This window comes from Chlamydotis macqueenii, chromosome 4 (assembly GCF_036417535.1).
Source record: "Chlamydotis macqueenii isolate bChlMac1 chromosome 4, bChlMac1.mat, whole genome shotgun sequence".
In the NCBI taxonomy this organism is placed as follows: Eukaryota; Metazoa; Chordata; class Aves; order Otidiformes; family Otididae; genus Chlamydotis; species Chlamydotis macqueenii.
Window position 1 is genome coordinate 14469971 of NC_141559.1, and position 72089 is coordinate 14542059.

General features: G+C 40.0%; 1 protein-coding gene and 1 long non-coding RNA gene across 7 annotated transcripts; one reads left to right on the forward strand and one right to left on the reverse strand.

Annotated features, from left to right (window-relative positions):
- Positions 1-11227: 11227 nt before the first annotated feature.
- LOC147600848 (uncharacterized) lies at positions 11228-31900 on the reverse strand. The gene is made up of 3 exons (XR_015258581.1): positions 31677-31900; positions 30494-30565; positions 11228-11802 (listed from the first exon to the last, which is right to left on the reverse strand). It is a non-coding gene; the product is annotated as an uncharacterized LOC147600848 (long non-coding RNA).
- Positions 31901-32153: 253 nt separating this feature from the next.
- USP38 (ubiquitin specific peptidase 38) lies at positions 32154-58118 on the forward strand. 6 transcript variants are annotated; one of them, XR_015258412.1, is made up of 13 exons: positions 32155-33033; positions 34039-34174; positions 39464-39593; positions 39842-39943; positions 42772-42930; positions 44022-44215; positions 44763-44856; positions 45715-45821; positions 46940-48290; positions 52783-52988; positions 54073-54158; positions 54275-54533; positions 55173-55309. XR_015258412.1 is itself a non-coding variant. In XM_086746529.1 (10 exons), exons 1-10 carry the CDS (start codon positions 32349-32351, stop codon positions 52885-52887), a joined length of 3063 nt encoding a protein of 1020 aa, XP_086602655.1. In that variant the 5' UTR covers positions 32155-32348; the 3' UTR covers positions 52888-54263. The 6 variants fall into 6 exon arrangements, 2 of the variants coding, with proteins under 2 accessions (XP_086602655.1, XP_010113506.2); XR_015258410.1 differs by lacking the exon at positions 54073-54158 and having other exon boundaries at positions 32154-33033; positions 52783-52850; XR_015258411.1 differs by having other exon boundaries at positions 52783-54158.
- Positions 58119-72089: the final 13971 nt, after the last annotated feature.

Below are 72089 nucleotides of genomic sequence, written 5' to 3' on the forward strand. Positions count from 1 at the left end.
AAAAGGGTGCTCAAAAACCAGTCCTTACTGTTTACATCCCCAAAAGCCAGAATTAGATGCCTTCCCTGTAGGCACTTTAAGCAGAAAGGGCAAAGATTCCATAAACATTGTGACTGAACTGCCCTTTAACATCGGTGAGATGGTGACTGAGCATAAAGGCACTCCCAAAGAACTGTCCAGGGGAAATGAACATTGTCACTGACTCTGCTGAGTATCTTCTGTAAGTAAAGGAATTCAGTTTTGAAGTCTGTTACCAGCATCTTTTAGTGAATGACCAAATACAACGTTTATCAATCTGAAATAGAAAAAAAAAAGCATGGAAATATATATATGCTGGTAGTATTGCCTACTGACACATTCGGGCACTATGGTCCCAGTTTTCAGTGCCTGCAGGTGTAGTTTCCTACTGTTTTGTTCTTTCTTCTTAGGCCAGCCATGTCACACATTTGTGAGTCATCTTTTAGAGCAGTTTTCAGATTGTCCTAGCATCAAGCCGCAACCGAGTGCCTCACCAGGAACAAGGACACAGCATGCCCTGATAGTCTTAGCTGTGCCATCCTGCACTCAGCTGCCCTCCTGGAGTCCTAGAAGGTGTAATGAAGCTACATTACCTGTCCCAAACCATGGAGAAGTCATCTTCTGTACAGACAAAAAGCTCTTGGAAACACTTGTGCCCATGATGTGGGATCTAGCATGCAAATATAAAAATTTTACAGCTTCATTTCAATAAAGTGACCCTAAACCGATTGCCTTTTCACCCCTCTCACCTCTCTCCCCTATCCTAATTTGTAAGTTAAGCAGTGCCACCCTCACAGTATTGACAGGATTGACTGCACTATCCAGTTTGAAATGTCAAAGGCATCCTCTGGAAGTGCCAAGCCAAATTCTTACATTCTTTATCCACTTTGCTCATGGAAGGCCTTACAGCAGCTGGTGAGGCAGATCACACTTACTTCTGCATTTAAAAGAAGTAAATGCTGGTAACAATTCAGCCAATGCTCCCAGCCAGGCCGCTGCCCCGAAAAGGGCACGCTGCTTTGTTATTTTACCCTTCACCTTTGCACAGTGAGAAAGAGTAGCAACTAGCAACAGTCATGGTGGTGCTCTTTGTGATGTAATTAGAACAAGAAAGAGACACTTAAGCTACTAATTTGATTTAGGCTGATGACCCAGGCCAACTTTTCACCAGATTCTCTGCCAATCAGATGAAAATGGTGCTGTATCTCCAGTTCTCACCCATTCAGCTTTCCATGCCCACAGGATTTTTGATCCTACATATCTACCTACCAGGTAAGAAGCCAACAGCTTCAAAATCAGAGCCTCCCTTGGCCTCATACTTTGTGTATTGGTTAGTACACAAACTTTGAAATCTTGACTACCAAAGAAGAAAATCAATGTCATTTTGAATCAGACAAGGAGGGAGGGGGAATGAAAAGCACATTTTGCACACTCCCGACAATGTTTAAAGGGCTCTTTTTAAATTTACACTTCCTGATTATACGGACCTCTGTAATAACTTACATTCCAGCTCTTCCAATTTCAGCAGGAATGAGACACCTCAAAGGAAAAGGAGGTTTCAGGAAATGATTCAGAAATTGGTATTATCACTTGCATCTGTTAAGGCTTGTTCTTTCAGCTATATGTTTGGTTTTGCAATCTAGCATAGTTAGCGTCTGCTAACTATCATCTCACTTTACTGATGCGGTTGGAAAACACAAGGGAGGGGAGAAGGGTGAGCTCCTAGTGCTGTATCTCCAAACAGTGAAGAGAAAGATCATTTTACACCTGAGGCTTTCTGCAGTGCGTGTACTGCCCAGTTCAGAAGATGTGACCCAGATGATTTGTCCTTACATTCAAATAACAAACTCTCAGATTTCTGAAAATATTTTTAGATTTTTTTTTTTCCCCTTACTGATTCAAATCCTTTTTAAACCTCCTGGTTCTCTGGTTATGCTAGATGTCTGCCAGCCTCACTAGAATTCTTGATGTCTTTCTCCAGAATGACCTTTATCTTATACTGAACAAAAAGCTTCAGAGAGTAAATATAAGGTCTTCCTTACCATTTCTGTGTTTATTTTGCTGCAGGCAAGAAAATTGACACCACTCCCACCTCACAGGAATATTTCTTATTTAGAAAAAAAAAAAGCAAATAAAGCACAGAGAAATCAAGTCATAACAGATACTGATTGCACAGTGTCCTCTCTCCCAGTCAGTAATGAATCACTTCCTCAGTGCTGTGAGAAAGGGGCACTGAGTTGCTGAAGGTGCCTGATTTCAAAAGAAACTAACTAAGAGTCATGATGCCATGCTGTACTTCTTGGAGAGGACCCAGAAAAAGAAAATATACAGGAATTTGTATGGCTAATAGTTGCTTTTAATTTTTGCCCTACAGAGTCTAGGCCATTTTGGAAATTAAAAATTAAACGTAGAATAAACGAGGGTAAATTATCAACTACTCCAACTTCCAGAAGATCATCCCATATGACCTGAAGACTGCTGTACACCTCAGAAATCCTGCAGAGCCATGCACAAGGCCTTTACTTTTACCCTGCTCTCCCTCCTTGTGACTGCCTCGGCATGCAAGTGCTGATGGGGAAGCTCCTCCAGGTCCCTTAGCTGGGGCCCATGCCCCGCAGATTGTACTCACAGCTCGCTCCTCTGGCCCCAGTGGGTCAGACAGTAACCAAAGGAAGAGAAAATATCTGTCCCAAAGTCTAGAACCAGCTACTATTCATTATTTTACCGAGATTTGATTAAGTGTAAGGAGCCTAGCACAGGTACCTGATGGGGCTGTAGCTGGCAGGCCTGTTCCCTCTGCAGGCTGAAGTGGCTCTGATGCTCCTCACCTCCGTCTTGCACAGTTACGCAGTGAGGCCGTGAACTGTTGGATTTTAGAGTGTTTCAAGCAGGCAGTGGCTACAGTGCAGAGGAAGATTAATTGTGCCATGCATGTAGCTCGTACAACAGTTCTGCAAGCAGCCTCTTCTTGCATTAGCTGAAGTGATGACTCCTTCACCACAGATACCAGTGGGATGGAGATCAGACTCTGTGTTTGCAACTTTTTGATTCCTCACGCTGAAATAGGCCACATACAGGCAGTGCTGTCATTTTTTATTAATCACAGGTAACACAATTGTGGTCACTGCTATAGGCTGTTTTGTTGCTATATATAATCTTGCAATATTCACACAATTTTTGCAAAGCAAAATGAGAATAAGGAACTAATCCCCCTCAAAATGTCTCATGGCTTTGAGGAAGAGCGCTTTATCTATGTGTCTAGAGGCTAATTGTTCAAGTCCCAGCTGTTCTGCCAACTGTGGTTAATATTTTTCTGCCCTTCACAACCCAAGACATTACATTCAATTCCAGAGTAACTACTATTCCCCAGTTCTGCAGAAAAAAAAAGGAAGTCTAAAAGTGATTTGGACAGCATTGAAACCAGGACTGACAGTCCAGTAAGGGCTCTTGCACCGACTGAGCAGAAGTCAAATCAGATGCTTCTAGAATAATTTGCTTCCTATTGAATTAACAAATAACTTCAAAATTTGTGTTAATATATCTTTTATTGCTGTACATTTGTTACTTTGGCTAACAGCATCCAGCCCTTCAAGGACGAGCTGTGGCAGCCTCCATGCTTAGCTGGCACTGTGCTTCTCAGGCTGCAGCGTGCACTCCAGCGGTGGAAGGCCAACCACCTCAAACCAGTACACAAACTGGAGTGTAGACTGATGCTACTGACAAGAGCGGCAGCTGTCAAAAACGAAGAAATAACCTTGTGCGCCCGTTGTCCTAGGCAGCTTCGTATGTATTCCCAGAAACAAGGTGACTGGATTTTGCAAAATCCAAAAAGATTAGGACTTAATATAATAAGCCTCTTCCCAGGACACAAAGTGTGGCAAATGTATGATACAGCCTGTCACCTCTTGATACCAAATGAAATCTTGCCCGGCTTAAGCAGGGATTAAAATTTATTCCTAGCTAATTGATGTTTGGAGTCACCACACTAGATTAATTAGTCTCAGCTCGAGCTTCTGCTTCACGTACTTGCCTGCGGAGCTTCGAGGTAGTTTTTTAGGTCAAGCACAAACTCTCGTTGTGTGTTTGTGCAGTGCCAAGCACGAGACAGTGCGGAGCCTCCCAGAAAACTCCCGGCGGTAAACCCACCATGTGGGGCTGCAAGCAATTCAGTCTGAATTTGGAAAGACTGGCAAAATTATAATAATCTCCCAGGGCCATGCTGGTGGGAGTGCACAAAGCAGCAGACAGACAAAAAAGTCAGGGATTATTATCACTTAATGTAGTGGACTTTGGTCTAATTTAGTGATAGTCAACATTTTGCTGCTGCTGGTGGTGTAAAATAGTGAGCTGCTGTGATCAAGTACGTCCTGTGTCCCAAAGCACAACAAAACCCAATGCAACCACAACTGATGGAAACTACAGAAAAGGAAATCAACTTAAAGAGGCATCCCAGAGAATTTCAGTAGCCGTTATGCCTACCTATTTCCATATTTTTTCTTTCTAGAGTACATAGTGGTGACTGGAAAATGAATTGTTTTAATTCCAAGCTGGGAGAAAAAGGCAAATTATTGTGATTTTTTCAATTAATCAAAATTTTTGCAACACAAGCTCACAGTCAAAACATGTCAATAAATTATAAATGTTTCAGTTCTGTTAATTTATGCAAAACCAATTTAAATAAAGGCAAAACCCAAGACACTTCATTCTGCATCTGTTCAACAAGACAAAATAATTCCAAAATAATTCTCCTCACTTTAAAATAGAGTTTGTTCAAAGTAAAAGATATAATGGGGAGAGGAGAAGAACTAACAGACAGAAAGTTGTTTCTTTATAAAAACTCTTGCAATAAACCACTTTTTGTTAGCTTTGAGTACAAGTACTTCTTTAAAATTATATGGAGAAAAAAGATGGAAGTGAGAAGGATTGAATGATATTAGAATAAAATTCCAGTTAAAGAAGGACAACAGGCAATTCATTCTGATTTGGAGCTAGGAGTGTGTTAGTACCATTCCTCCCTTTGGGGGACTGTTTACCTTCAATCAAAACAACCCTGTCTCAGTTCACCAGAAATTCAGGACAAGCTGCTGTAACAAACTGCCAATTGCAATTCAGTCAGGATTTCATCCTACTCCAAAAAACAGCCATCATAAAATTTTTACATCAGAAAATACATCCCGTTACTGCACTTTAGGGTTTCATATTATTCCAGCTATTTCTTCCATTACCAGCCCTCAGTCCACCAATTCTGCCTCAGCAGCCTGCAAGCAAAGCCTCTCTCAGAACATCTCCATGTTGTACCTAAAGTGTTTCCAGAGCAAAAATTACATCATTCTGGGCCCTGTATGGAATCTGTAGTGTTTTTCACTGCACAGTCCCAGATTATGGCCATTGTGCATATCTGTTCCTGCCCTTCCTTTAACACAGTAGAGAAAACCAGTTACAATGAAAGGGACAACTGGTACCAGCTGAAGTCACCTTTCTATGAGTTGTTTCTTCAGAGATGTTCTTTGTATTCACAAAAATCACGTTTTCTAAGTGCACGATAACGTTATTTGACTGTACAGCTCCAACGGATGGGGCCATAGGCACGCATGTGTACTGCCTGTGCTGTAATCCTACAATCGCTCATCCCATAGAGGTGGTCACAGCAGCAGCAGCTGGTTGCGTGAAGGGGGTTGCTAGGCAAGTGCTCAGGAAGGTTTTAATTTCTGAATTGGAAGTAGGGAAATGTGACTGTAGGCAACTGCAGATAAGCTGGACTGTGTGGGCCATGTACTAAGAATCACTGGTAGAGTTCAAAAAATAATAGATTTGATCCAGGAACACTTGAGGGTTTACAAACTACATCATAAAACTTTATTTTTTAGAGTCGCTGTCTTCACTACACTTGAAAACATGAGAAGGACAAGAAGAGAAAGTGTGTTTTTGCTACAGTCTCTCACACCTTGAAATCTGTGGGGAAAAGTGTAAATATTTCTGTCTCCACCCTTCCAAGAAGGCCAGGAAAGGCAAAAAGGGATATTTGTACGGAGGCTGCATTCTCATTCCAGTACCAGCTTTTTTAACAGCTAATGCATAATACAAAGTTTATCCTGACAAGTCGTTTGAATATTGCTCTCCGGAAGCATGAAGCACTGCCGTTAAACCTACAGCACTGATAACGTTGCTGTGTGCACTGGAGCCTTTCCCAGCTGCCAGAAGCTCTTCCAGGAGGTGCTCCTTCAGAGTATTTGTAAACACCTACACACGCCACTGAAGAGGATTACAGAGATTTGTGAAAGGGGAACTAAAATGCCTATAAAAAGAAGCATTTTCTTATTAGATATGGAGGTGTTTTTTTTTTCCTTCTGGAGTTTTCACTTCTGGATAGCAGAAAAAGAAATATGGTAAACATACTTCTTGATTAATTGCAACAGCAACATAGGACATCAATTAATAAGCATTTTATAATCCTCAGACACATTTAGTAAATCTCCCTTCTACTATAGACTTTCATCAGGCGCATAAATGCAAAGAACAAGGGAAACCACACATAACATTCGTAATAAAATCATCCAAATTACTATCATTTAAACTGTTTATAGAATAGATATACAATGTTTGATCATGAGAGATAAGGAAAAAAAAAGTTGGCATGAAATTAAAAAAACCCAAAAGGTCATAAAAATGAGCCTTAAAAAAAGTCATAAAAAACCCTAACCGCCTCACACAAAAATGATTGCAGTGATAAAAAAAGTGCATCACAGATGATTTGTTCCATCTGTATGTTATTTGCCACTAAGCACTCTATCAACATCATGGGGTAATTTCAAACTGCTGCAGGATTATGACTTAACTCTACTACATGTTTATAATAACAGAACAAAAAAGTAGCCCCGTCTCAGCCTGCAGCCTTGCTGCTGGGCCAGGCAGTAAGAGCTGGGAGGCTTCTGACGTGGGGTCAGGATTTTCTTGTTGGAGGAGAGGGTACTGTGACCAAGGTATTTTCCTGCTGTAATTAGGTACATTGTATCTGCATTTGATATATAACAGGGCTTTGCTTCTATTTTTTGAGGAAATCCTACATTAAAAAAAAATATATATATTTCTTTACAAGTTGCCATTCCTATCTGTTCTGTTACTTGGGAACATCGCTGTCATAAAGCATCACCTCTGGCCCCAAGTTAGTAGGAACCATTTGAAATGACACACTGAAAATTAAATACATCAGCACCCAGACACTCCATAGTGTAGAGGAGGCCCTCAGGACAGGTTCAACATGGCAATTATCCACAGGAGCCTCTGAAACATGTGCAGCTCCAGCTGATTTCAATAGGAACCCAGCTTACTGTCTCAAAAAAATTTGTATCAGATGTGTTAGTTTACAAATTAAAAATATTTATCCTCCACTACCTCCTCTTCTCTTCTGCCCCTCAAATTACAGACCCTTTGGACAGGATTATGAAACTTTAGCTAGGTTATCTTCGCATATGCACCATGAGCAGTATATGGGCTTTGAAGGCCAAGCCACATTTCATGGAAAGCTGGCTGAACTGGGAGAAACATGTGCACTGCACTTTTGCTATTGAAATTCAAATTCATTTGCACTCTCAGAAACAGATGACATAAGCAGTGTTTGATCTGATTTCCTTTTAATGGAAGATATGATACCAACTGCTCCATGTATTTATAAAAATGCACACATTCCCTTTTGATTTTATTTAGCACTCACTTGCAGGGATATGCTCAAGGGAATTCATTTTGGGTTGTTATCACCAAGAACCATAGAAACATGAGCTCTTTCCCACCATATAAATACATCTGCTTTGTCAATATTAAATAATTTCTAGCTTGATTCTCTGAAAATGTGATGACAAAAATAGTTCCTACTTCAGAAACAAATCCACTCCTGAAGTGTGATCAGAGTCACATCTGCTGAATTTTAGTGATAAAAGCAAGTTGTCGTCATGTCAGATGCTAGGGCTGTAACAGGTAAGAGCACATGCTCTGGAATCCAAGGACAGAAGTCTGATATACTGTTAAATGAAATACTCACTAAAGAGTGGGGTGTGCAGGGTGCTGAGAGTCCTGCGTTCCCAGGTCATGTGAGTGGCAGTGCAGGCTGCTCAGTAGTGCAGGAGTGTCACTCGTTAGAGGCTTTACATCTCTGGCTGTCATTTGTTATCAAGCAGAGATATATGCAGCAGAGACTTTGCTAATGAGGTATAAAGGCTACTTCTCCACACAGACTCAGGATGAAAGTGTGCTTATTTACCTCTGATTTTGTGTATTATTTTTCTGTGTGCCAGTCACAGCTGTTAATTAAACAGAGCCGCTCCTGTAAATGCAAAGGGAAGTAGGGCTCCAGGGCTGTATACACGCGCATTTCAGTAGCTTCAAAAATAAGTACGTAAGAACTTCACCGAATAAGCTAACAATTACAGTAGAGGATTGCGGGGCCTTCCTAAAACGATCTTTAGCAGCGAGGGAGGAGGGAGCCCTCTTCAGCAAAAGGGAACTCTGGAGGGAGAGTAGCTGTAGCAGGTCTTCATTTAACAACTTCTTAGCCTCCAAAATTCCCTTAATTAACAAACTCAGGCAGAATGAAAGAAGTTACAGAGGTACAGCCAGCCTTCCCACCCTAGGCTCTTAATCCCTTTATTCTCCTGTCAGTTGGTTAGGTGAGAGGAAATATTTGCCATTATAGGTAAAATCTGAGTCCTGCTATACTCAGCAGAACTCTCACTCTCTTTGATGGGATCAGGGTTAAGTTTTGACCACCAATCTCAATATCTGGTTTTAGGATGATCAGAAGCCAACCATCCAACTTTGAAAACATAATGATCAGGATAGATTTTGACTTGCCTTTGAGTCACCATGAGTCAGCCACCAATACTTTTACTCAAACAAAAATGAAGCATCAGTTCCTGCGCAAAATCATGGAAATAAACGTTTCTGCGTGACACTCAGGGCCTTTCCTTCAGCATGTGTCCAGCCTAGCCCAGCCCAGCCGGGGAGGATTATCCTGGAGCATCCTTTATATCCCACAGGAAGATCAATGGCACAGTGACCTCAATGAGCATACACCTTCCTTTCAGAAACTCCTCTGCTGGTCATGGAAACAGGGCATCATCCTGAGGAGTGAAAGACAGCTCACTTTCACTGCCTGTACAGATATGGTGGTATTTACTGGTTTAACCACTACACCGTAAACACAGACACAGAACCATAAACGTAAATATCTGCTGGAAATACTATGCTGGAGTTTCATTTTCGTAACTGTTGTTTGGCTGTGTTCAATCAAGTAGATTAAGATTACTTCTCAGTAGTCATTTCCCATTGCTTTCAATGCCTTCATCCCTCATTGAGCATCAGAGAAGTAATCGCGTTGATGGTAATGCTTTCACAGTTTGTATGGCACAGAGAGTCTTCATATAAGGAAGAAAGGAATTATACATGAATAAGATAGTGAAGGCACAAGGGAAAGGAAAGAGGAAAGTGATTTAGCAGAGCATTTCAAATGTTTTAATAAATCATAAATTTACACTGAAATGTCACTTTAGCGAGTTTCCCTTACACTGATCACTGAATGACAATATATTCTTTGTGTGTATGTGAAAGGCTGTAATATGCTGCTATGTTTGCACAGCATTTCTAAGGAAAAATACTGATTGGAGCATAAATAATTTCAATTTTTACTACTACAGGTCTTTTCACAGAGCTTCTCAGCATAAGACAGTTCAGCAAAAGAGTATTGTAGAAAGAAAAATGAAAAGTTACAAATGTACAATATAAGCCAGAGATCTGATTCAGAGTCCCTAAAAATATGAAATCCAGAAAAATCTGGATTCCTATTATGTTGAAAATGGAACAACTTTATGCTCTACTGATTTTTTAATGCAGCACATCTTGGAGAGAAGATATAAGATGATGCCATACAGAGATGCAAGAAAATATTTTTTGAAGTGGAAGAATCAGATAAATCATGAATCACCAGTGTCAGAGCAAAATCTGTGCATGTTCTCATTGCTATTTTTAGATCACTGACCACCATCCTACCATCCTTGCCCAAGGATTTTAAGCACTGTTTTCAAAGATTTATAAACAAATGAGACAATCAAACATGAGAAATCAGCATAATCACCACAGTACTTTCTCACTTTCTCTTCTGCTCTGAGCTGGAACTTTCCATCCCAGAAAATATTTGCAGATTCAGTTACAAAACAACTGATGGATGGGCGGATATGAAAATCAATAGGAATGTATATAAGTCATCAGGGATAAGCCAACTACCAAAGATACTGAAAATCCCATCTAGTTTTGCTTTCACAGAAAAGATTCAACCATGCCAAAAGCAGATATTGTAGTTAGTACATTTGATGTTGTTTTACAGATAACTTTTTGGGAGATAGATTCTAAATGGTCTGTCTTTATGCATATTCCTGCTACATTTCAAGATTGCATTGCTACACATCTAGCTCTTAATGGTGCTAAATTCAACAAGATTCAAGAAAAGGCATGCTAAGAAGAGCAAATACTTAAACAAAACCTTCGGTTTTGAGATGTGCTGCCATTGTACTGCTATAAGCATTGTGTATCTGAGTCATCTGGACACAGCATAATTTTCTTAAACTTTCTGCAATATTCCAAGACAGAATAAAAACATAAGAAAAATGTTTACAATAGGCAGCAAAACTAGCATTGTCTTTTCCCCTTCACCCTCTAAATTTCTACTTTCTTATCCCAACTCATCAGATGTTTTATAAACACAGGATCAGAATGATGTAGGTTAGAAGGGACCTCTGGAGGTCATTTGATCCACTGCACATAAGCATCACCAACTTCAAAGTCAGATCCAGCTTTAAAACTAGACCAAGTTACGGAGGGTCACGTCCAGTTCAGTGCTGAATATCTCAAGGATGGAGATTGCACAGCCTTCCTACGCAGCCTGATGCAAGGACTGTCCAACTCCATTTTTTTCCTAGAGTCTACCTGGAATTTCCCTTGCTGTAAGTTGTGCCTTCTGTGAGTCCACACACTCTTCTGGCTCCCTTTAACAGTGATTGAGGCAAAAACTGTATACAATACAAGACAATTTTTTTTCCCCTTTAGACAACTGTGGCATTGCTATAGTTCTTGCTGCTTGCATCCAGAATTTCTTTAACAATATATTTTTCAAGTATGTAATCTTAAGGGCTTTAAGTCACCTGAGGCTTTGCTGACACACAGACTTCATGATTGCACACTGGCATCTTTGATCAGCCTACTGCAAGACACACACCTGGTTGGCAGGGAAACAAGTTTTCTTTGCTAATACTGAGGTCTACATCATTTAGTCTGAATGTTTTAGCAAAGAGAAGATTAAGATATCTTAATCAGTCTGAAGTCCCTGGAAATAAGTTCTTGCAAGAAGTTAATGCCTTTCTTAGAGAACAAGGATAAGAGAGATGCTAAGTTATTTTCTGCATAAAGCTCGTATAGCCCAAGGCAGAATATGGAATGGCAGCAAAAGGGAATGGCTTTATTTAAAAGAAAACATTGCCAAAGCAGTATTTCATATAACTGAGATTATAGCTAGAAGTGGGTAAGTATAGATCTTCTCAGATGTTACTGTGGCAAAGAAGCACTTAGATAATTAAGTGAAAGAGTCGAGGAAAACTCAAACAGATGTGGACACACAGTGTGCTACTTCATTGATCTCTGATATTTGCCACTGGGTTTTCACAGCAAAATGAATGACAGCTGAATGAGAGTTGTCCTCTAGCTTCTTTTTTTTTTCTCCACTGAATGTTTGGTTTGCTGTTTCTGTAAGGGAAAAAAAAAGGGGTTTAGGTATTGACAGTTTGACATAACAGTTTACATTAGCCATTGCACCTTGTAAAATAATTAGCCTGGAAGTGAAGAATCAAGTTCAAGGATGTGCTAAATGGAGCATCCATCAATCCAGCAAAGTGAGCAGGGAAAAGATTTTGCAGTTATAGTGGAAGAATCATTGAAACATCCATCTGTCCAGTACATATATGCAATAAAGCAGGCAAATGAAATACTGTGTTTCTACATGTTTTGCTGTGCGATCAGAATGAAAACAAGAGAGCTTACAGGATGTACTGTATAAATCCCACTGCTTGCTGTATGGAGCACCATGCCTTTTGAGGGCTACCAAAGCAATAAAAATAATACCAGGTCTCAACACCATAAGGTAATTTATGTGGAGCTGGAGATACACTCATATGAAAAAAGAAGACTTCAGTGTGGCTTAACAGAACTGAAAATGGTGAAAGATACTAGTAAAACTGATAGAAATAAAGTTTTAACAAGGTAGGGGAGATAACTCCAGGTAGCCTACTCATTGTTTGAGTAATGAACTCAGACAGCTATTTCATTCAAACACCAGCAGTCATACAGAATAAATTACCAAGTAACGAAAACAAATATACAATGAATTCAGTGAGTGCAAGTGATTGTTTATTTTGTCAAGAAGGCAGAAAACACACCTAATAAAAAAGAAATCTGCACACGCAGACCTCTGACTGTAGCTAATACATCCTGGGGCAGCACGGAAAACGCTCAATTTCATAGTTATGAAAGAGTCGGTAAGCTGGTTAGTAGGAGACAAAGGTGGTATTTAAACAAAGAATGGCTTATTGATTTCTGATCCAACCTCTCACCAGTTTTTTCTCAGGCACACTCAGCAAGTAGTCTTTCTTGTAGTGGCTCCTTAACGTAAGGCTCTGCTTTGACAGTAGAAAGGTCCTGTCCCTTCAGGGTCACAGGGGACTGCTCTCCCCTCCACTCTGCGGTGTGGAGCAAAGTACAGTGTGCAAGGACAACTGGCAGGAGATTTTCTTCAACTGCGCTCCCCCGATCTGTACTAATGCAATGCTTGTGCCACCCAGTGTACCTAAACGAGCTCCTGTTGCACAGTACAGCCCCATCTACTGGTGTGAGTATTCCTCAGACAACAGGATGGCTCTGTTGCCTGGGTTTAAGCAAACATTTCTGTTTCTGTAGGAGTGCCAGTATCATTAGAAGACATTCAAGGCAGGAGCACAAGGAGCAGGGCCATGCAGAGACACGATGTTAAGCCTGAAAAACTGCAACTCAGGTTTACATAAATGACAAAAGAGAGGGCTCAGAGCCTCTTCAGAAGAAGCATGACATAAACTTCTGAGCAGCCCTAATCAAAGGCAAAAATCCATCTGTTAGCGCTCTCTGGAAGTCACAGCAGGGATGAATTTAACCCCAGTGGAATGAGAGCATAATCAAATGACATTAAGGGAAAGGGCCTTAATGAAATAATACTTAACAGTAGTTATATTATTTTTATTTTATTACTGTATTTTTGTTAGGTACGACTTACTCTTCATTCAGTGTTATTATGGTAATATTCCCTAAGCTGTGTAAGGTTTTATTAGCACTTTGTCTTATTTGACAGCTTTATTCGTGCACCAACTCAAGAGATTTTATAATTGTACTTTCCATTACTAATATACTCCTAGATGAACACCTAGATGAACAACACAATTGAAGGAAAAGGAACTTAATTTCTTTTTATACTGCAGAAGTGATTCTGCTTCCAGCAAGTATGAAGAAAATCATAGCTCAGGACCTCCTACAGAAACAAGGAAAACTTTTTTAGTGGTCTGCTAAGTCCCATATTTCAGAATAGTCTTGAGAGAAAAGGAACAACTTTTAATGATTTTGATGATGATGCTAAGGTCCACCAGTATTCCCCAGGGAATGATATTCACCTCTTCTGGGGAGCTACCTCAAACCTGTAAGTTTCCCTGTTAACTGAAGGAAAACTATTTGCACCCTCCTCTAAGCCCCACTCTCAGAATAAGGCTCACATATGGCATCTGATGTGGGGAACTGCTATTTTGGTACCATACATTCAAGTTGGCAGATGCTAACTTTACAATAAAAATGCCTATATCTTCAAACTTCCTGTGCTGAAACATTCATCAGAGGATATGTGAGTACCATTTTTAGCAGCACCCCACAAGCAAGGAGCCAGGTAGGTGAACAAACCAAGGTACCGCTGGAGGAAGACAGCTGACAAGTTAAAGTTTCCAGCCTGGCTTTTTTTCCCCAGGTGCAATGACACTGACGCCTATGTGTGGACACAGAGGTGGAAGGGGAAGACAGGTCATGGCTTTAGCTTTGGCTATGCTGGCTCTTCTACCATATTCCCTGAGCAGAAGTACAGCTAGGCCCTATGCTGAGAAACCCCAGAGGCAGTGGGAACACTCCCTCTCTTCTCCAGAGAGAGAACAAACTCTCTTTCAGGTACTCGGAGACTGTGCACAGAGTCTCGGAGACTCATTTATCCCACAATGCGCTCTAAGCGCTCGAGCCCTGACTGTCAAAGCCTCAGATTATGTCTTCCATCATTCTTTAGGATTGTCATCTGTTCTTCGAGAATCAATCATTCCAGTCTTGCCTAAAAGATTCTCTCCTTTATCATATGGAGATATTTTACCTTTCTACAAGAAATTAATCACTCCCTTTGTACAGTTTACTTTTTGACTGAGGAAAAACAGCGGGAACCTCTTTACCTCCTCTCTTGTCTTTCCTGGTCATGCACTCTGGCCTAACAGGCTGGCATTTAGAGGTCTCCTGGTGATGACCCTGCAAACAAGCCTCCTGGAAAATCCTTCCTGTGGCCACCCCCAGCAGATTAAACCCTTTGGAGTCTTCTCCAGTTAATTCCTGTGTTGTCTCCCCTGTGGCTTCTAAGCCACACTTTTTGCTCCTGATTTTTAACGACACTTCAATGATGGGCTTATTTTACTCAGGGAAGTCAGACAGCTCCCAGCTAGAACTGGATTTCACACACCAAAATTTTTCAAGCCACACCTTTAAAAGGAAAATAACTTTTATTTTCTTTACATAATCTTTCCCTGTAATTATTAGCAACAAAGAGCAGTTACAGAAATACAGACTAGCTGAATAAGCAGGTTGTTACAAGCTTCTCCTGGGAGAAAAAAAAAAGACATCAGTATGTCTTTCAGTGATGGATATTTGTCTTTTAAATGTCACTGGGACTTCCAAGCCTTTATTCTCCATGTGGCTCTTTCTGAGTGCAGCAAGAGCTGTCCGTGCCCTTAGGAATGGGAGCTGGGGGCAGTGGGAGCTACCCACAGTGGGTCTGTCAGGTCAGGGTCTGGCAGCCAGGGTCTGTCCCACTGCCCTAGCCAGGAGCAGGACAGTTGTGGGGAGCTCGAAACCAGCCCAGCTTGGGTGTTGCTGGGGCAGGGGTTGTCCTTTCCATAAAACAGCCCATCTTTCTCAGTCAGCCAGTGCTCCTGTGGAGGCTGACAGCAGAGACAGACAAGGTGACCAACGTAAACAAACAGGCAGACAGTGGAGACAGACAGCCCTGAGCTCCCTGCAACCATGCTCAGCACACCCGGGTTTCCCATGCCAGCTCACCGTTTCATTATTTTGTCTGTGGGCAGCCTGTGAGGGAAAAGAAAGAGAGAAAGACAAACCTCTCTTTCCATTTCTTTCCAGAAATGAGGTGTGAAAAAATCCTCTTCTCAATCCTCCACTTCAAACTCAAACTGGGATGGGAAAAGGCTCAGCCTGACAAATGAAATGTCATCAGTACTACAGATGAGCACATTCATCAGCAGAGGCGTGTTTCTGCCAGCTGCTTGTACAGCAGACTTTGGGGAAAGCAAGGGGAACGGAAGAGATAGATGTGAAAAAAAAAAGTGTTTTTTCCATGGCTTTGAAGTGGCAGCAACATGCAGACATCTGACCGCAGGAGTGGCCACACCACTGACCAGCTTGAAGACTGGCATTGTGACATCTCCTTTCCCAACTTTAAAACACGGGACCAGCTTACTGGTGCTGTTTTGGACAATGCTATTTTCCTACCTACAGATGTGCAACAGAAAATCATGGCTATCCTGACCTGCTCCGCTACTCCTTAGCCACACTGGAGAGGGACAGTGCATAAGCACCAGTTCTCGCTGCAGCCAGCTGTGTTGCATCGGAATGGGAGAAGGGTAACAAACTGAAAAAGCTCACAGCTGCATGGCTATCAGCAGAAGAAAGTATGCCATTAAGCAACAAGTTCATACTCTATACTGGCAAATGTTTAAATTTATTCCTGCTCAGATAGACAAGTACCTGCATTAAGTAAAAAGCTCAGAGAATACATTAAACACTGGAAATAACACGCTCATATTATTTACAACATGTGCAGATGTGGCCTTATGATTTTAAGATGGCAGTGGCTTTTCTGCTAAAAACTTTGACTGTTACAATTTCTAATTCCCACACTACATCTGAGTTAAATTACCACGAGTCTCAAAACCTCATAAAATTAATTGGAGCAATTCACAGCATCAAAAATGTATTTTACATATCTAGACAAATCTGATTATCACCATGCCCTTCAGAAATACATTATATATTCCCAGCATGTCAGATTTTACATAGCATTACCATTAAATATGGTCTAACTTCAGCTGACAGATCAGACAACAATGATTAGTACTCTAATCAATAATCATTAGTACTCTAGTAATTTATTTCAGTTTTAAGAAATTAATTATTTTAATGACAAGCAAGATAAGGTATTTTGACAATGGCATTAGATGGTTACGAATAATAAAAAAAATCCTCATTTTATGTTAAATTTGTTTCTAAAAAGTATTTTCAGTATCATAAATAAGTGAGGTAAAATAAAAACCAAATAAAAGGAAAAGTTTTCATTGCATGGAGTCTGCTGAATTGGTAGCAGAGTATTTTGAGATTAAATGGAATTCCTACTTAGCGAAAAGCAATTAGGGGCACAAAATTCATAGTAAAGGTGCAGTCCCAGAATCTGCAGAATTACACATTTGTCACATTAATGAAGAAGCCTGTAAACATTAAAGGAAAACGTGGATCTAATTCTGCTTCCTGAAGATGGTATGAATTTTGCCTCCGATTGCTGTGAAGACAGATGTTACTAAATATACCCAGATAGAAGCTCAGGTTATCACTTGCTGTTTCCCTGTTCCCTGTTTTGCACCTAAAGCTAGATTCTTTCTATCTTCCTCAAAATATAAAGATGGTTTCATAGTTATTGGTTTGGGGCCTGTTGAGAAAGCAAGTCACCACTATTACTCCAGATCCAGAAGTGGGACTGTGGAGCTCACTTAAGAAACATGTTAATTTAATCCAGCTGACAGTGGTAAAGGCACAGCAGCAGCTCAGAGTAGGGCAGGTTGTAACGGGCAGTTTGAGACCTGGATCGCACTCAGTCAGCCCAGACTAGGATCCAGTTGTGTTAGTTACTGAAAGCTCCTGCCGGTAGGACTGTCTTATTATCTAGATAAATATGATGCACAAAGTTATTCCAGAAGCATCATATTACATAATTCTCAGTTTCACATGAAAAACTAAGGTACAGAGGGCTTAAATATTATCCTAGTCGTTACACAAAATGAGAACTGATCGTGCATTTCCCGTGGGCAGTGAGCTCCTGCACCACGTCACCTAGCATGTAGAGATGACAATGTAAACCAACAGCTGGGATATGAACACTTCACCCATGCAACCTCTTAGGTGCAAGGCAAAGTGCTCCGCAATTAGCAATTCTTCCAAATGTTCTGCGATATTACACTCACCTACCACTCACCTGTGTGGGTCAAGGCCATTGAGAGGATATTTTGTTGGCTGCACTAATCAATGCTTTGCAAGAATAGGAGTAAGGCTGCTCTTCTTTTGAATCCCTTCTTTCTGTAAATCTTTCCCATCCCAGTTAAAGTAATCAACATTCTTACAATGCTTTTTCATATGAAACTGTCACTATTCCTTAAATGTGTCACTATCTACCAATTACCATTTTCTACCACTCACAACACTTCTTTCTTTTTCATTAGCACTTCAAAATATTCTCACGTTCTACAATATCTCATTAAACTGGCATCCTGATTATTTCTATTGTGCTAGGAAGTGTGTCACTGGCACTATAATGGTTATCTTTTTCCTATTTTAACTATCCAAATGAAGCAAAAATCAGTTCCATTTCATTCTTTTCAGATGAATTCCAACTCCTTTTATTTAAACATCCCTACTTATACTTATTTCCAATGCTACACTATTCCACTGTCATGAAACATCTTTTCATGGCATGTCTGCTGCAATCTTACTGTCAGGATGTAAGCCTGCACACTAAGGCAAAACTACAAACGAGATTTTGGTAATCTCCATCCCATTCTAAAGCTCTTTTTAGCACTTCAGTGGCAAATAGTTCCTGTGTGGGTGGGGTTCCTTACTTACATGTTGCCAGGTGCACCTATGCTCACGCAGACAGCATGGGCAACAAACAGGAGGAGCTGGAAGCCATTGTGCAGCAGGAAAACTGTGATACAGTTAACGTGACAGAAACATAGTGGGACGACTTGCGCAACTGGAGTGCTGCAATGGATGGCTATACATTTTTCAGAAGGGATGGGCAAGGAAGGAGAGGCGGTGGGCTAGCCCTGTATGCTAGGGAGTGTTTTGACTGTCTAGAGCTTGATGATGGTGATGATAGGGTTGAGTGTTTATGGGTAAGAATCGGGGGAAAGGCCAACGAGGCAGATACCATGGTGGGAGTCTGTTATAGACCACCCAATCAAGATGAAGGGCAGATGAAATAGTCTATAAGCAGCTGGGAGAAGTCTCATGATTGCTAGCCTTTTTTTTTCTTGTGGAAATATAATACAGAAGAGAGGAAGCAGTCTAGGAACTTCCTGGGGTGTGTGGAGGATAACTTCCTGGCACAGCTGGTGAGTGAGCCAACTAGGGAAGGTGCTCCGCTGGACCTGTTGTTTGTGAACAGAGAAGGACTTGTGGGTGATGTGATGGTTGGAGGCCATCTTGGGCATAGCGACCACGAAATGATAGTTTTCAATTCTTGGAGATGTAAAGAGAAGGGTCAGCAGAACTGTTACCTGGGACTTCTGGACGGCAGATTTCAACCTGCCTGTTTGGCAGAGTCCCCTGGGAGGTAGTTCTGAAGGGCAAAGGAGTCCAGGAAGGCTGGATATTCTTCAAGAAGGAAATCTTAAAGGCACAGGAGCAGGCTGTCCTCAGGTGCTGAAAGACCAGCCTGGCTGGAACTCATGAAAAAAATGAGAGTTTATGACCTTTGGAAGAAGAGGTAGGTCACTCAGGAGGACTACAAGGATGTTGGGAGGTTATGCAGGGAGAAAATTAGAAGGGGCAAAGCCCAACAAGAACTTGATCTGGCTACTGCCATAAAAAAGAATAAAACATGATTCTATGAATACATTAGCAACAAAGAAGGGCTAAGGAGAATCTCCGTCCTTTATTGGATGTGAGGGGAAACATAGTGACAAAGGATGAGGAAAAGGCTGAGGTACTTAATGCCTTCTTTGCCTCAGTCTTTAATAGTAAGACAGTTGTTCTCTGGGTACCCAGCCCCTTAACCTGGAAGACAGGGATGGGGAGCAGAATGAAGACCCCTAATCCAAGGTTAGCAACCTGCTGCACCACTTAGACACACACAAGTCTATGGAGCCAGACGGGATCCACCCAAGGGAACTGAGGGAGCTGGCGGAAGTGCTCACCAAGACACTTTCAATAATTTATCAGCAGTCCTGGCTCACTGGGGAGGTCTCAGTTGACTGGAGGTTAGCAAATGTGATGTCAATCTACAAGAAGGACTGGAAGGAGGATTCAGGGAACTACAGGCCTGTCAGTCTGACCTCGATGCTGAGGAAGGTTATGGAGCAGATCATCTTGAGTGCCATCACATGGCACGCACAGGACAAGCAGATGATCAGGCCCAGTCAGCATGGGTTTATGAAAGGCAGGTCCTGCTTGACTAAACTGATCTCCTTCTGTGACAAGGTGACCTGCTTAGTGAATGCCAGAAAGTCTGGGGATGCCGTCTACCTGGATTTTAGTAAAGCCTTTGACACCTTTTCCCCCAGCATTCTCCTGAAGAAACTGGCTGCTTACGGCTTGGATGAGTGTACTCTTTGCTGGAAAAAAAAACCAGACTGGCTGGATGGGTGGGCCTAGAGAGTTGTGGTGGTTGGAGTTAAATCCAGTTGTCAGCTGCCACACATGGTGATTCCCAGGGCTCAGTATTGTGGTCAGTTCTGTTTAATATCTCTATCAACAATCTGGACCAGCGGATCGAGCACACTCCCGGTAAGTTTGCAAACGACACCAAGTTGAGCAGGAGTGTTGATCTGCTTCATGGTTGGAAGGCTCTGCAGAGGGATCTGGACAGGCTGGATCAATGGGCTGAGGCCAACTGTATGATGTTCAACAAGGCTGAGTGCCAGGTCCTGCACCTGGGTCACAACAACCCCATGCAACGCTACAGGCTTGGGGAAGAGTGGCTGGAAAGCTGTCTGGAGGAAAAGGACCTGGAGGTGTGTCCTGGTTCTGGCTAGAACAGAGTTAACTTTCACCTGAGCTGGGAGGGGAACTGGAGCTGGTGGCCCCTATGGCTGGGGGACACAGCTGGGATAGTTTATTAATTAGCAAACAGCTGGGATAAGTTTACCCAAATTAGCCAAAGCTATTCCACACCTTGTGACATCATGCTTAGTATATAAGTGAGGAGGGTGCTAAAGAGAGCCTCTTGCTACTTGGGAGGAAACTGGGCATCAAGATTTGTTGTGAGCTATTGTACTGTAATTGTTTTCCATCACTGTTTTGTTTTCTTCTGTTATTATCTTCAATTTTTTTGCAACTCAACCATGAGTTTTGCTTTATTTTCTTTACCAATTTTCCTCCCTGTCCCACTGGAGGGAGGAAGGATTGAGTGAGAGACTGTGTAGCTTGGTCTTGAGTGGGACTAAACTACAACAGGGTGCTGATTGACAGCTGGCTGAATATGAACCAGCAATGTGGCCAAGAAGCCCAACAGCAGCCTGGCTTTAATCAAAACCAGTGTGGCCAGCAGGAATAGGGAAGTATTCATTCCCCTGTGTTCAGTACTGGTGAGGCCGCACCTTGAATACTGCATTCAGTTTTGGGCCCCTTGCTACAAGAAAGACAGTGAGGTGCTGGAGTGTGTCCAAAGAAAGGCAATGAAGCTGCTGCAGGGTCTAGAGCACAAATCTTATGAGAAGTAGCTGAGGGAACTAGGTTTTTTTAGCCTGAAGAAAAGGAAGCTCAGAGGAGACCTTGTTGCTCTCTACAACTGCCTAAAAGGAGGTTGTAGTGAAGTGGGTGTTGGTCTCTTCTTGCAGGTAATAGGCGATAGGATGGGAGGAAATGGCCCCAAGTTGCACCAGGGAAGGTTCAAATGGGATATTAGGAAAAATGTCTTCATCAAAAGGAGGATTGGAACAGGCTGCCCAGGGAAGTGGTTGAGTCACGATCCTTGGAGGTATTTAAAAGATGTGTAGATGTAGTGCTTAGGGTGATGGTTTAGTGGTGAACTTGGCAGTGCTAGGTTAGCGGTTGGACTTGATGATCTTAAAGGCATTTTTCCAACCCAAAGGATTCTATGGTTCTTCATAATGTTCACTCACTTTTTCCCTGCCGTGCAAAGTTGGTGCATTATTCTTTTTGCATGGCTGGAAATCTTCACTGTGAAGCAAGCCATGCCCTAGTACATGCTGTAAAAGCACAAATGGAAAGAGTAGTCCAGTTCTTGAGCACTGCAATGTAAATATGAGCCAAGAGAAAAGATATAACAAATAGAGCATGGAGGTAATAACAAGACAGTCAAGAGCAGTAAAACAAGAAACAATTACAGGAAGCAAAATGGAGCTCTTCTGGAGGTATCACATCAAGAGGTAGTTTCACAGAGAGTCAAGAAAAGAGAATGAGGTGGTTTTGCAGATATTTATGAGGGTATGTGAGATGGAGCCTCATCAGGAAAAATGTTAAGGTGTTTACAGAGGAAGATTATCAAAAGTGCCTAAGTCATTTTAGAATGTGCACCCGATTGGCTTTCAGTAAGGCTGATACTCATAAAGCACTTGGAAAGTGCAGGGTGTCATTTCTTGTCCTCCTGATTCACTTCAAAAATACAGATCAATTACAGTATAAGCAAAATCAAATTGCTTTACCAGATAATGTCAAGCAGAATTCTCTGAGAGTCCCGGGTGCTATAAAATAATTTTGTAGCCTTTGGTGAATCATGCAGACTGTCTACAGCTATGTCTATTTCACAAGCAAGTTGTGGGCCACAATTAATCTTTTGCAAGGGTTCTATGAGACAGTAGAAAAGATAAACTTTAAATAAGCAAGCATTAAAGGCCTTTTACCTTCAAAAGCATTGGTATTTGTGGAGTACTGGTAGAAAGCAGGACTCATAAGTACCCCACAGAGCGCATCCAGGCAGGGATGTCTGGTTCGGCAGCACTGCTTGAATACAGGTACGTCAGCTGCCTTAACCATCCCCTTGTCATGGTGGGTAGCAGGACAAGAGGATGTTAACTGGTCACAGTTCAGTTCTGAAGATTCCTGCCTAATACTGATAGGAAACAAGAATTTGAGTGCTCTGTGGAATCAGACATTGCCCTCAGTGGCAGAGTTGTTTTAGCAATCCCTTACAACATGCCTTGATCTACTCTGAGAACATACTCCTCCAGCACTAGCAGCAATCTCAGGAAGCAAGCATGAGCTACCAAGCTGTTACTCTTACAGTGACAATAAGCAGTGTAAGAAACAACATAAGACAAAAATCCTTATGTCAGAACTGAAGTTCTGACTGGTGAGTGGCCAGACTGGAAGGTGACTGCCCTAAGGGGATGACAAGGGTAGCAAGTACCTTTGACCTCTCCGTAGGGGACTGACGTAAGCCAGACCTTTGTTGAAATATTGAAATGGCAATTCTTTTAATCAGAAAGAACACTCCATGTATTTGTTATGTGTCTGATTTACATTAAGTTAAATGAGCATTAATAAACCGAAAGCAATTTGTAGCCACTTAAATAAAAATTAATTTTCCTCTTTGTTATCCAGATTTTCCTACAGTAGTTTATGACACTATGAACCTTCTGTGATTCTCTCATTGCCTTTACATCATTCTAGGAAAACGGAGATACTCAAACAAATATAACAACTACAGGAAAAAAAGTATCCGTCCTCTTTTTATTTGGATAAGTTCTGTATCAAGCTGGCCGTATACACCATGTAATTTTTAAAAGACTGGCCTGGATCTGCCCCATTTTTTCAAAGGTTTTGTTCCACCAGTAATGAGTTTTCATTTTTTTTTTTTGTATTGTAGACAACAGATAGTAGAAAAATGTCTTCAATAAAGAAAAATAATTATTTTTCTAGATGTATTTATGCTTTGCATGAAATGAACTTTTACTTTAAATAGCTCCTCTCCTAGAAGAGTGAGATCTTTGAAAACAGGGCAGAAAGGTCCATAGTACACCCTCACACATGATTCAACATAAATAAGCTCTCCATGCTTAGTATATTTGTCTAATCATATGTTACTTATAACATTGAACATTTGCTTCTATGCTGCACTGTTCAAAGCGTTTTCTTTCCAACCAATTTCGGTACATACAGAGCATCAGAAAAAGACTGTACTTCCCTCTGATCAAAAGACATTTGATACTGAAACTGGAACTGATTGAGACTGTGCCAAACTGTTCAGAGAACCAATTATTTTACACATTAACCTAAGCTCCCCTCAGCAGCAACTGTAAGCGAAGAACATGTCAGATCCTGGTTTAAGATGAAGACAAAATACCACCAGTATTGAATTATCTCAGGCTCCATCTGTGCTGAAATTTAAAATGGAATCCAAATAAAAATTCAATTTCACATTTCAGAGTACACATCTGACCCTGTGTTGCTTTTCTATACTCTACAATTCTTTTTTTTTTTTTTATGGATCTAAAGTAAGCTGGAGGTACAGACAATTTTTTTAGTGATCTAAATTTTTACTAAAGAATTCTATTCAAACCTAAAAATTGTTACAATTTCTTTTGCTGTTATGCATTTGAATTAGTGCATGCAACACCGCACAGTGTCAAAATATGGACAGGCTGGCTTATTTTGGAAGATTATCACAGATTCCAAACCAAAATAATCTGAATTAGATATATTATTTTGTTGCTAAGAGTCCTTCTGGGGATTCGAATATAGAGCAGAATTCAAAAAGAAAAAAAAAAAAAACCACAATCTAATAGGCAAATGAAATAGCAGCTGTGCAAACCCTCCCAAAAAAATCACTAAACTGCATTGAGGCTTCTGGCAGAAGACAGAAACTAATTGTACGTTCTGATTACCAATGTGACTACGCTGTGTCTTAGGGCTAAATTACTCCTTGTGGTCTGCTCACTTAAGTATGAAATCTTCCAGGATGTCTGTGCAAGGCCAACATAATGCACTGCTTATGCTGTCCCTGATTTTGGAGGACCTGTGCTAGTGGGTCTGCATCTGACTTCTGTTTCATTAAACATGCTTGCATGTTTGCATAAAATACTCCTTATTTTCTGCCCTTCGTTATTGTTTAGAGTTACTGTCTTGCTCATTCCACAGTACTTCACTGCTGTGTGAACTTACTCAGTGCACACAACGTGTATGATCTCTATAGTGCTTCGGGATTCCTTCAGCTGGAAGTCAGACACCTTTGCTTAGCGTTGCAAGGAAACAAGGTGTATGTGGTCACGCCTTGTCTCTGCCCTCCTCTAGCTCATCACAAGCATTAGAAGAAAAGGGCTGATTTCACTTGTATTTGACAGGAGATAGAGATTTCAGGGATGTAATGCTTTTATATTGCAGGTGGGCTCTGGAAGCCAATTTGACCTGATCAAATAGACTTTGGGCAACCAAGGACCTATCTACCCCACAACAAAGCATAGTGCAGAGATACTTAAACTAGTGGAAACTGAGCTCCAGCATCAGAAGCAGCAGCCCAGCTGTACCCCTATGAATGAAAAGATTGCATTGGTTATTATTTGAGGCAGGGTGCAGACATACCTGCTCAGGCTGGCACTGAGCTGGGTAGGTCTACCATGCAATGTAGGTTAGATGCAGTCAGAGTGATGACTGAGGATGAAAGGGACCTCTGCCAGATATTTTTGACATAGACTGTTTACCGAATAATTCAGAGTATTGTGAGCATAACCAAAGAAATATTGAGTTGGGACTTATCAGCACTGACACTCTTTTAAAAATGAAACATGAATAAATTAAACAATGCCTTGCTTCACAGCTGTAAGCAAGCAGCTTCCAGGAAAGAGCCAAGAGTCAGAAGGGAGCTAATAGTGAAACTGTAGACATCTGAAGTTTGCCTTAAGGTCCAAGCAGCATATTTTTAAACAGAGACCAAAAAAAAAAAGGTTTGTAAGAGAAATTTGTGACTGAGTTACAACTAATGAACACATCTTGGATTTTTGATGGCTTAAGTGGAGAAAGAAAAATCATCTTTATGACCTGGGACAAAATTTTCAGACCCTGGGAAAACGACTGCTTAATCTCTGGCAAAATGATTAGAACAAAGTAAGTCATACAGTCCACAAAATGTATGGAGCCTGACCAGTGGTAATGACAGCACTATGGAAGTAAGAAAAAATTTACAATCTATGTATGCTGTAAAAAACCCAAACAACAACCCTCAAAAAAAACTAAGAGAAGAAAAGCACCAAGACCTCAGAGTTTTAAAATGGCGCATAGACATATGCTGTAACAAACGCAAGGCAAAGCAAGACACAAACCAAAACGCAAGACACAGTGGATTACTTCGCTTAGGAGTCTGCACATGTCAGTAAAGCAGAAAAGTCCCAGGCAATGCTGACCAATTGAGCATTACAGTAGGCCCACTGAAAGCAATGAGACTTCTTTTGTGCCACATTATTAGGCATATACTGAAACATTTTGTTTTGTTAGCTCAGGGCAAAGGCTTTCATACAAGCCAGAATGCCAGGTTAGTGAAAAAAGTGTTATAAATGTAAGGTACCAATTAGAAAAGGTACACAGAAATGCTTGATTCCTCACAGGACGTATACATCTTTTGATACTGGCAAATCCTCTGGCTCTGATAAGGTGAATCACATTTTTAAAGGTACACACCAATCAAGCCATGGTCGTATCTCTCAGGGATAATCTTTTTGTTCTGTGAAACTTAACTTGCTACTTTTTTTTTCTAGATTCCCCATGTATTTCTGGATTCATTTTTAATGATAATGTGCATTTGGTCCTCATTTATTCCTTCAAATGTCATCCATAAAATATATAAGCAGAAGATCTGAGGGCATGAACATTTTTGATATTTGATCTTGGACAAATTAGATTCTTTTATGGTATTCTTTACAATACACATGGATAATATATGAAGAAGGAGACAGCAGAAACCTGTAAGTTTGAAAGGTGATTAGCACTTCTTATATGAAGAAACGGCAATAAAAATAGGAGATTTATGACACAATTTACTCCTTCATTAAGCAGCAGACATTGTGTCAGCCAATGGCTGTAAGTATTTCAGTATAGGTTCTGCCTAGTGTCTCATTAAAAACTGATAAAAGAAACAGCAGTCTCACTTAAGCTAAACCTGCTACTTTTCCAAATGAAGTATAGTGTCATATTTTTACAAATTAGAATATATCTCTATTTGGATGCATGTGCAACTACTGAACATTTCACTAACATTTTAGAAATATCACATAGTGAAAAACCTGTTAAGTCAGTTGTGCATAATACGCAGTGAAGTACAATGCTTAATATTTTCTTCACCTACTGAATCTTTTCTTTCTAGAGAAAGGTGTGATATTTGACACATCTTTTGGGACAGATTCAATGAAGTATGCATTGTTCTCTGCCACAGCCTCACAGCTGACTTCCACAGTCCATATTCTGTCTAATTTCTGAGTCACAGATGACCTTGCAGGCAATCTACTTTTATTACTTTCTGTCAGATACCTGGTCTGATGTATAACTCTATTTCTATAAACAGGCTATTTCCTCAGCAGGTATCTGAATTTTATCAAATGTATCATTTATCAAAGGAAGCTCTTCATATAGGCACAGCTTTTCTTGTTTTAAGAGCAGTCTGTACTTGAAAGAGACAATCACCATTACAAATTTTTTTTCCTGAAAATAGTATGTATCATTGCATATAAATTCCTACATAATGCCACATTTTCATATGAACACACTCGAGTTGCATTTGTATTGCAAATATATGCATGCAAAATAGGCATTTGCACAAGCAAAATAGATAAAAAATTGCACAAAGTCAAGGGGGATTGGCATAACTTAGTCTGATTCTCCATATTTAAACATCTAGCCTTACACATCCTAAACATAATGCAGTTTATGTTGACTTTAAAATCTGGGACACTTACTGTGAACATTTTGTGCAGTGCAAGAGAAGGAAGAGATATGGAGCCCCCAAAAGTTCACTTTTTAGACTGTCAGGGCTTTGAAAAGTTATGTACATTGTACTGGTGAAACATAAGCTGTTGGCATATGCATTGCTTCTAGGTAGTTGCCGTGAATGTCGAGGTATCTTAAACCTTCCTGAACTCTGTGGGACTTCACCTGATGTAATTCTAAATTTCACAAAGACATAAGTGAAGAACCATCAAGGAGAGTCGAATGCTCAGCTCAGTTTCCAGTTGTCCAAATATCAATCTAACCACCTTTGTTTCACTATGGCTAGTACATTCACTTTCTTCAGGGTGTGCAATGGGATAGACATCAGTGAAAATAGTATATTTGGTATCAAGCAATTTGGTTTATTCATGTAATGGAGATTTGAGAGAAATAAATTATACAAACATCTGTCAGTTATCCTTCTGAGTAAAAGAACAAAATAGAAAATACAGTCATCACAGTGGACCAGCTGAACCCCTTACTGAGACAGAGTATTTAGTAAAGAAGGCAGATGTATCTAGCAAAGAAGCCTGAGTCTAAACACAGTATTTCAGCCAAACTAAATCTGAGCCATACTGAACGACAGAGACGCTGCTTATTCCTGGAAATTTCCAGTGGCAGATATGGTCTATCAGTTTATCCTGTGCAGATATGCCTGCCTTTTAAGACATTAACTTTCTGGCCCGGCAGTCCACACTGTATGTCTTTTAATCTCAACAGAGGCCTCAGTCTCCTTAAACTTTTTAATGTCTCAACCTAATACCCAGGCAGATTATTGCCACATGAATGCTGAGGAGCTACCTATCTCTCCCACCAGTGCTGGACTGCCACCTTTAATCCGAGTTATTAATACTCAGTTACTTGGCTGATGCTACGGATGCCCCTTGTTTTCAAGGAAATTACTACACAGGTCTTCTGAATACCAAATGCAATCTCTGCAACATCTTTCTGCTACAACAGAGGAAAACTAATACAGAAGTAGTAATAAAGTCACATTCAGTCAAATGTTCCTCCTTGACACGGCAAATGTATGTATTATATATGCAAAACTGAATCATGACAGATTGTATCCACAGGAGAAAAAACAGCTCTTTCAAATCAAAGGAGACAAAACACCTCTTTCAAATCAAAGCTTCTCTCTTCAAAAATAAATAATTGCATTGTGATAACAGGTTTCAGTAAGACACTGGGGCCACATGCTGTGCTATCTTGATTTTTGGATAAATAAACTTGTGCCCTGTTGTTTTTTGGATGAGTAAACCTTTGGGACATGTGGCTGCACAACTAGAACACGATGACTCAACATTCAGATTTTTTTAATCAACAATTTCGAAAATTAAAATACTTAATTAATACTTGGTAAGCATTATCTAATTGAACCTTACAGTGCTCTCAGGTACCCAGCTACTACTATTTATACTCGACAGATACCGACCCTGCAGTTAAACAAGCTGCTTGCAGCCACCAATGGAGTTGATACCAGAGCCATGATTAGCGCTCAGAAGCTCCTGACTCATGGTGCAGTTTTATGTTACTGTGAAACTGATCTAACAGCAAGCTGTGACTGAAAAGGGAGGCCTGCTCACCATCTCACCCTGGGCTCCTGTTACACTAGACATGCACTAGATTTAGCAGTCATGCAACCACACAGGCAAGCCACGTGACGCTCGGTGTGAGGCACCCTGAATCTACTGCAGACATACGGGGATCCTACGTCTCAGGGAGTCTGAATTCACTGTACGTGCAATGTGGCTACCTCTAGAGGTACATCAGCAGGAAGTCCAGCATGTTAGACTTGTTCATGTGGGTGGCATAAGGAATGGCCAGATGTTGCATCTAGAGCCTCACCAGCCCTTAGGATGGTCCTGCAGGATGGTCCCCTTACCTAGAAAATGTTCTGCTAGAAAGCAGTCATCTGGTGCTTAGGATATAAAATCTCTGTAAGCTGATAGGATATCTTTAATCCAGGGTTCACAGTAAAATGTTTCTTTTCTGCCTCACTGTCTTTAAGATTTTAGAGTCATTAAGGAGATGCCGCCATGGCTAACCTTCTGCTGCTATTTGTGCTCTTTCACAGTAAGAGTAATTATTGTTCAGATTCACCAAAAGCCTTTGTTTTTAATGAAACATGACTGGTTTTTTTTTCCATACTTTTTCAGAGACAGTATTTTAAGATCTATTTTATTTACTGAAGAATTCACTCATTTTTCGTTTTGTCACAACTTAGTAATGTATTTTTATATAGGAGTTAGATTGCACCGAAAACAGAGGAACAGTCTTGTTCAAATTTAAGCTCATAAGTATACATTGCTAATTGCGTATCTAACACTAAGGTTGTAATTAGGATCATGCGCACAGCTCAGGTTATTCTTAGCTCTGAGGTCATAAGCATGCTCAGTGACTCAACCAACCATCATAACTCTAGTTCTATCACTTGAAATAAGTTCATTAAATAAGGAGTCTGCATACTTGGTTATCTGGATGCAAATAAGAATACTATTTCCAAGCTCCTGTGCTAGAGGTACCTTACCCTCCCTCCAACTATACAGCTCCAACTACTAGTTTTAGTTTTTCTCAGGGCTGTAAACTTTCAGACCTTTCTGTGACTTTTTTGGAGAACTTGCCTCATCTACGCAGCGCTTGCTGTGACCAGGCTGCTAGGTAGAATGCTCCCAGACTGCCCAAGCAGCGGGCACTGCCTCCCCTCCCATCCACAATGCCATGTAAACAAACAACAAAGCACTGAAAACTGAGACCTTTGATCTCCCAGCTTCCAGGGGCCCCTGATCCTGCTAATCTGCAGTAGCTCATGCTTTCTGCATTTCCCATGTATTCATGTGCCTGCAAGCCATGTGTATGTCTCCAGCTTTTCAGATGACCACTCCAGCTCTTTCACACTTGCTTCTCTGCTATTCAGGGCAACTGCTCCTCTCGTCATCCCTCTGTTTTTCCTACTCCATCGTATGCCCCGTGAGCCTGCCATACCATCTGCCTTTCTCCATTTCTCCTCTGTTCTCTTTCTCATACACCCTGACATATCTGAGCACCTTTGCATCTTCTAACACCTCCAAACTTTCTTTCTCCTTCCATTCTACACATGATTCTTTCTCCAGATAACGTCTCACTTTACCCCTTTCCATACAGATGCCTCTGGCATCTTGATTTCAGTCCTTCCCCTTACTTTCAGAGTTCTGGTTGGGCTCCTGAGTGGACTCCTCTTCCCTTCTGCCTTCAGAAGATACTATGAACAGTGCTAAAAAAAAAAATAAATTAAAAGAGAGTTTGTACTAGTGAACTTAGGAAAATTAAAACACTCCTGGTACAGACCACAAAAGGAAAAAAAGGCTGCATAATCTCGCACCTTCTTCAAGGTTAATTTGTTTATGGATATCAACAACAAAGCCCTTTTGGAAAAAAAAAAGTTAATTTAGGTATCCAATACAGTACACTTCACAAAGATAATTTAGATAATTAATATATCTGGCAACAGTCTCTGACCTGTGTAAAGTTCTCAGAAAAAAAGCCCTTGATCAACACAATTTATATGGGAATGTAATGATTCAGCTATTGCAGTTTTTTTTGTGTGTGTGCACAGCGATTTCTAGAACTAGACTTTACCTCTGTGAGGAGCAAACAGAAATCTCGAGCATGAAGGAGCAAAGTTAAAGTTATCTATTTTATGAACAGTGGACCAGTTTTCAAGTTAATTCTGAACTTCTTGGTTTCATGTTGTTTTTTGACAGCTTTAGTATCTGACAGCTGTCCCTGTAGGGTTTGTGGGTCTTTTTTGTTACCCTTAAATTAACAGAATTTGTTGGCAACCTGAACTCCAGCTCCCATTCTGCAGCTGTTACACATCGAATATTACCAGGGATTACTTTGGCTCATTTTCCATACTTTCCTGATGCTTCATTACAGGTATTAGTCAACCACACAGCATGAAGGTGTTTGTATTGAGAAACAGAGAACCAAGGAGAGGGCTTTGCCAGCACACCCAGCTTAAGTGACCAGTGAGCTGGCCTGAAGGATTGTATTCAACTAAGGAAGTGGAGTTTGGTTTTGCTTACTGCTGCTGATGGTTTTAATTCCATTTTGTGTCCTTTCTTGATACCTAGTTCTCAAAAGATAATATTCAGTCCTTGGAAATTTAAAAAATCTTTGTTTTCTCATGCTGGAAATGCATTCTGGTATGAAAATGCACAACACGCTAACAGAATTTGAGCACTGGAAACTGGAGCTAAACTGGGTCAAAATGAAGGATAAACAGGCTTAAGTAAGGATGGGAATACTCTCACAGCAACTGCTACTCTGTTGAGCAGTAAAGGCTTCTCTGAGGAAGCGCTGCTGGTGACAGGTACACTTACAGGCCACAACGAGTGATAACCAAACCGGTAACTCCAGTCCCAGGGGGCGGCACCGGCCTGTGCACGCAGACCAAAGGCGGGAGAGGCCCGGCCACCGCCGCACCACACCGGGGTGCCCCCGCCCTGCAGACTGAGCGGCCAGGGGGCTGGCAGAACCTGCGCTGGGAGGACAAGTAAAGGCTGAAGGCCTCACGCCGGCTTTAAATTGAGCGCCTCCTCCGAGCCCCTCAGGCTGACCGGGCCATTGCAACCCCCTCCTGCCCATCACCGCCAAAACCCCGCCCACCTCTCCCGCCCTTGCTCCCCATTGGCCAGCGCTGCAGCGAGGACACGGGGTGTTCCGCCGCCGGCTGGCGCATGCGCGGTGCCTGCCCGGTCAGGCGTCTCGGCTTCCTGTTTGCGCCGCTGCGCTTCCGGGTCGGCGAGGGGAGCGTTCGGCGGTGGCCGTTGGGGCCGCGGCGCTGCCTTAGCCGGGAGCGGGGCCGCCGCCGCCGCCCCGCCCCGGGCGAGGGACGAGCGGGAGGGAGGGGCGGCTGCCGCCGTCGCCGGGGCGGCATAGCGCGGCGGGGCGAGGGAAGGGCCGTGGGGAAGCGGCGGCGGCGGCGGCCTCCGCCGAGGCCTGGGCCGCCCCGCCGCCGCTGCCGCTCGGCCGATGCGCCCGAGGCGGCCGCCATGGACAAGATCCTGGAGGGGCTGGTGAGCTCGTCGCACCCGCTGCCGCTGAAGCGGGTGATCGTGCGGCGGGTGGTGGAGTCGGCGGAGACGCCGCTGAGCCAGGCGCAGTGCCGCGCCATGTTCGCCCTCAGCACCCGGCTGGTGCTGCAGGGCCCCGACCCCTTCCAGCGGCAGGTGGGGCGGCAGGTGCTGGAGGCCTACGGCCGCTACCACCGCGCCGAGTTCGAGGCCTTCTTCAACCGCGGGCTCGTCCTCGGCCTCCTCCAGCGCGGCTACGGCGAGCTGAGCAACCGCGACCCCGCCATCCTCGACTACATCCAGGCGGGGCTGCGCCTCATCATGAGCTGCCCCTCGGTGCTGGAGCTCTTCGAGCTGCTGCAGGTGGAGGCGTTGCGCCTGGTGTGCGAGCGGCCGGCGCCGCCGCTCTGCGCCCGCCTTTGCCAGCTGCTGGGCGACTTTCCGCAGTGCCTGCCCCGCGGCAGGAAGCTCTCCCTCGCCTTCTGCCAGCAGCTGGTCCGCAGCATCGCCCATTTCCAAAGCCAGGGCAGCCGGGAGGCCGAGCTGCGCCTCTATGTCTCGCAGGTGACGCAGGTCAGCGGGCTGCTGCGGAGCGTCTGGAAGGCCGAGCCTGACACGCTGCTGCCTTCCCTGCAGGAGCTCTTCGCCATCATCTCTGCCGCCGGTGAGCAAGGCTGAGGGCCGGGGGGGGAAGGCGGGGTGGATGTGGAGTAACGGGGACGCTTGAGGAGAGTGGCAGGTTTGCCAACAGAAAGGAATAGCTGTGCTGCTGGTGTCGGTCACTTTGCATACATTGCCTTGGAACTGTTGCCTCTTCACCCAAGGTACTGTAATGCTACTTTCTGGCTGTCAGGAGAGAAAATCTGTTTTTTATTTCATAAAAAGGTAAAGGGGAAATGGTGATTTGTTTAGCACTTGCTCTGCATGTTTTTTTGGAAGAACTCCTGTTGCAGTACTTTAAATTACACAGTTTTGGCTGTCCTGTTAGGAAAAGCTATAACTCCCAGTATCCAGGCTACTCTTCTTCCTTGCTCGCTCCACAGGGATACCTTATGTCTTGGAACTGTTTAGTCTACAAAACTGGGATGTATGTAAGGAACGTATAAAACTTGGGTGTCGTAGGAAGGATTTGCTGCCTAATAATGTAGATGCAATTGTAAATAGGTCTTTTCTGACCTGAAAAATCTATAAAGTACTGTTATGGCCTTTGCTGTTGAAGTACCCAGGAAGCTTAACGTTATTCTATTTTGCCATAACTAGTATAGTTAACAGATGGTTGTTGAGATAGCACATGGGAAATAGCAGCTGCATTGGATCCCTAGGCTTAACGTTAAGTACGATAAACAGTTTTGTGGTGGTACTTCTTAGAAAAAAACCCCACTTCTCCGTTCCATTGAGGATGGAGGAGGAAATTGGCAGATTGTCACTTTCTTGCATGGATATTCAACGAACAAAAGGAGTTTGTGATTCAGCACTATTCATTGTCCCTAATCCATTGGAACTTTTAAAATTTTGTCTTGAGTTGTGATGATAGAATGTTAGATGTAGAATAGACTCCTTGTCTCAAAACTTTACAAATACAGTGAAGTTATAAGATAAAGCATATTTTTTTTTGCCTTTCTATTTTTCTTTTTAGTTTCTTATGTTATGTTATCTTCAATTAATACAGATACTTCATTCGAACCTTCCGTTGCGCTGGCAAGTCTTGTGCAGCACATACCGTTACAGATGATTACAGTACTCATCAGGAGCCTTACTACAGATCCCAATGTGAAAGATGCAAGTATGACTCAAGCTCTGTGCAGGTACTATATTTCATTGTAAAGAGGGAAAAAGTCTCTTTTATTCTTGTGGTTTTTGAAATAATTTGTCACTTGAGTTCCATTAAAAACGAACAAACAAACCACTCCCTTTTAAAATTATGTTCTAAGTAATGCTGTTTAGCGTGTTAAGGTAATACGTATTTATGGTACTGTGGATGTTAGTGGCATAGTTTCAGTTTAAAGTTGCTGCTTTGGTTGTTAGCGTGGCTTCTTTCTCATGCTTTGCTAGGGTGCATGAAGAAGTGAGTTAAATAGAAACTAAGAGGAAGCCAGCTGTGTTCCTTTTAGATGACATCTTATGTTTAGATCTCCCACTTTATGGGAAATTGCATAAATAGGAAGCTTCAGGGTGTTTACAATCAAGCCGAGAAACAAGGCTTTGTTTTCAAAAGATCAACCTTTTCTGCTTTTCCCGGGAGCAGAGATACTCTTTCACATGATTGTCTTACCCATCATCTGATCCTCTGAAGAGAGGAGATGACTAAAAATGAGTTTTACTGCTCAGTTTTGAGGTTTTTTTTGTTTAGGTATCTTTATGACTTTTTAGTAGGAGTCACAGGGGACAGCCTGTATTTCCATCTTCAGTTAGGCCTCCAGAGGTTTTCTGGATGTTCTTTGAATAATAGAAGAATAGGAATGATGTATAAACACTTGCATATTGTGCTTTTTGTCACTAATCTAAACATGGGTAAGCATTGAGATTAGTAGCACTGTTAACAGGCAATGATTCAGATTGCAGTTTTAGTTAGTATCTTCAGAGAAGTGAATAATAGGCAGAAAGATGACAGTAAAAGATTAAGTTGTTCTTTGAATTACGTTTCTTTTTTTTAAGCCTATGGAAGAAGCTGTTATTGAGCATTGAAGGGTAGAAAAATGAGTAAAGCAGTTAAACAGGAGGCTGTTAGAAACTTGTATTGTTTAAAATAGTCCTTAAACTAGAAGAATTTAGTGTTTGCTGTATTATTTTTTAACTACATCTGTTTGAGTGTAGTGTAACACTTACACATTCAGGTAGTGTAACACTTATATGTCTTGGTGAAATACTGAGTTTTTTCCCACTGAAAGCATTCCTCATGTTTATATTGGATTGAGAAGCTGTATTTCATTTGAAGACATAATTAATGAGAATAAGCAGCATTAATATTGTAATTTGTAATAACACGTATTGTTTAGGGACGTATTTTGTAATAACACGTATTGTTTAGGGACTTGAAATATGTTTAGTCAAACAGATTCTTTTCAACAAAGCTGTGTGCCCAGTCTAAAATTCAAAGCTGGGAAATTCAGAAGGAGTTGTGCATGCTAATAATTTCCCAGTAATGTGCTGGTGATTAATTTTCATGTAAGTGTAACTTTAACATTTATGCTATATTACCTGCTTCAACGCAATATGATCGTATAATTGTAGCTTTAGAATGGGTTCTCTGTGTGCCTCTGCTTAGGGAAGTGATGCAGTGCTGAGCTTTTGGTATAATAGAAGCTCTTATTATCAAATAAGTGCACTTTCTTAATATGAGGTGTGTGGTGGGTTTTTTCCTCTTGTTTTTGAAAGGGCAATGTTACTTGCCTTGTTCGTTCTTTGAAGTAATACTTGATTTCAAGAGCCTCCAGTTCTGTTCCATGGAACTTTCTTGGTACCCCTTGATATTTTTGTTTGTAGATACTGGATACAGTGTTGACATGAGAGTTTCTTTTTTCTACCTCTGGCAAACCTTTGCAGTAATTACTCTCTTTTGGCTTAGAGGGGTAATTGTAAAAAGGATAGTGCAGCTGGAATGTCTGGAGCACCAAATGACAATGTTGTCATCAGACTTGCATCCTTCCCAGGAGATGCAGAACTCTAGGCACAACAAGGTCTCCTGGTGAGAGTCAGGAGAGCTTTGGTGACTGCAAATTAGAGACCTTGTTGCTCACTTCCTAAGGGTAACTTTCATGATACTGCGGAATCTGTCTGAAGTTGAACACAGATTAGTGAGTGATCTGTAATTAGAAGATTTAAGAAATTGAATCAGTTCAGTGAGGTGTTATATCAGGCACAGGCTTGTGTAAGAAAGGGTGCTTGCTTTTTGGCATCACTGAGCTGTTCTTAATTGGCTCAGCTGTCTCATGAAACTTTACCTGAAGCATTGGTGAGGAAAAGCAGAAAATTGTTGCATCTCCTCTGGGATCTATGACTACTGTAAGGGTCTACTTCAGAGGGCTCAGAGGAAGTTGACTGCCTGTACTCAGTATCCTGAGAAGTAGATGCTTTTTTACATTTTAAGCCAAGTGTCTTTGTTAAGAGAAACTGAAAATTTTGCTAAGAAAAACTCCAGACGCGACCAGGCCCTTTGCTGTGTTGGTAAAAATATAAAATATTGTAAAAGATGTTAAGTTTTTGGGAGGAGTGCATGTTAGTCTGAGGATCTTCTGTTGTTGGCAGTTTGGATTTTTTTTTTTCAAACTGAGAGATTTACACCTGAGCTGCCAGATTTCTTGTGTAATGTGGCTCAGAAGATGCTTCTGTGAAAGAAGTTACTGTCTGAGGTTGCATGATAACTTTTTTTCTATCCAGAGGTATGAGAAATACTGTCCTTGTTAGGCACATAGATGGATAGCAGACCCGCTCATTTTAGAATGATAGGAGGCAGAAGGTCCTCTTGAGGCCTTGAAGGTTCTCTTAATGTGGTCGAACACAAAAGCATTGTCTATGGTTTTATTCATGATTGTCATGTCATATATTAATATATCTACCTCTGTATTAAAAATGGAGTCATTGATTGTGACAGAGCAGGAACCAAGTAAATGTAATGCAGAGAGGATTTAGTGACTTAAATGTCTGATTGTCACCTACCAGATCTCAGATTTGATGCTTTTTAGGACAGTCTCAAGCGTGACTGCAAGTTTCCTTCTGTTTCCTCTTCTGGCTTTTGTTTCTAATCTTAAGAGCACTGACTCTGCTTTTAAGAGCAGGAACAGTTTTTAAGGATGGGAGTTCTATCTGTATCAATTGTACAGAGAGTGAGACTTCTCTTTACAAGCTCAATCGTACTGAAATAATAGCCATTGTCCTATTAGTAACAAAGTTGAGTAGTTTAGTAGTTAATTATACTGACTGGAGATGACACAGAATGGCCCGTCACATAGCCAGAGCAATGGGATGGAACACGGGAAGCCCCAGCTCCCACCAAGGGCAGAGGCACTGTTTTTAATTTGGAATTTGTGAGTCAGTGTGGTTGAAAGTGCACATAGTATAAAGATGGTAATCAGGTATTTTGGAATAGTGATTCTAATGTAGTGCTCTGCACAATACTCTTTACTTGTCTCAAAAGTTAATTAAGAAAACCAAATATATTGTCATTAGGTTTAAATTAACTGTGCAGGTATTTGTGGCACTACTGAAAAATATCAAGCCTACAAATTGTGGGGGAGGGGAGAATTGAAGATGATAGGAGTATCAGATTTGAGGCCTGTTTTTAGGTTAAGGTTAAGTCTTTGCAATTTTGGCCTACTCTTTTCAGGCCACATTTTAGAAAGTATATGGAAAGGATGCTCAAAATAAACATGTTTGAATGTAACATCTTAAGGAGGTGAGAGCTTTGTGTAAATTGAGAGCAATGATTATGATGTTGCCATGTTTTTTCCCCAAGTTTTTTTTTGTAGTAACATGGCAGAAACCCAGCAAGATCTGTGCTTGATTGTTAGAAAGGCAGTCCTAATGATTCCTTATTTTAGAGAAACTGTTGAAAGTTAGATGTGCAGATAGTACATAATTGTAAGATACGTAAATTTTAGAATGTGTCTACTATAGACTTTTCAGATCCAAATTACAAACTCTGTATAAATTTTACATTGTTCATGGTAGTACAGCATGCCCAGAATGCATGTGTGGTCTTGCTAAAGACCATGATTTTCTTCTTAGTTTGTAATCTGAGGACTGAAACTCTGATTTCAATCTGTTTGGAGCTCTTTTAATCTCCAGGAAGAACATAGGAACTGATAGTTTTGCTTCAGATTGATAATATCACTATTCGTAGTGATAGTGGCTGTTTATTAGACTGGTTGCTTGTAACCTGTTTGGTTCTGTGCTAGAATTTAGCCTCTCAAAGTAATTAATCTTTATGAGGATCTTTTTCAGAAAAGAAGTAGGAAATATACTTCTAACTTCCTCTTTTCACTGAATTACAGAAGAAAATCATAGTGTTACGTAGATTGAGTGGAGCCGTTGGAATTCATCTGGTCCAATCTTGCTCAGAGCAGGACCAGCTTCAAAGTCAAACATTGTTGCTCAAGGCCTTGTCCAATGGAGTTAAGAGCTTTCTGCGAGGATGAAGGTGCCTCGGCCTTAGTGTAGAACTTGTTTCAATGTCTGACCGCTTTCATGGTGAAAAACTTTTCCTTCCACTTAATTAGTGGTAGCTCATCTGGTTTGAAGAAGGGGATCTTGCAGACAATTGAAGAAAATCCAAAATATTGCCAAGTAAAATCGTGGAAGAAGAAAGCCTAAATTTCATGTTTTAGCTGGTACTGCTTTACGGTATCATCTCTGTCTTAGAATTATTTCAACTAATCTGACTATATGCCCTGAGGGTAAATTGTCTATTAATTTAGAAGGATAGAATACCCCTATTTTCCATTGCTGATAGTTGACTTCACTCTTCCTTTTTCTTAGTGTAGTGAAATTCTTCCTTTGGAGCCTTTGTAGACCCTAGGCTGCTGATAGCTATTAAAAGATCTTTATAACAGGTGCTGAATGTATTTAAAATTACTAGATTTTACCTTTTTAAGTGAGAGTATTTGAGTTGGCTTCTAGGAATGTAGTTCTAAGTTGAGAAGGATTCCTTTTTGAATTTAAACTTAATAGTTGATTTTGGTCTGCTTTGGGGTAAAAGGTGTAGGAGAGGAGCTTCCCAGGTACAGGCACTTTTTCACCTTCAATAGTAAGTTTTTGCCACAAAATAAAAATGTTAGCTGTAAAACTAGGGTTCAGAATCTTAAATAACAAGAAGCAATAATATACATAATATTTAATTTTATATGCTTATCTATTTGGGGGGTATATTTACTTGTAATGTATTAAATAGATCATTATTAATTACAGAGTTAAATGACTTGAGATATAGTAAAAATTATTTTACTATTTGCCTAACATTCTTGCTTTACTTCTTGTAAGTCTCTGTGTAAGTGTGTAACTATCTGGGCGATATAGAGAACCTTTTCATTGAGATTAAAATTAATGACATATTGTTTTTTTGTTTTGTTTTATGTTTTTATTTTTTATTAACCTTTCAGAATGATTGACTGGTTGTCCTGGCCTCTGGCTCAGCATGTGGAAACATGGGTGATTGCACTGCTGAAAGGACTGGCTGCAGTCCAGAAATTTACCATCCTCATTGATGTCACTCTGCTCAAGATTGAATTGGTATGTTGGAAAAGAACATTCAGAATTGAAGGAGAGGGAAAGGAATTTGTAACAGCTGTGCAATTATGTAGTATCTTTGTATTGCAACAGATATTGTCTTACAGTTCTGCAAAGATGATGTATCTGTAGTGTTCAGTTGCATACAATGATTCTACCTGTTTCAAATGGTTGTGGATTTGGAGATCTGTTTACATTTTTACTGAAATTTTACTTTTTAGATTTACTGAAATAAGTGTGTGTTTTTTTAGGTCTTTAATCGACTTTGGTTTCCTCTAGTGAGGCCTGGTGCCCTTGCCGTCCTTTCCCACATGTTACTTAGTTTTCAGCATTCTCCAGAAGCTTTTCATTTGGTAAGTTACTAAATAAATGGTTTTAAATTATTTTAAGTGTCACTTATGCTTTCTAAAGTGGATGTAAAGACTAATAGAGTTGATGCACGTAGATTTCCTCTTTGTTTCAAGGTTCCTGACTTGGATTTCTGTGGTTCAGAGACCACTAGGCTTCCTAACTTCCAGGTTCAACCACTTAACTGGTAACTAGAGACAAGCATTGCTCTTCCTGGTATGTACGTATTTCTGGCAGTAGTATCTGGGCACCGCGTTCTATCCTTGACTATATACTTTAGGAAATTCAATCTATGTGGTGTGAAGTCTACTGATGAAGTTGGGCTGCAAGTGGACGTTCAAGCACAACTATTTGGGGAAGAGTACCAATTATCTGCTATATATAATCTCATCACCCTGGATAGGTGCACGAGACCAAGAAGCACTTCAGTTTAAGAAAGCTCTGCTCTCAGTGTTTCACTGTACATATGGGCAAACTGAAGGGTACTATTTTTAAGGGTCAGTCTTCAAAATGCAGTTCACCAGTTAAAGCTGTACATACTAGGGTACAACAATAACTGGTCATATTAGCACAACAAGATGTTTACTGCCTTCCTTGTTCTCATACTCAGCGTTTAGCTTGAAGTTTAAGTGAAATATGGGCGTTTCGAACTTAACCATAGTAACAGCCTGGCACACTGTTTCTGGAAGCTGTAGCTAATTAGCCTGAAGGGATCACAAACACTTTGTTTAGTGTCAGAGTTAATTGCCTTATGCCTGTTAGATTGTTTCTTAATGACAGAAGTCTGAACTTTCTCTCTCCTCCCACCGCTGCCCTAGTCATGGCTTAGGATAGAAATGTGAGTCACAAATGGAAGAGACAAGTAGCCTTGAGTATGCTCAAAACATAAATATTTAATATATATACTTCTTTGTTCCTGAGAGAGCCAAAACATTTGTGAGAAAAAAAAAAGTAGAATATGAGAAGACTTACTCTAGAAATAGGCATTTGCTGTTACAATGACAATTTTTACCATAGGCTGCATGCAGTACTGCATAAACATCTGTCTTCAGGACTTAATTCTTGCCATTTTAAACAACCTTCCTCACAATCATTTTTTTGAGTTATTGCTGTCATTTAGTATCCTATAGTATTTTCCTACACTTAAGCTGCTTGTTTACTTTTCTATAATAAACTATCTGAATGTAAAATTATTAAATGCACATTTGATAAGTACAAATTAATTTATTTTGCAATGCATTTGAGTAAACATTCCCCGTAGCTATGCTTGAGCGTTGTTAGTATAAATGACTTGGTTTTTTTATAGAAGAAAACTGTCTTGCACTGAATGATGTATAACTTAACATGATGTGTACTATGGAATTCTAAAATCTACTGATGTTATAAAATTTCAATTCAACCTCAAGCCAGAAGTGGTACTTCTTGTATGTATTCAAAGTGTAACTTTCAGTATTATGCAGCATACTGTAAATAAGAATTTTACTCTCAATTTGAGAGATGAGAACTTGTACTTTTCCTCTTCTTCCCATGTGCTTTGTCTGTGCAAAATTACCGTATTTCAGATCTGCTTTATAGAAATCTCATTCTTGAAGCTCAGTAACTACTTTCCTGTTGCTATGTACCCATGTTTATAAAGTCAAAGAGGGAAATTTCTCACTGCAAATTTCACTTTTGACTCTGTAGTACATTAAATACTTTATTTTGATGTTTTCATTTTTAAACAGTGAGTATCTTGCTTACCAAAAAAATAAGGTTTGTTTTTCTGAGACGTAAAAATATTCCTTATACTTAGAGAATAACTGATAACTGAAAATGTGACAAATGAGTATTTTGCACCCAAGCCCTTTTACTCTGGTGTTTTCAAGTATATTAATTCTTGTAATTAGTATACTTCCCTAAAATTAGAGTTCCTATAATTTCTATTCTATTCTGTATTTAATGTTTTTATTACCAATTTGTAAGCTAATTTTTTATGAGAAATTATCCCATCCACTTCTCTAACAGTTAATCCATGTTGATCACTTGGAAACTGACAGAGGTGTCTAAAATATTTTGGTTCACAGTTAAAGTCCCTGCTCTTTGGGACTGCATTGATATAACTTTCTACTTGATGTTTTAAGACTCATATTAAAGTCTCATGCTTTTAAAAATACAGACAGAGCAGTGCTGAAGAAGGGGAAAGAGGTGGGGTAAAAATGTAAAAATTTTTGATTTACACTCAATTTAAAATAGTAATGGATCTGAACTGATCTTCAAATACACTATTGTATCTGTGGTAAGCTTTCTTTTAGCTCGTAGCAAATTACTGTATTGGTTTCTTGAGCCTAGCTCCCTCACTAGGTGGAGCTGTGAGACAGTTTCCGTCTTGTAAACTGAACGAGCAGGAATGTATCCGTTGGCTTCGGATCCCAAGCATTAGATTCTGTTTAAGGAAAATTGAGAAGTTTGCTTTAAAAACTATATCTGTGAAATTAGAACAGGATACTACACTGTTAGTGGTGGCACAAAAACAACATGTTTGCTGTTAATGTTCTTAAGATGAGTACTTCGAACACTTGACCATTTAAAAGCTTAATGTGCATTTTCCAAGTTTATAAAGTTCCAAACTTGGTATGTGAGCTAAAGAGAGCATTGAATAATTAATTTTGCTGTTTAAAAATTGTCATGAGTAAAGAATGCTTATTTTTCAAGTCATTGTTTCTCGACCTCTTATTATTTAAGAACAAAAGGTCCCCTATCATTTGGCATGTGTAAAATAGTAAAGTTTTGTATAACAACAAAGTAGAAAAATGCAATTAACATCTTTTTTTTTGTTTTTTGTTTTCCCATTCAGATTGTCCCACATGTGGTCAGTTTGGTTCACTCCTTCAAAAGAGATGGCTTACCTTCCAGTACAGCCTTTTTGATGCAGTTGACTGAGTTGATACACTGTATGATGTATCATTATTCAGGATTTCCAGAGCTCTATGAACCCATTCTAGAAGCTGTAAAGGTATATTAGGAATATTAATAGGGTGGAATGTTTTTGTTTTGTCTTCTCAGATGTGAAAGCTATAGTTCCTTAGATCTAAATTCTTTAGAACTTCTGCTAGGAGGGAAGAGCTAACCACATAATCTAATGTCAATTCTAACTGTGTTTGGAATATAATAGTAAAATTGTCCTGAGTGTCCATGATAGGATTATAGCGGACTCTAACAAAAGCTTGAAATGAGATCCTTTATTGAAAGTACAATCAAATTTCTTAAGCCTCATGTAACTATTAGTATACTTCTGTGAGGTTTATTCTAGGCATTTCATTTCAATGCAAGCTAGAAACTGTAACTCTTCAAATATAAGTTCAGAGCACTGATAGTATTGAAGAGACGTATGTTCTGAGGAGTACTTGGCATGGTGTTAATCTTTGGCCAGCCCCAAATCACCATTCTTAAGCACTACATCTTAATACTGCAGTAGTATTGCATGCCTCTGGGTAAAGGATGCTGGCCTATGCTGTTTCAAAGCAAAATTCACCTTTTTAGATACATATTTAAGTGTGTAATGTACTTATAATAAAAAATAATTTTAAAACCCCACAAATAAAATTTAAAAAACAAACAAACAAACCAGTAGAAAATAACAAAAAAAACCACTTAGATATTACTGCCTGATTTTGTAGCTGTACTATTGCAATGTTTTGATGCTTAAAAAGCCTTGATCTATTTAATTCCAAGTATTCTGGACTTTATTTTTTCATTCTTACATTTTGATTTGACAGAGCAGGAATGTATTTATAACAAAATAGAGGGTGCTTTAAGTGTCTATTAAAGCTTGAAATTTGAGAGGTAGTTTTTGATGGTAGAAAGGATTCTGTGAATATGCAGGTCAAAGGTGACCACCAGTCCCTTATTCCTGCAATTTCAGAGTTGAGTAAAGAAAGCTTTGAAGAAGAGGGCTGGGGGGATGTATCTTCTAAGCTATCAGGGATAGCAAGACCCTGAAAGAAAATATGGGAGCAAGTGAAGGTACAAGACTGCTGAATTGTGGGACTTATTATAAAGACAAATACAAAACAGTATTAAGCGTGTTAAATGTTTCTCTTGTAGGATATGCCCAAACCCACCGAAGAGAAGATTAAGTTGATTCTCAGTCAGAGTGCCTGGACTTCTCAATCCAGTTCTTTGCCGTCTTGTTTATCTAGGCTTTCTGGAAAATCTGAAACTGGGAAGACAGGCCTAATAAATCTAGGAAATACTTGCTACATGAACAGTGTTATTCAGGCACTTTTTATGGCTACAGAGTAAGTCCTTTTTAACAGCTCTTTTCATTGCAAATTAGCTATTGCAGTTTTTGCTTTCCTGCTTTTCACAGAATATTAACATGTCCTGGGATCTCTCTGCTTGCTAGAGTTGAGTGGGTTTTTTTTCACTCAATTACTAATTGTTTTGTTCAAGTCCAGCTCTGTGAAACTGCAATTTTAACCATTAAAAATCTTAATCCTTCTGTCCAGTGTCAAAAGACCAATCCCTTTTTCCTCGCTGTCCTTGCTCTCTTCAGTGTTGTAAAAGTTTATGGTGATGCTTTGTTATAATTTGGATGCTAGTGAAAAAAAAAATGTCTATAGCCCATTCTGAAACATTTAAATATTTAAAGACATAGGTTTCTTGTAGTGTTACTTCCTACTGTACGGTAGTTTTGCATCTGCAGTGGAGCAGAATCCAGGTATTGAAGGGAAGTGTTACATGTTTTGTTTTCTTTCAAATTGAAGCAATTAGCTGAGCTGGAATTATAACCGCATTGTTGTTGGAAATCTAGCAAGGCAACTAATGTCTATCTCTTCTTTTCAGTTTCAGAAGACATGTTTTATCTCTGAATCTAAATGGCTGTAATTCACTAATGAGAAAGTTACAGCATCTTTTTGCATTTTTGGCCCATACCCAGGTATGTCAGTTTATTTCATCTGCTGTTTTTTAAACCTCAATCTATATACCAAAATTCAAGAACAAACATGATGCCATGGGAGTCCTCTTGACTATACGAAAAATATAAATATGATAGGTTTGTAGCAGAATGAGTTTGCCTCCAAGTGTTCAGATGGTGTGGATGAACTTAGAGAAATCTGTATTTCATAAGTGGAATGTCTTGGCATACTAATTTTTTATAAATGGGCGGTAACACATTTTCTTTGAGAAGCCAAAATGAAAAAAAAACTCTAAGATCTGACGTGATATGCAAGCTGACCTTATGTAACTTTCTAGGATAAACTGTGATTTTCTGCAGTGATTTTTAAACTAAATTGTCTTGTAGTTCAAATTCTAAAGTTAACTTTATTAAATGTTCAGAACATTTTGCTAGTGTTAGAAAGACATAAGGCACTTCTGTTCTCATTGATTAATAACAATAAAGTTGTTGTGAAGGGGCTGAGGCTGGATCACCTTAAAAATAAATCAGTACTTAGAAAATACTGGTGTTCTTCTGAAGAAAGAAAACATTTGGTTTTTTAAGTTTGCCAGCAAGAACAGTAACTGCTGTTATGCGTAACATCTGGTTTACACTCACTACACATTTAATATTTGCCTGCAGCATCCACTGCTTTTATCTTTGTACCAGAGGTGATTACTACAAAATTAATGGCACCTTCTTCCGATGATTAAGTGATTTAAATGTTTGTGTACCATGTGTTTCATATGGTTCCTCTAGAGTAATTGTCCAAAGTTCAATGATTAATGTCAAAATAATATAACCAGTTTTTTAAGTTGCTCTCACATAACCTTGTCTGTCCCTCTCTTACATGAACAGAGGGAGGCCTATGCTCCTAGAATTTTCTTTGAGGCTTCTAGACCACCATGGTTCACCCCTCGATCCCAGCAGGATTGTTCCGAATATCTCAGATTCCTGCTAGACAGGTACAGTTATTGTGCTGTTAATGGGAATGAATCTACAGTCTTATCACATAATGTTGAACTCTTAGGGGCAGTCATGTAACAATTCCACTGCATGAGTGGGGACTGGGAATTTTGGGCCTCATTCCTGGCTGTTTCTGATTTTCTGTATGGTCTTGTGAAACACTGCTTCATGAGTTTAAACTGTGGTAAAGTCAGATACCATCTTGTATCCGCATCATTTAAAGCAGAATATGTTGGCAGTAATGTTCCATTTTTACAAGTCTAAACTTGGGTGTTATGTTAGTCATGATCCTGTTGTAAAATTAACGTGGATGCTGAAAGCAGTTTAGTTGTGCATCTGGAATTTCGTGTTGGTGGAGACAGATATATTTCATACAGGTCAGATAAGTTATGAAGAGATCTATGTGCATTTGTAACCAGTTTAATAAACAAGCAGATTAACTGTGGCACAGATAAAATTAAAATACCTAAATTTATTAGTAGCCCTCTTTAATTTTGGCTTGCTGAGATGTGGTTTAAGCAGTGTTGTTTTATGACACATTCCACTCTCAAAGTTTATCTCAATAGTGAAATAGTGCTTGGGTTTGTTGTTTTTTTTTTTTCCCCACTCCTCTTGAGTTTCTTTTTTTGGTTTGGTTTTTCTTGCTGTAGTTTCTTAACTTTCTTGGCTGCAAATTCCTGACCTTTCCTTTTGAAATAGTCTGACACTAGATAAATAGCTACTTGTTCGCTTGTAAAATCTGACATACAGAACCAGTCAACTGGAGAACTGATTTATTAAGATAATGTAATGGTAAATAATAAAAACATTGTTTGTTAGAGTTTTTTAATACTTAACAGTTCTCTCAGTATATCCATTGTGTTCTGTTATACATAATGAAACCCACATTAAATGCATTTGTGCTTCTCTCATACGCTGTTTTGGATAGTACTGACTTGTATGGTTCAGCTTGCTTATCTAAAAAAAAAAAACAAATAGCTTTTTTAATGTAAGACACTTCCAGCTACTTAACCATCTGTATTTTTTAGCATAACGGGGAAAAAAGTCTGAAATGGTGCGGCAATATTTGTTTGGAAAATAGCACAGCAACTTCAATTTATTTTTGCTTTGTCTTCAGGCTGCATGAAGAAGAGAGAACCTTGAAAGCATTGTCTTCAGCAAAGATTTCTGAAAGTGTAATAAATGAAGAGTCTCAGACACAAGAAGCTGTCCATAAAGCACAAGTATTTGTTGAAGCACCTTGTATGGGAAATGAAGAAAAAACTCTGATAGAGAAGATGTTTGGAGGAAAATTGAAGACTACTATATGCTGTTTGAACTGCAAAAGTGTGTCTCAAAAGGAAGAAGCTTTCACAGATCTTTCTCTGGCTTTCTGTCCTCCAGTTTCCTTGGAGAACATTGGCCCAAGATGTATGGAACGTTCTGAAGTGAAAGACGACTACATAGTGCAAACTAATACTTTAGCAACTAGTTCTACTGGAGAAACACCTCTCAGTAATTTGGAAGTAAATGGTGGATGTGACACAATAATGAATGAAGGAACCATAAAACATTTTTCTACTGAGCCAAACTCTGAGAATACCACAAATTCTGAACTCGGCAAAGTTAAGGATAATAGGGATATGTCTCAGAGGCTAATAGATAAAAACACTCTGTCAGTTACAGACTTGCTGAATTATTTTCTGGCACCTGAGATCCTCAGTGGAGACAATAAGTATCATTGTGAAAAGTGTGCCTCCCTACAGAATGCTGAGAAAACTATGCAAATCATTGAGGAACCTGAATACCTCATTCTCACTCTTTTGAGATTTTCATACGATCCAAAGTGTCATATAAGGCGCAAAATCTTGGACAATGTGTCTCTGCCACTTGTTTTGGAACTGCCAGTCAAAAAAGCTACATCCCCTCTAGCTGTAGTTTCAGGAGGTTGGTCTGTTGGTGTTGAGATTTCTGATATTGGAGAAAATCTTGCTAAAAAACTGAAGCCCTCTGGTTCTGATGAAGTGACCTGCCCACAATTGGTGCCCTACACTTTAAGCTCTGTGGTAGTGCATTCTGGTGTATCCTCTGAAAGTGGACATTATTATTCATATGCTAGAAATGTTACTGGGTCAGGGCCTTCAGGACTCTGCCACCAGTCTACAGCTCTTTCTTTAGTTTCTCCTCAGGATAAGTTGTTGACAGAGGAGAGTCCTTGTACTGTTGTAGAAAATGAGCTGGACACTGAGATGCCAAGAGAATGGTTTCTGTTCAATGACAGCAGAGTGACATTTACCTCATTTCAGTCAGTCCAGAAAATCACCAGTAGATTTCCAAAGGACACTGCTTATGTCCTGTTTTACAAAAAACAAAATAGCACCTGTGGCTTCAACACCAATTTGGCAAATGGACTCTGGGTAAATGGAGACCCTCCCCTACAAAAAGACCTCATGGATGCAATTACAAAAGATAACAAACTGTACTTGCAGGTAAGATGGAAATTGTATATGAAGAGTGGTCTCCTTAAAACTCTCGAGAAACAGTCTAAAAGGAAGAAAAGATTTGCCTTTAAGTATTCTTGTATGTTAAACTTATGAATCACCAATCTTGCTTCCACCTCGATGTTGCTAGCCAGGATTCATAGTTAAGTTGTCACCATTACATGGGAAGCGTCAAGGAAAATGGCTTAAACTCATTTCAGTTTAAATTTTTAGTGGAGGTGCTTGTATAGGTCATTTAACTACTTGCAATTCTGTGCAGGAGAGGCTTTTCCAACAGTTCTAATTTTCATTGCCTGTAATAAATTACGAGAGTAGCTAAAGTATACTTAACTTATTAGCGGTGTTCTTACTAGCACATTTTCATTTGGAGTGAAGTTTTATTGATACAACTATGCTTACCTAAATGCTAGAACCACTAAAATGAAGACCAGATTCTAGTGATTGCACTTTCCCTTCGCTGCTTATTCTGCCTCCCTCTGTGGGGAGCTACATATTCCCTGTGCTCTGAGAACTTCACGTAGCTGTAGTCACCTTTTTGGTTGCTGTTACAAAAACCACTCTTCTCCACATTTATATATGGTTTGCTTTGAGCATTGCTGCTGTGTTTGGACGGTGTAGCAGTAAGTGTGTTCTGCTGTGTACTCTTTGGGTTAAGCTGTTCCTGTAAAAGTTCTAGACCTACTCAAATTAGAAAAAGCTAGGTAAGTTCAAATTAGAAAAATACAGCTAAGTCTTACTGTGGAAAATGTTACAATAGCTGTAGGTATTTTACAAACATAAACAAGAAAACTGAGAGTTTAAATGGCAACCCTGCAGCTATTTTCAGACTGTGTAGTTAAAGCATTTGTATCCTAACTGTCTTTGTTTATATGCCACCTCTCCTCTTGACTGTACAGGGTAGCGCTAAGCATGGCTTCTTTAGCAGCAGTCTCAGATCATAGAATCATAAAGGTTTGGGTTGGAAGGGACCTTTAAAGGTCATCTAGTCCAACCCTCCTGCAAGAAGCAGGGACATCTCCAACCAGGTCTGGTTGCTCAGAGCCCCATCCAGCCTGTCCTTGAATGTTTCCAAGGGTGGGGCATCCACCACCTCTCTGGACAACCTGTGCCAGTGTTCCACCACCCTCATTGTAAAAAATTTCTTCTTTATATCTTATCTAAATTTACTCTCTTTTAGTTTAAAACCATTCAATCAATTCCTCGTCCACTGAACAGTCCACCCATCAAATCCATGTCTCTCCAGTTTAGAGAGAAGAATGTTGTGAGGCACTGTTTCAAAGGCCTTACAGAATTCCAGGTAAACGACATCTGTAGCTCTTCCTTTGTCCACTGATGTAGTCACTCCATCACAGAAGGCCACTAGGTTGGTCAGGTGGGACTTGCCCTTGGTGAAGCCATGCTGGCTGTCTCAAATCACCTCCCTGTCCTCTATGTGCCTCAGCATAGCTACTAGGAGGATCTGTTCCATGATCTTCCCTGGCACAGAGGTGAGGCTGACAGGTCAGTAGTTTCCAGGGTCTTCCTTTCTACCCTTTTTAAAAATAGGTGCAATGTTTCCCTTTTTCCAGTCACCAGGGACTTTACCTGACTGCCATGACTTTTCAAATATTATGGGAAGTGGCTTGACAACTACATCAGCCAATTCCTTCAGGATTCTGGGATGCATCTTGTCAGGTCCCATAGTCTTATCTATGTTCAGGTTCCTCAGGTGGTCATGAACCTAATCTTCTCTTACAGTGGGAGGGACTTGGCTCCCCTTGTTGCTATCTTGTGGTCCATCCACTCGAGAGGTTGCCAGTAAAGACTGAGGCAAAAGAGTTGTTGAGTACCTCAGCATTCTCCTTGTCTGTTGTTACCAGTTTTGCTCATAGAGGCGGTACGCTTTCTTTGACCTCCCTTTTCTGGAAACCTTTCTTACTGTTCTTTGCATCCCATGCCAAGTTTAACTCCAGCTGTGCCTTGGCCTTCCTGACCCCATCCCTACACAACTGGGCAGCATCTGTATACTCTTCCCAGGATACCTGTTATTGCTTCCTCTGCCTTTGCATTTTCTTTTTGCCTTTTAGTTTGACCAGCAGGTATTGACTCATCCATGCTGGTCTCTTGCCTGCATGGAGCTCTGTTCTGCTCCCTTGTCCCTGAGGGCAGTTTCCCAGGGGGTCCTATTGACTTGCTCCTTGAAGAGCTGCAAGTTTGCTTTCCTAAAACTCGAAGTCCTGACTTTACTCTTCGCCTGACCCATATCCCTCAGGACTGCAAGCTCCACCAGTGCATGATCACTGCAGCCCAAGCAGCCTCCAATCTTGACATCATTGGTGTCACATCATCCATTGACTGGCCTTCCACATCCAGAGCCTCATACCTGTTGTACAGAGGCACCTGGGAAGGCAAGGTGGCCAAGGAGGGGGTTCACCTGCTGCCCCAAGCATGAACTTGCCTCCAAGATAATGTCATGCTTTCAGTCTGAATTGCTGTTACTTCCACTGGTGCATGAATGCTTTCATAGTCAAGTTACAAATGCAAAGCCGGATTATTTTTTATTTTAGCTATTTAAGTACAGCAGCATCTAGGTAATTGAGTAATGGGGGAAAAAAAAAAAATCTTTTAAAAAATGGCCTGAAACAGAATCGTAGAATCATAGAATCATAGAATGGTTAGAGTTGGAAGGGACCTTCAAAGGTCATCTAGTCCAACCCCCTTGCAAGGAGCAGGGACATCCCTGACTAGATCAGGTTGCTCAGAGCCCCGGCAACTGGGGCCTTGAACCTGGCCTTGAACATTTCCAGGGATGGGGCATCCACCACCTCTCTGAGCAACCTGTGCCAGTGTTCTACAACTGGCATTGTAAAAAATTTTTTCCTAATATCCAACGTAAATCTGCCTCCCTCTCTTTTAAAACGATTACCCCCCATTGTAGTACAACTACAATGATACTGTAACTTTTTTTTATGTAATGCCAGACATTTAAAGGAGGAACAGTGTCATCCATGTAGAATATAAATTGTAGTAACTATTCTTATTTGTGTGTTTTCCTGTTGAATCCAATGCTTGCAGTCGTGTATTTCAGTGTTTTCAACAGGATAGATGATTACCTGAGTATGCATAACAGAGGCTTTTTTCAAATCTGAAGAGATACTTCAGCCATATGGAAGAAGCAATGTTATTAGGATATTCAGGAAATAATTTGTTAAATGAAGTTATTCTTAAATATGATTCTCTGATTTAACATTTTCAAGACAATTTTAATGCAGTTTCTGGAGTATGCTAAGAAGTTAATAGTTACTTTTAAGCTTTTGAATACTGCTGTATGTCTAGAACCAATTGTATAAAAGTTCAAGTCACTTGGTGCATATACACAGAAATTGCTTTTTGATAGTCTTCCAGACTAAAGCTTTCTCTACAGAACATGTAGCTGAAGTTATATAAAGCGCACAGTGATTTTTCTCTTACAATTTACAAGAGAAAGCCAAGTTGGTAGTTGCTTGAAAACCTTTCCTTTACAATTAAAAAAAAAGAAAAGAAATAATATAGTCTACTCAAAATGAAAAAAAAATATTTCCAAGTATATAGTTTTTGTTTGGGTTTTAGTTTTTTGGTTGGTTTTTTTTTTTATTTACATTTATGATCTTATACTCACCTTTCAATTTGGGATTCTTTGGTATTGGCTTTCTTTGTAGTGCTCTACTAATCTGAGAGTTGTTGAGGTCCTATTGCTTTCTCAGTTTCAGTGAGGCTGACGAGAAATGCTCAGTTACTGTTTTTCTCAAATTAATACTTAGGTTAATGTATTTTTGAGAAATCGCATTTCATTGTTCAGAGTTCTAAACTAGTATTTTCCTGCTAAGTTAAGAAAATACTTTACTGTCCTGAGAAAGCCTATACTTCTTAGAAGAAACGTTCCAAAAAATCTCTAGCTTACTGCTTTTTTTTTATACTGTGGCGTACCAGTTTACCACATGGTAAACTAAAATGTTTTCACTTTAAATAACAAAATTTACAATATAGGTAGCTCCCGCTCCAGTTAAAACAAATTAAAAATATCTTTCTGGGAACAAGTGGAAGGCAGCGAGGCATGCTCTGCATTATTCTCAGTCCAGAAAACTGTATTGACTGTCAAGTTTTACTTACCTGATTTAGTATTAATTGGGATAAGTGTAATCAGTCTGAAAACATTGAACATTTTTCTAGAAACAAGGATATTTCTTGCAAAAATGCCAGTACTGTATGTTATACTAGAACACTTTTATGTGGGTCAGTATTAATCAAGTCAATATATGCCTTGAGAGAAGGAAGAAATGTGCTCATTCAGTACAAACTGCTGAACAGGAATAAAGCGTGAGAAAGATCTTAAACTACTAAATAATTTCACTTTTAGCATTGAAGGCACAAATAGCGTGTGATTTTAATACTAATACTCTGTCAAGAAGCTTTGATAATTTGATCACTGCTCCATGTTCCTCTTGTGTGTGTGCACATATAGAAATACCTTCCATCCATCATTGGAAATGTTTTGTACACGGTAGCAGTGAAACTAAGTTCGTGCCTGAGGTTTGTCCTGTTCTCAGTGCATTATGGCTGCTTCTGAACAGTATTTTTAGGTGGCTGACAAAAGCTGTGCTTGCAGCTCATTTATACGTTGTACCAAACATGATGCATGTCTCCAGAGCTGAGAGTCATCCTTTGCACGTAAGTCGTGTGCAAGGTACTGTGTTGAGTGGTGCAAGGTACCATGTTGCTGTTCATAGTAGTGCTGCTTCTCTCGGCTTGTCCCCTCTCTATAAGGAAGTCTAGTGACAGTAGAACAATCATACTGTTGCTGACAGTATTGCAAAACATACATAATATAAAGCATACATAAATTAATTTAGCTGTATAGCTATGCCAAAACCTCATGCTTTCCAGTATGCAGAAAGGCAAATTAAAATAAATCATGTTTCTAGCTAAATCTGACAAAAAAATTCTTAGCTGTGAGATGCTAGTGTTCTTTTTGTCTACAATTTTAATATTTTTATTCATTGTAGCATAATCTGCAAACCTATTGTTGATGCTTGTATTCTTTTGTGCTACAGTTTGTTAGGTAAAACTTGGCCATTGGGGTTTAAGAGGTATATGGTTGCTAGAAAACAGTTCTCTGGAGGGATGGAAGTGGAGGAGGGAGTAAGAAAAACTCAATTTTTGGTTTGGTACTCTGCTGCATTAAAACAAGCTTTCTGAAATATTTTACCAAAAAAAAAGAAAAAACAGCCCATGTGCAGTGTAGCAAGTTTTGCACTGTTTGGTTTTGAGAAGAAATCCTGTTCTAGGTTAAACAGTTTTGCGGTGTAGTTTTTCAAATAAACAGGGTATTTGTGCAAGGCCTGCTGTTTTAATCAAAGTTTTCTGTTGATTTCTGGTACTAGAAATGAGTTCTTCATAATCCCTTGCTATTCCTAGTAAACTTACTTAGTTTTTGATGTTAAGAGATACTATCTCCAGCAATATGTGGATTCTTATGTATAATACTGTCTTTCAGGAATACAGCCAGCATATCTGTGTAGACAAAGTCCTCCAAATACCTTTTATATAATTTTGGAAATGAATATGTATTTCAGTCTTTAGTAGTGTGAAATAGTTTCAAACTTAGGCTGTGTTTTTCTAAGAGGGCAGAGTAACTTAAACCTGCAAGTACTATTTTTAGCGCTTGTGAAAGTACATAGACAAGGCTAAGTTTAGTGCTTTCATAATACAAACAGTCTTCCAGGTTTTTGGCTCTGTTCCTTGTTTTCACCAGGAGGTGGAGAAGAGGAGGAACAATTCAAGGTGACCTGTGTAAATACCAAAACCCAGTTAAAATTCCCTCCCATTGACTTTAGGGAGGTATGTAGTGATGGAGTGTCATGTGAAGGAGGCTATCAGTATGAGCCTTAGCACCTGAACACTTTCATTTTGTTTCCTAAAGAAATAAAGCTTGTACGGGTCTGCTGTCTTGTCAGTCTTCCAGAGCCCAATGTCTGCCTTCCCTTCCTCATTTTTTGAAGCTCTTGGCCAGTTTCAGAAAGGGATCTTGAAGACAAGAAACTGCTGCAAGGTTTATGAAACTAGTTGGCCAGAGACAAAATAGCATATTATATCTCTAATGAGGGAAAAGCCTATGCTCATCCCCTTCTTAGATGCTGAAGAAGCCACAGGGGCATGCAGCTGAAGAAGCAGCTGGCAGGAGGCTGTGCTTTCATGTTCCTGCTATTTGTGCAGGTACTTATTCCAGCAGCTGACTCTGATTTTATGGAGTGCTTGAGAGTTCCTGAGGCTTACTAATGTTAAAACAGGGTTAGAATAGCAATAACACTTGAAAGTTAAAAAGCTGCACTGAATGGAAACTAAATAGCTTGTCTGTCTTTTTGCCTTTTTATCTGAGTATGTTGTTACTCTATGCAGTTGATTGAGTGGAATAAAAAAAGTGTCTTTTAAATAATTCACATCGATTTAATGGTCTTACCTCTATATTTGGCAACCAAGAACATGGGCATCTTGAAATTGCTAGGATGAAAATTCATATGAAACACAAATTAAAAACTAATGTTTCGTTAGCTTTTGATCAGCAGTGTAATTCTTTTTAGTAATATCTCATGTTGCTGTAAAATAATCCATTTAAGTTTACGCTAAAATCTTTAATTAAGATTCACAAATACTTACTGACATTCAACAAAATTTTACATCTCAAAGTGACTGTGGATGTTCAACGTGAAGCTCAACAAAGCCATTCAGACTTAGGAGTCTAGAAGTTCGTGATGTTGCTTTGAAAGCTCTTGCAAAATTTACTAGAAATAAGGCACTTCAAGGACTTGATGTTGGTTTGTTTTGGTTTTAATTGTCTTTATTCTTTCATTTCAGGAGCAAGAGCTTAGTGCTCGAACACAAGCACTTCAAGCTGCCTCAGCCTCGTGCTCTTTCCGACCCAATGGATTCGATGACAACGACCCCCCGGGAAGTTGTGGACCGACAGGTGGAGGAGGAGGGGGTGGGTTCAGTACTGTTGGCAGATTAGTCTTTTGACTGTGAAGATGACTTGGAATACACTGACTCCAAAGCAGCCCAGTACTGCTAAAGACAACTAAAATAATGAACTTTGTCAGATATTGTACCAAGTTTTGCGACTTGATCCTTGTTCAAAAGCAAATGTTGGGGGTTTTTTGGTTATGTTTTATTTGAAATAAATAAGCGCATAATGGAAAAAAACTACCTCTTAAAAATTCAGTTGTTTTTATAGTAAGATATGCTTGCCCAAAAGACAGAAAATGGAGATTTTTAAGTAGTTGCTGATTACACTGCATTAAATGGAACAAATGCACTTACATCAGTTTCTATTGTCCTCATCTACTGAATTAAGACAGATAATTTTTTACTCTGATGATATTGCTTTATTTGGAAATCCTTTCAGATGGGCTAAACTGCATGCATAGTCTCTCGCTCCCACCTTCTTTTCGATCTGGTACCTTTATGGATTTCCAGAGGTGATGCAATTTATAATGAAGGCAATAACTTAAATGTGACATGATACAGTACTTTCCAGATTAAAAATTATTCAATATATTTCCAGTGTAAATATAAAGAAGAAAAAATAATTTATAAATATTTGCTAAGTTGTTTTCCAAAAAAGTGCATGTTCTGTAGGAACAATGTTTTTAAATAGAAATTATTAACTTTGTAGCATTTCTAATTGCTTTGAGGATTAAAAAATTATTTCAGGGAATATATCTGCTGTGTATTGGAAAGGAAGAGATTCTGTATGTGCCTTGCAGTACTGTAACTTAAACTTTCCGAGGCTGCAGAAAAGAGGAAAAATGTTTTGGTAGTCAATTTTTTTTTCAGTATTAGAAACCGATACATTTATAGAAAGCTGTTAGGGTTCCAGAAGTAGAAATCTGGTAGTTTGAAATGCAGTAAGTTTGCCTATTATTTTTTTTTTATTATTTAAAAAATACATACCTAGTGATCTTAATTTTTTGTGGCCTGCATTGCTAAGAAAAAGCTGGTTATAAATACTGAGCTATGTTTGTGAAATCCCAGAGAGGCTACCTGTATTGATCCTTGCTGAGGATCTATGCTTCTCAGAGTCCTTTGAAGTCTTGCCTTCTCATTTTGCTTGTAGTGAGAGATTTCTGATGAGCTTGGGTTTTAACTGTCTGCAGAAGACAGAAGGGATGTTGTCTATCAAGCAGTGTTTGCTTACTTGTTAAGCCAGCAGAAGTTGAGGAACCACTCTTTTAGTCTTGGCAGAAATAGCAACTTTGTTTTTTAATGTGCAATGAGGATAACAGAAGTAAAGGAGTTACACTGTTGAATCTGATTATTAATTCTTAACTTGAATAATCTTATAGTAAAGTGTAAATTTATTTAAAGTATTTTTACGAAATTCTGCACTGTTTACTGTGGTTTTATATTCTACTAGGTGACGAAGTGCATCCTTAAAAAGCATGCAAACCTGGCAGGTGTTAGCTTAACTGTACAAAATACACAAATTTCTTAGAAAATACCTTTAAAAAGCATAAAATAAGTTGAGAAAATTAAACCTTGTTCATATGATATCAAATATATGGAGTCTAGCCTAAAAGGTAACTTAGCTTGCAAGCTATTTTTATATTAACACTAAAATTATGCTATTTGCTCTGCTATAGGTTCATATGTTACTGCTCAAGAAAGCTAGAGCAGCTCACTTTCTTTTTTTAATAGTTTCCAAGCTTTATTTTGGCTGTTGGTTGTACCTCAATTTTGACCTACATTTTCATTGCTATCTTAGTTGTAGGTCTCTGAACCGGAGGTTCAGCTGTGGAAATGTAGAATGTTATGAGACTAGTGTGAGGAACGTTCTCATTTCATTGTGCTTGGACGAGGTTTTCTTGACAGCTCACTTTGCCTTGAAATCCTGTAATTTTCAGTCTAAGAGGGTTTTATTTCCTTTTAGGCTTCTCTGCCAGTTAGCTGTTTTTAAAATGTTTTGTATGACAGGTTAATCTGGCTTTTCTCTCCCAAATTTTGAGGACACAGTAAAAAGCTGTCTGTTTGCATTACAATGGGAGTGTTTTGTCTCTCGGTATCAATTTACTGTTCATTTTAAAACTCTAGTAAGTAGAAGCAGGGGGAAGTGTTTTTACTCTATAAGTAATCATAATTTTGTAAAGGTCAGTTTTGTTTTTATGTTCTCCTAGTAAAAATACAAATTATATAGCGTACCTAAAAATAGTGTGCAGTATGAGTTTTGTATACCTATTGTACTATATTTATTTCATGAGCTCTTAGAAGACTTTCTACACCCTTGTTTGCCTGTTCTAAATTAGGTGTTAAATATGGAAATTTTACACGAGAGTAATGCCAGTAGGGTTGGATCTTCTTAGGTATAAAATCATGGTATGTCTCAAACTGAAAATAACCTCTTTCTTTCCATTTGTTGAGTTCTGTTGATGCAGTTACTTTGGGCTTTACAAATAGATTTTTAAAATTCAGCATACCTATTTGCAAGTCTGCTTGCTGACCTGACAACCGTCAGAGGCCGATTCATACCTAACTTGGAAGGTTTCAATAAAACTAGTGAAAGTGGAGAAGTATTTCGCACTCTCAAAATGTACACCTTTTTTCATTGCTTATAGTAGTGATGTTGCATGCTTCTACCTTCTGGACACAGTATGAGAGAACAATGTACATATGGTACTTCCATTTCTGTTGCCTGTGAATGAATGCTGGATGGTTTGTTTATTGAGCTTTTTGGCTCCATTCTTAATCTGTTTTCTAAGTTGAATCAGTAGAAAGAGACAAAATACATAATACTGTTTCTGAAGCTTAGGGTTTTTTTTTTTTTGTTGTTTCCTTTCATGAAGGCTACACTATTGTACCAAACTCAAGAATGGTGTGTGTCTTTTAAAATCATGTTTCCTTTTAACAAGACATTGTGTTTTGGTCTTTGTCTTAATTGTCAGTGGAGTTATATTAACTTTCTTCCATGCAGTTAATTTTTCAGTTTTTTCATGTGTAGCATTACAGTGGATTGCTGTGAATGTCAGCCTTGTAACAAGTGATTACAATATCTACAAGCCTGTTCATCCAGGATGAGGAGAGAAAAGGCTTCTTTGGATAACTAAACAAATCACACCTTCTGCTTAGCTCTTCTGCTTCCTTTTTTTTTTTCTCCATGTTGTTCCCTACTCTGGAAAGTTAAGTATTTTATCTTTTATATGCTCTGGAAGTTTAATTTAATGAGTAAGCTTTTTTAATCTGTAGCAGTAAAGTTGTTTGTGGAGTCAGAATACTACTTTTTTGTACGAATGACAGGTAAAGGGCAGAAGCAGTATGAGCTGATGGAGTGTTAGAGCAAAAGCAAGTGCATATATACTTTCTGTAAATAAGATTTAGATTAGAAATAGAGCTCCTAATTACTAGAACTAATACTGGAACAGCCTTCCAGGCAGAGACCTGCTTTGAAGGAAGAGCCAAGTGTATCTATGAAAGAAATTAAATGTAAACTGGTGTCTGAATAGTAGGCAACTAGACTTCATAAACCAGAGGTCCCTTCTAGTCCTTTTCTAAAGTTTTGCTCTTCTGTTGGGCTTCCCATCTTGACACATTGCTGGTTTTGGTTTTAAGGCTCAAAAGTTAAACTGTAAATGAAGGGAGTACTAAACTATGACATAACAGCAGCAACAAAGGTTGACTGCTCCGTTTTGGGTGGCATTGGTGTCTGATTCAGGGGAGCGAGGCATAAAAATTATGAAGTGATGGAAAGTAGAAGCTAGGAAGACTTGTGATCTCAAGAAATGTGCTCAGTTTGTAACAGAAGGGTGATTCCCTGGTTAACAACTTAGTATGGGATGCAATGGGTTGTAGCACTTGATATCCTCAGTAGACTGTAATCAAATGTAAATTATTGGACTTTTTCAATGGGTGACCAAATGGTCTGTGATCTCAGCAAGAGCTCAGAATAGGTGATCTTAAAAACTTTTGTCTTCATTACAGCCAGTCATCATAGGTCTACCTTAAGAGCATATTACTAATAGCTGTGAATTCAGATTAAATCACATGGGTGTCAAGTCAAATGTAACAGCTGAGAAATGAAAATTGTGTGACACTGTTCGGCTTCTGTACAACCCTATGTTCTGCATGGACTTAAGACCTAGTGAGTATCCCTGTTTCAGCAAGTGGGTTAGAGAGACTTGGGCAGTGAGTTGAGCTCTGGCTGTGATCAGTATGCCATTGGCTTGCCACACATGCTTTTTATTTTTTTTAGATGCACACGCATCCCCTCATTCACTCTGAGTCTTGCTTTTGCTTGAATGAAAGTATCCAGATCAAAGGGAAAACAAACAAACTTTAAAACTAGCCAAAGTGAAGCAGAGATGTTTTTAAATACAGTATGCTTGTTTCTTATTTAAAACAGAAGATTATTTTTTCTAAGTCTGCTGGATTCTAGGCGAGTATGTGGATCCAGGATACAGATTTATTGGTTTTTTTCCTTCTTTTTTTCCAGTGCAGGTAATATTTTTAGGAATCAATTGTAAAAGTGCTGGAATAAGCATGTTAAAATACACAACCTGCCACTGCCGCCTTGGTAAACAGTGTGCTACCACATGCACTGAAATGCTGGGATACTTGCTGGCTGGCTTCCCCAGACACTAACTGGGAAGAGCAGCTGCTACCTGTGAACTGGGCCTTGCTTGGGTGGCCAGCTGGGACCTTCACCATCACCTGCATCTGTGGGTGGCTGGAGGCAGCCACCCTGGGGTGCTACCTCAGCATGTGTCTCTGCAGCTAGGGCTGCAAGAGGAGTCTGAGGTGTAACAGCCAGCTCCTCTGTTCAGGTGCTAGCTCAGGTGGGGCACGGTCCCCAGCACCCTCAGGGACACTTCCAGGCCCAGAGCAGGTGACTTGGGGACCCCTTACAGCACTAACAAAGACCAGCACCTGTGGCAGGCAGCACGCAGTTGGGTGGTTGCACATGGAGTCGGTGTGTGGGAAGGAGGAGCAGGGGCTGGTGAAGGAGAAGTTGCTGGTGCAAGACTGAAGTTAGACTACCGAACTGCAAGAAGGAAAGGATGGCTCTAATCTGATTTAGAAGTTGCTTATGTTTTAATGGTAATTTCACATGTATCTGCTCTAAAGTTGTAACTTTAGTGTAATTCCACCAAAGGATAATCTGTCAACAATGCTTTGTTATCCAAGCCTAATCCTTGTAAAATTTCCATTATATCAATATGCTTCAGGGGAAAAAACCTCTCAATAGACATATTAAAAATATGCTGCTGAGGAGAGTATTTCAGATTGACATGAGACAATTAATTCACCAACAGGATATGCGATTGGGCTAGCAGCTGTAGTATCATACAGCATCCTTGAGGCCAGCAGTCTCCAAGCTTTTGATTGCATGCCCCTATCAGTAGAAACTTTAAGTGTGCACCCAATATATGTATATTTATTTATAAATTATATATGTACTTCTGTCCTAATATATTATGTACATACACAAGAGTAGACGTTGAAAAAGTATGAGATAAAGATGAAATAAACACTATTTTTAAATTATTTAAAATTTTGCTTGCTAATAGTACAAAAAATACTTTCTTCTTGCGCCCAAATGGATTGTCTTGCATGCCTCCTGGGGTGCACACACCTTACTTTGGAGACCACTTCTCTGGGCTATAGTCTTGAAAAGAGTTTTAACTTGGTGGGAACAGGTATCAAAATTGGCCTGTCCATAATAATGGTTTCTTTTACTCAGTGAGTATAGACTGTTGTCACTACTTTATGCTGCATGGCCGTGTTTTGGATCTGTGTTTTTTCTGAGTTGTTATAAAATTTGATGCAAGGGCTGTGAACTGTTTCACCATTTGTTTTCCTACAGTGTACATTAAATGACAAAAAAGAGGTGTCAGCCGTAAGTGGTTTGTAGAGACTCAAAGGCATTCCAGTTCTGAGGGGAGGGCATATCCCTTGCCAAACACAGAAATATGTTATATTTGGCTTTAAAGGTTAGTACCATTTTTCAACTGACTTGCCCTTTCTCAAGTGTTCTCTAAAGAATTACAATATTTAGCGCTCAACTCCTTAGAAGAAATTTATTTAATTTTGTTGCTGTATCTTTGGTAGTGTTTGTTCTACTGAACTATAGTTGCAAGAATATTTGCAGTGTGCCTGTTCTTAAATCTTGTTGTTGTAAACTGGCATAAATGTTTAATAGTATTTCGTACCAGTTTTTACAGATGGATGGGAGAAAAGTGTTTCACTGTACACATGTTGGGCTGCATAAAGAGGTTAAAATAGATATCTTTAAATGCCTCAGAAGTGTCTGAAAGTGCCAAAGCTTTTGTGTTTGACTTGAGTTGAAAGATAGATGTTCTATTAAAATATAACAGTGGTGGGAGGTTTTTTTGGATTTGTAAATGATATCTGTAAATCTCATCTTGAAGGATCTCACACAAAAACATGGAAAATGAGTCAGAGCAGAAAACTTCTAATGGGTTAACTAGATCTGAAGAACCAAGTGTAGGCAGTAGCTGAATTTCATGTGTATTTCGGTTGCAGTGAAAAGACCATATTTCATTTGAGTTGTCTTCTCAACTTGTGTTACTTAAATCTTCAGAGAAGATGAAATGACCTTCAGCTTGTTGAATTAATGAAGAGCAACATCATTGGCAAAAACACAGCAGATCTCAATAAACATGGAAGTTATGCTACAGAAACATTCAGGCCTCCTGTAAATAAAGACAAGATTCTCAAAAGCTGTTTTCAACTTTGGTGTATTTCTCCTCAAGTTTCCTCAGACTACAAGTTGAAAGGAGGTTTTTGGGTTTGGTTGGTTTTCTTGACTACAGGAATACCTAGGAAGCTCACAATTAAGAGGCCAGTTAATAATCTGTAAATTACTCCTGCATGGTGAATTGTGTGAGAGGGAAGGGAAAGGTTTGAGTTGCCGTCAGAATGTGTAGTTTGAAGTTGAGTCTCCTCTAGTTGGCTGCCCACACCTCCCTCTGGCATTAGAAACAGCTGCCTTTATGTGGTCTCAGAATTAAGTTTGGTACTGTCTGCAAGGATAAAATCGTGGTAACTTCCCCTTCACCCAAGACCTATTCAGGCTAATTGAAGAACTATTCTTGACCTGAGCTGTTTCCGTTTTGCTTCGATAAGTCACTTGAAACTGCTAACTGCTGAGGTAAAGGACAGATCAAGCTTAACATAACGAAAGACCTAATGATATATATATTTTTTTTTTAAATGAATGCTTTGGCTCCAGTAGGAGCTGCTAGTTCTCTGCTGTGCTTCAAAATCCCAGGGCTGCAAGATGTGTTTCCTACTGGTGAGGCCATGAAGACAGCAGCAATGCAGAATTCACTGGGGAAGGGAACTGGCTGCGGTATAAACAAGTAACTGGATGGATGATTTAATCTTTTGGGTTTGTCTGCTGTGTTTTGCATTTGGGAATTGATGTGAATGAAGACGTGTGAGGATAATAAACAATATGAATCTGAAGACGTGGAATAGAAAGCAAACAGCCCTCAAGTAGGTGATTTCTTAAAAGCCATTACTAACAATTCTGCAGAAGGATCAGGTCCTGGAATGGGATTCTAGGTAGTGTCTGCGTGATCTTGTATGGCAGTACTGCTGCTCCCATGCTTTCACAGGGTGTGTTAACGTGGAAGGCATGTGTGGAAGACTGAAATGTTATTAGTATATTAGGCCTGAAGTGCACCCTCAGACTTAAGTGTAGTTGTAGATGAAAAACACTTCCTTTCATTGCAAGTATGGAGGAGCAGAGTATTTCTGAAACCTCTCATTTTCTTGGGAGCAAATTAATATGGAGTTTGTACTTCATGGTCAATATTTCTTCTCCAGTTTTGAATGTGTAGTGTAAGCCACACGTTGGGAGAAACTTCACATGAGCAAGTTTAACTGCTTATTTGACAAGGCTGCTTTCAAACTCCAAGTCAGCTCATCTTGGTCTTACTTGATCCCCTTTAGTGCTAAGGATGTGCTGAGCGGGAGAGACTGGGATGAACGATAGAGTAGCAGCTTCTTCATATTCCCCAGCTCACATTCTGGAATAGGCATGGATGCTCAGCTTTGGGGAGGATTTGATGAAAGGAAACCCACCAGAGGATTTTTAAAAAGAGGAGGGAGAAGCTGGAAAGAAATGTGAGCAAGAGCTTCAGAGTGTGTGGGTATGCAAAGCTGTGGATTTCCTACTCTTTTTGAGACCAAAGAGAAGATGTTTAAGCAAAACTGTACCAACTTCATATGCCATGTGTACATAAAAAAAATCCACGTGGGCAAGTATAGCAATTTGGACAAGGTAATTGTGACCTATTTGTGTTTTCATTATTATTTGAATTCAAGTAATGCCCAGCCTCCTATTCATCTGTATTGTGTTCAAGCAAAATTTTTGGACAAAAATAAGTATTTGGGGTTTTGTCTTTTTAACTTAATCTCATTTGGAAATAGCTATTTAATTTTCTCCAAATAACTCTTCTGCCTGAATATTCTCCCCACTTTTTTAAAGGATGATGCACACTCTTACATGAAAAGGGAGGGATGTGTGTGTATGACAAGCATTAGTCCAATCTGATGCAATAGGTATCTTATTTTAGGCAGTAGATATCCTCATCTCTGAAGTCTCCTTAACTTCAGAATTTTTTAGGATAGATGTTCTGCAGATCACTGGGACCCAGCAAGATTATTCTCTTTACTCCCCTCCTCCTTTTAAGTGCCTTCATGAAAAACTGAGGGGATGCAGCCAGAGACTCACTGGGTAAGAGAAACTGTAGTATCGCTAAGCAGGGAAAATTGCAATGTAGACAGCTTTCTGGGCAGCTCTGTGTTTTAAGTAGTGGTTTTCACCAGTTCTGCCCTGTCCATGTGGCAACTCCTTTTTTATCTTATTCTCCCCAAAACAAATTCAGTGGGATAAACTATCTTGATACTTACAACATGTTTCCTGCTACGGCTTCATCAGTGTTGTGGAGTTTTCCCCTCTTCACATCCACTCTCTCCTCTCCTCATGGCCCTTGCTGCTGTCTTACCAACTCAGATGCTAACCTCTCCAGGACACGGACTGTATCTTTATGCTGCATGCGTGTCAGTACAGGGCTGTATGTAATAGTGTGTGTTTCTTGGTTAGCTTTTAAATGCTACTGTGATAAACTTAATTCCTAAATGTATCAAACCTGGGATAACAAAAATGCAGTTTAAAAACTTAAAATGAACTATTGCATCTACATAGCCTGACACAGCTTTCTGTAAAGCCTCTGTTTTGCATGTAAAAATGCAGGCAAGGAGCAGTTACAGTAAAAACTGTTTTGTGTTTCTGCAGCCCTTCAAGAACTCCTGCGAAGAAATCTGTATGCCCAGTGGTAGAAGGAGGTAGCGTAGTGGTAGGTGTGCTCCAGGTAACTTGCTTTGGGTAGCATGAGCTTTTGTAAATATAGTTCTAGTATTATAATTTAAATACTAGTGGCTTTACACCTCTGTTAGTGAGGTCCCTGATGTGCTATATCAATTTAGGAGTAATTATGTGTTTATCCAGTAGAGAGCACTAATGACACCGCTATACTTTGGTTCACGTTCCCGTCAAACTATTCAGTGTTGCCTTACAGTTTTGTGCTGTGGAGCACTGGGCTTAAGTTGAGACTGTAGGGTTTTTCTCTAATTAGTGCATGGCTGAAGCTCTGCTAGAAATAGTTTGGGGGGGAAGAAGGTAAAATAGGAGTCTGCAGGAAACGCTAAACTAACATTTACCCACAGTTCAGAGTCGCAGCGATACTCCAGTCTCTCCTTTGCACTGAATAGCTAAGTGAAGGCCTTGAATGTGGAAGTGGATCAGCATCCCTCTTTGAGCAGCTGGTGCCAGGACTGTCAGGGTAAGTGGCCGACTGCTGGTGCTACAAGTGTCTTAAAGGTCTCAGGGACATCAATGGTATAATCGAGGTGGTCCCTGCCTCTCTGTATGTAGGGAAAATCTTAGCAGCAGTGGTTAAAAAAGCATTTTTCTTAATAATCTTTTAATCTCTGCCTTTACTTCAGAGCCAAGACAGCTAAGCTGGACATGAGATAGTTTACTGAAGCTGAAATTCTAGAGTCCTCATGGATGATGTAGCTTGAGTGAGAGAGCTAACTTGTCTTTGTGATGTCAAATTGAGTTTGTGGCCAGCAGTTTAAAAATAACAATCCCTGTACTCACTTTGTGAGAAAATTAGATGGAGCCAATGAGAAAATATGAACAGATCCATTAAAAATGTTTTCAAAATAACTTTGGGAGAGTATCTCAAATTTGTGTCCTGGGTAAAACATCTCTCAGCATGCTGCCCAGCAGTCTGACTCTATTTGCTCTTAATAGCTCAGTGAACTGTTAACCTGACTGCTGGAGCACAAAGATGCTGCCTGTAGGAGAAAAAGGTGTTTTAATTCTCCCTTAGAAGAATTTTAGTAATGTGACCAGTGCAAATTAATCTTTCTAAATACACAGGCAATCTGAAACAGTCACTGAGAGAAGCGTGAGTTACAGTAATTCATCTCAGTCTTGGGTGAATTTAAGAACTAACTGTCCGCAGGCAATATTTTTATTACATTATTTGTAAGGACTTAAAGAAAAAAAAGCAACAGCCACACTGTGAAGCTGAGCACGAACTTGTAGTAATACCTCTAGGCTTATTGCTTTAGCTGATGTTTGGTTTGAATTTGGTTTAGGAGACTGCAGTATTATCTCAGAAACAACTCCCGATTTTTGTTCTTGCTACTTTACTTCTAACAGAAAAGATTCTATTCAACATGTGGAGAAAAAGATCTAAGCGTGGGTAAGACAGTGTATTTATCTACATAAACTCTGTGACTTACATCGTTAAAAATAGCATCTTTCTGTGTTTAAAAGTCAAACTGGTATGGAAAATCTGCTTGCCTGGGAGTGAATGTTTATGGGTTAGAAGAATTTCATGTTTTTCTAAGTGAAAATGGGTATTTCTAAGAGGGCAGTCATAGTTGTTGCTGGGAGGTACATGAATTGTGTGTTATTTTTTATAATAGCTAAATTAATGAATTGCATTCCTATCACATAGGTTAATTATTTTTTGCTTTTAATGGCATTTGTCAGTTGGTCCTAAAATCTACCATCTGGTAACAATCTGCATTGCAATACTGGCCTGCCTGAAATTAATGGGAGTCTTGCCATGGACTTCAAGTCCAGGATTTCACTCTGCTCTTCATCTTGCATGACTATTGCTATTCAGGGTGTGGCAAATATACTATATTCTGCATCCTGATTTATGTGAGCATTTGCTGAGCAGATGTTCGGGAGCTAAACTTGTTCATTTTAATCCATCTCTCCTGTAGCAAGTGAAAAAGTGAGGCCAGATCGGTCTCAGGTGTGATTCTATTCACTTGGAATGCTTACAGTGATTACAGTTTCTGATGAGTCAGAAACATTGTGCTGGATTTTAAAAATGCAGCTATAAACTAAACAAGGATTTATTACTTCTGCCATTGCGAGCAAGCTGACCAAGCCAATGCCGCTGCTGTGAGTGGCTAGGGAGGGGGTGAGCGGAGCATGGCTCAAAGAGAGCGGGGGCCAGGCGGCTGCGCTGGCCTTTCAGTTCAGCTGCTGACGCGGTGCTCTTCCTCCTCCAGATCACCACCTCTCCCTGAAGTGGGGTCACAACCTAGGCTCCTGCGATGAGGGAGAGTGCCTTTATATGCACAAAGCACTTGATTTCCCATTTCCCAGGATAAGCATTGCTGTAAAGATACAAAGTAAGAATAGCCTTTATTGGTTAAAAGACCAGTAAGGAAAACTTCCCTTGCCAATCTTTTTTTTCTTCTTTTTTTTTTTTAGTTGCAAAATACCTTCATTAGTTCAGTAACCCTGTATGGGGATAAGGGTGTTTGTCAAAAACCTAGTTTACAATGAAGATAAAATAAGAACACATAACTGGCATATCTTAGCCAGAACCCACTGTGGGAGTCACTCCCACAGTTATGTCTGGTGCTCGCCAGCTCCTACTGAGCCTGGTATTTTCCCAGTGCATTGTTTTTACTGATAGCTTCCATTCAATAATAACAGAAATCTTTGCAAGGGTGAAAGAGATTAACACTCTTTATAATTGAGTAAAGAAGTGTTAAGTGATTTTCACAGCCACTGAAGAATGTGTAGCCTATTTGATAAAGTGATCTTGTGATTTTCCTTTGTTCTTTACTGAAAACAGTAGGTGAGCATTTTCTCTCATGTCCAGATAGAAAATAAGATCTTTCCTGTTTTCAATCTCTTTTGGGGAGGAGCAGTAAATGAGGGAGGAAGGCTGCCAGAGATAATTACTAAAATGCCCAGCTCATATATATATATAGTTGCCAGACGAAGCTCTACAGAGTTTTGTGTTGCAAAGCATGGAGTAAATTTTTATGAGCAATAATAGCAAGGAAATAAAGCAGTCAGAATAGAATAAGATAATATCTTTTTTTCCTCGTGTCTTCCCAAAGATGACTAATACGTGACAGAAACTGTTTAAATATTATTGCTGTTCAACCGGGAACTCCTGATATAACAGCGGTGGACAAAAGCTGAGCTCAATTTCTTGCTGGAAAAGTGTGCTTGAGATAACTTGCCCACTCTGTAACGTCCCCCACTGCAGAAGGATGTTGTCAGCCTCCAGCGTTCAGACCCTTTAGACCCCCACCGCTCTGTCAGTGCAGAAGAACCACAATAATAAATGTTTCCATCTGCTTCTGGTTAGGAATTCGCGTCTCATCCTATCCTCCACAGTGATCCATGCACTTGAGACAGCCAGGCGTGATTATTTCCATTAGCAGGAACCAAGATCACACCCTGAAAAGCCCCATCTGGTCCAAACCTGCTGTAGATTGCCTGCTGAGCAACACAGGTCATGGTAAGATCATCACACTGATATCCCATATGCTGATGAGGTCCTCTTCCCATACATTGGCTGTCTTGGTGTTCCAAGCCCTCTGTGGAATTAGCTCTGTCAGCCTGAGATGGTTCTCCTCTCGCACATGTGGCTTTCTGCAGGAGGTGTGTTTTCCCTGTGGCCACAGACCTGTACAGTAAACCTAGATTTGCATATAGGAGCCGGAGCTATGCGTCAAAAGAGTGACCACAGGCTCTGAATGCTTGGCATGAAGCGTTCAACTCCAGTGAGCTTTCCTTAGTTGCCCTGCTCCTATTTCCCTCCCCTCCAGCCCAGTCATCCCAGTCAGGTAATTTACACCTACCTACTGGAAAGAAGGAAGGGGAGGTGATTGATGGTGTTGTTTTTAGCTCTTGAGGTGCTCAGAGGCTGTGAGCCTTTTCACTGCCAAGTGAGAACCTCAGCCTATAAACACCTGCAAATCTTGGTCATGCCTCAACCATTTGTGAATTCTCTAGGAAGATGAAACGTGGGAATAAAGCTTCATACCACATCACCTCATTCCTGAGTCTATGTAATATTTGATTAATGCAGAGATAGGAAGTTGGTGAATGTTCAGTTTAATAAGCGCTTCTAAATTTGGGGCTGAAATATGCAGTTTACATAGAAAGTCCTTTGATTTTTTGGGGGGAGTGCCTCGTGAGCTCTTTGTAAACTCTGCAGAGCAGGGACCACGTGCACAGCAGTGTCTGGCCAATACAGCTTTGCGTAGTTCTTAGATCTTAATTTTCTGTGCATAAAAAGAAAGTGTTGTTGGCAAAATTATACTAAATAGTAGATCATAGCCTTGTAGGGATTATTTTTTGTTGGAACTACCGAGTTGGGGTTTTTCTAAACAGAAAAAGCCACGCAGACTAGCATGCCAGTACTTGTATTAAGATTTCTGAATTCCACAGTGTATCTTTTGGTATGTTCCTCAGTCCCTCTTCTGTTCCAAATGATCTCTAAGAGTCTGTAGAAGCTATTTCTCCTCAGTCTTTATCTGTATTCTCTCTGTCCCAGATCCTTAGAAATAAGCTGTAAGGAGTGGAGTTTGTACGCTGAGCAGAACCCACTTCTGTTTCAGAAGGCATAAGCTCATCAACACATTATAGAAAAAAAAATAATAGTTCTTGTGTCATCTTAAAGATGCTTCATATTACAGGTAGAAGTTTAATGTTTTTAAGATATGTAATAGGTATTAGATGTAATACAATGCCCAGCCCTTTCTGTGGATGAGCATTGACCGGCACAGTGAAGACGTGGAGAATTACTTGTGTGTAGGAACTAATTAGACTAACTCAAACTAGAAATCAGATTCCTTGATAGTTTTAATGATTCTTAAGCCCACAAATGTGTCCTAGAGTCTTAAGATAAAGTTTCATAGGTGGATGAGCCAAATAAGCAACTGGCAGCTCTCAGAAGGGAGAGATACAATCTCATCCTCTCCTCTTACCTTGAGCTGGATTTGGTGTTTGTGACTGCATGTAAATCAATTTGAAGCACTTAAATACTTTTCTGTTCTGCGGAGTGTTCCCACAGATATTCTGGCTTGCCTTCAAAACCGTGTGGGGTGGATTGTTGTTGTTTTTTGTTGGGGTTTTTTAAGTTCTGCTGGGATAGTAAATTGCACCAACCTGCTTTGCAATTGGACAAGTGCTGGTGTCAGCACGACGGAGGGGGAGTGAAGGGAACAGGGTGAGAAGAGGGTGTTGCAGAAGGGAAGAGGGAAGCCTTCCATTTCTAGATGGGCTGACATGTTAATTTGGCTTAGTTTTACCATAGTGTTATATACTTGTGCTTCTGTGTACTATAGACACCCCCTTCAGAAAGCTAAAGGAGTGCAAGGCAGAGAGTGAAATGTCCTGCCTGTTAAATGAAGGATGCAAAATCCTGCTGTCTAATTAATTCACTAAGGAGATGTATGTATCTTTGTCTCATACTAGTGTGTGAAGAAAATGTTAAAACTTGCATTAGCAGACAGAAGGCACCATAATAACAACATTAAGAATGGAGCTGACCTGCTCTTGATTTATTAATGGCACTAGTAGAATTTGAGCTGATTTATCAAGATGAGACTTTTATCATGCTTAGTACTTCTACACAAATAGACCATAAATCATTAATCAATTACATCTCATTGAAAGTTATGTTTTGTTGCTTTTTTCTCAGACCCCTATAGGCATAGAAAATTGGTTTGATCTGTGTTCACATGTAATAAAACTTTCTCCCTCCTCCTCTTAGTGTATTTTGGTTGGTTTTTTGGGGTTGGTTTTTTTTGTTTGTTTTTTAATTAAGCATTTACCAGACTTGTACTGCTGGTAGTATCCCTTTGAAAGGATGTGAGTTTGTGATGCTTATTTAGCATTAAGAGGCCACATGCAGGTGGTCTGAGGTGCTCTGGAAGAGTTTGGCATCCTGGGTCGCTTAGGTCTTACTATTCGAAATGGTGGAGTAAGGTTTGTTTTTTTTTTTGATGTTTTCAGAGTAAGGGAATTCTGCAGTTTAAAGATGAAAACTTGTCTCTTTAACATTACTCTTGCTTTGCACATACTGTCTCAGCAGTGACATTTTTCCCAGCGCTGTGAGTTCAGCAGTCCTCTCACCGCCACTGGAGCTAGGGTAATTGTAGCTCACCTACTCGTGGGTAACACATGCGCCTTCCTCCACATACCTCTTCCAGTATGTCTGCCTGAAGCTGCAGCCTTGATCTTCAACTCTGATCTGAGGTACTGTCACCTGCCCAACCGGGTCTAACACCTAATGTGTTTCTCAGGGCATGCTCTGTTAAAAGAGTAGAGATGGTGATGGTTTTATTCCTTCTCCTTTGCAAAAAGCACTGTATGGCCTCAGCTAGTGCCCTGAGCTTCCCAGTTTTGCTCCATGAGCGCACAGTGGCTGTGTCAGAGGGGTCCCCACACCTAGTGCAGGATTTGCCTCTGGAGTAGGAGCACAGATGCTGCCTGCTGCCAGATGCATAAGGAGGCAGCTTTCATGGTTATCAGCAGATGGATGGAAAATGGCCTCATGGTCTGGTGGCTAGCAGGGCATGAGGAAAGGGGGTTTTGCGTTTCGGCTCTGGGTTTTACTTCGGAGTTCTTTTTCTGCAAACAGGAAGCAGCATTTTTTCTCCAGACCATGCCTTATGGAAACAACAAACAAAAGAGGAAGCACCCAGTTAGAAGTGATTGACATGGGAAAGGGAAGTGTTGGGTTTTTTTTTTTTTTTGCCAAACAGATACATTTTGGAGGGAGAAAAGTGAGTAGAAGAAATAAATAGCCTGTTCCGAATGGGAGCGAGAAAAAGACTGCAAATTTAGAAAAAGCCATAGCCCAGGAATAAGAGGGTTAAATGCACTAATCGAAACGAGAACTCTGCCTAGTAAGTGATAGAGATTGTCACAGCAGACTAAAATCAGTAAAAATACAAGCTATAACAATACCAGGAGGGAAAGATTGTCTGGAGGGCTTTTGTATTGTAAATTTTAATACCTCAAGGTGAACCAGTGAGAAAACTGTTCACATGAAGGGTGGATTGGCAGCACTGTTTTCAAAATATTATTTTTGGGCTGCTCATCTCTAGTGCCTGGTGACGTGGCTTCAGGGAAGGAGACTGCACGTTTGTATAGCATGCGAGTTCCTGAAACCATACTGAGCCCTGGGGGATTCTTTATACGGTAACCAAAAACAAACCAGAGCTGCTAGTAAGGACAGTGTCCTCCAGGCAGTACTTGTTATTCAGCAAAAATACTTGAACATTTCACTCTAAGGTGCTTTTGTTCCCTTTGACACTTCAATCTGCCTGCCTGTCAGCTGTCTAGGTAGTAGAAATGCTTGGATTGCTTGCTTATGGTTGGATTGAAACGCTTTACTATGTTCAGTC

Coding starts and splice junctions, on each gene's coding strand:
- USP38 (XM_010115204.2), top strand. CDS start 32,349: ATGGACAAGATCCTGGAGGGGCTGGTGAGCTCGTCGCACCCGCTGCCG. Junction 34,175..39,463: donor ATGACTCAAGCTCTGTGCAG/GTACTATATTTC, acceptor TTAACCTTTCAG/AATGATTGACTGGTTGTCCT. Junction 39,594..39,841: donor CTCTGCTCAAGATTGAATTG/GTATGTTGGAAA, acceptor GTGTTTTTTTAG/GTCTTTAATCGACTTTGGTT.